Below are 72,089 nucleotides of genomic sequence, written 5' to 3' on the forward strand. Positions count from 1 at the left end.
TTGTATATTTGTGCCTGAATATCTCTCTTCCATCTCCATTATTCTGTACATGCTTGTTGCATCTGTTGATCTTCCCTTAGTTTTCTGCCTCCAGAATTTCTTCAGTTTGTGTCTTCTTTATTGCTTCTATTTTGACTTCCAGGTCTTGCCCAGTTTTATTTGCTTCCTTTCCCTGTTTAATTTTATTTTCCTGTATGTCTTTAAGTAATGTATTTGTTTCTTCTTTAAAGACCTTTATTGTTTGATTGTATTTCCAGTGTTTCTTTAAGGAATTTATAATTTCCTATTATAAGGCCTCTATGATTATTGTATGATAGTACAATAATTAAGGTGATTTTCTTGTATTTCAGTTTTGCTAGGTTATTCGAACTTGCTCTAGTGGGGTAGATTTGCTTTGGAAGTGTCATATTGCCAAAGCTTTTGTTGATTTTGTTCTTTTGAGGGCCTTTAGCAAATTGGATGGTTTTAATCCCTAGATGTTCTTGTTGTAGCAGATATTGGGAAGAGGGTGAACTTCAATATTCCTGGTGTGGCAGGATTCTGATGTATAACATTAGGCTGTATGTTTCAGGACCTGTATGGTTTAGGAGTCTGACTAGGTTTGAGGAGAGGTGATGGGAGAGTGGAGGTCCACCTGGGATATCAGTCTGCTCAGGGCAGCTTTGATTGGCCCAGAGGGCCCAGGAGTTGTATTTGTTACTTTCTCTACTACATATTTTATGTTATCTACAGCATTTAAAAGTTGTAAAATAATTAATCTTCCACAAAAATATATTCTTACAAGTGACAGCAACTTTAGCAAGCTGCTACAAAAAAAATGAATACAAATAATTTATAGCCATGATACACTGAAAGGACAAGGAATATACCAGTATATAATAATCTGAATGTACAGCTTAAATCTCAATCACATCAACAAAAATTATGAAAAAAATTAGCATAACAATTGGACAATATCTGAAAGTTTCTCAAATTTAACATGGAATAAAAATTTTAAATAATCATCATCTCAAATTAAAAAGTGATTAAGGCTGCCATCCCTCTCTCTCTCTCTCTTATTTCAATATAGTACTTGTAGTCTTAGCTAGAGAAATAAGAAAACTATAGAAGATTAAGGATACACAATTTGGAAAGGAAGAATCAAATTATCTTTATTCATAAATGATATGAAAGTATATATAAGAAACTTAAGTATTCTACCAGACAACTGCTAACATTATTTTACAAAATAAATATGAGGTAGAAATTATCATATGTTTCACAGAGCCCAACATGGTATCAGATTTCTGATATCAACAAGAAATACAGAGACACCAAAGCCAAGTGTGGTGGCACATGCCTTTAATCCCAGCACTTGGGAGGCAGTGGCAAGCGAATTTCTGAGTTCAAGGCCAGCCTGGTCTACAGAGTGAGTTCCAGGACAGCCAGAACTATACAGAGAAACCCTGTCTCAAAAACACCAAAGAGAGAGAGAGAGAGAGAGAGAGAGAGAGAGAGAGAGTAAACCAGAAGGAACTATAACATAATATTTGTTAAACATGGAAGCACAATTTTCTTTTAAATACTCATCCAGTATTGTGGTGACTCTCTTCAGATTGCAGGCTCACAGAATATTCTGCAGGGGGAAAAAGCCCAAAGCTTTCCCTTATTAATCAGGAAGGACACGGTGGTATGTGCTCTGTATTCTTTTCAACATGTCAAGTCAGTAACAGGATGTCCTGCGCTTTTGTTTCTCGCCCGCGAAAAACATGCACAGAACACAAGACCTTTCCATGGTTACACTTTATTCATAATCGTGAGGTAGAACAAAGAAGGCTCAGAAACGTGTGAGGCTTAAATACCCTAATGTGACGTGTCTTAACTAAGGCTGATAGCATCACCCACGGTCTCATACACCCCAGGGATTGGTTAATGCCCCAGGGGATGGACTTGTGTCTTGGGAAGTGGACTGGTGACTTTGGTGGGCTTTTGCTCCTGCACATGCGCACAATAGAGCTTTAGCGCCATTTAGTTACAGCAAATGTTATCTCGGCTTCCCACATTTCCCCCTATTAGTTATAATAAAACAAGGCTGGTCTAGGCCTATGCAGTTAAGTCCATCTACTGTGGCTCCTTGACTTAGGTCGTTCCTCCAATGTCACAGCCTTACCTGTCTTTGGAAAACCCTATCGCCACCGGGCCCCGTGCCTTAGGTTGGTCTGTGCATGAGGAAAGTTGCCTGTCTTTGGATACCACAGTACTGTGTGACAGCAACTGCTAAATGACCTAGGGCGAACTCTACAAAAGAGGCCAGCCAAAAAATGAATTAGTGGGGAAATCATGCTCATCCCATCACGTGCAATGAGGAAACCTCAGCGATGTATAAGAGCTGATCAATGATCATTGAGTCTCTCTCATTCCAGTGCAATGGATCCGCAGATCCGTGGAATGTAAGGGCAGAGAGCTCAGATGCCAATCAAGTCCTGAGCATGGATAGCCAAATATCAGGAGAGGTGCCTTGCTCTATGGCAGCAAGTGCTTGAGCAATTACCACCTTGTCACGTCTCTGTTGAGATTTGAGTTTGCAAACCAGCCATAGTAAAAACACTAATCCACAACACAGGGTTGCGCCAAACAGGCCCACTCCCACCCACTCTTTAAAATGTGAGAATGCAGAAGACATCCAGGAAGAAAGTCCTTGATTCCGTCAACCAATAATGGGTCCACGCGAGTAGAATTAATCGTCATCACTGCTACACGTAGCGCCTCATGCTTTTCATCAAATCCTTCAGACCAGTTTCCTGTAAGAAAGAAAGACAATTCTTTAGATAGATTAGCTGCACGCGTCCAATTTTCATATTGGACACTAGTAATATATAAGGCTCCTGATTTCTTATCACAGCCAAGCTGGGCCAATTGGAGCAGAATTTCCAGCCTTTCCTCCACCAGATCAATGCGCTGGTTCACTATCATTAGCCCACCTTTTAATTGGGCACTGAGCACTGAATGTTGATCAATCGCCTCTGCCACAGAGGAGGACAACTACTCGATAGTTGTGCTTGACTGGACTGATGTTGTCATAGCAATTCCAGCAGCCGTAGCTGCCACCGCACTGGCAGCCATTGCCACCACAACGGCTGCAGTGATACCAAAATCTCGCTTTTGCCTGAGCAAAGATACGGTGGAAGGGGTCTCCACGGGGACAGGAATCCATCGTGGAATCTTGGCAAACATTGCACGGCTGGCCCACTTAAGGTTCCAGCATTGTGACATCCAGCAGGTTTCATTAGTACAGGATTCAAAGAAACCGTTAGAAAGAATAAACAAGAAAGGGGTGTACACACAAACTGGAGTAGGTGAATATCTAATCTGATTTATCAGGGTCTTATTAAGTCCAGTGATTTCAGTAGTAGAATTTTGATAAATGGTTCTATCAGGTAACAGAACTTGATGAAACTGAGCAAATTTTGAAATACCAGTAAAAATCGCTTTTCCAGCAGCTCCTCCTTGGAGGAAAACCAAGGGATTAAGATCTGTACAGCTACCATTAATCCCACAAAGTACCCATTTATGAAAAGGATGCATTTTAAAGTCCTGTATGAAAAGTCCCTTTTTCATAGCAAATTTCTTCTCTGGGTCATCCATCATGTTGGGAGAAAAGGAAAAGGTTTTACTCTTATCTGCCCAACAAGTGACGGAGGATTGACAATCAGACCAAGGCAGGTTCAGCCTTTCATCTTCTAAGCTACAATGAGGAGCCATTTTTGGTTGATTGGGATGTTCTTTGTCTGAAAAGTTAGGTGGTAGAAATGTACCATTAACCCAAATTGCCTCCTGCCAGAAGATCCAATTTGTAAGGGTTATATCTCTGTTGGAGGTGTCTTGGGTTGTTTTCACCCAACCTCCTCGGTTCTTAATAAACATTCCCAAAGCTCGTCTGGTGAGTCTGATACAGTCTCCCAATTCATTAATTTGGAAACAGAGAGAACCTCGTTCCCTTATAGAACGTTTTTCTCCCAGTGGTGCCCAGATAAGGTCATATGGCAGGTATGGCAGGCCTAAAGTTTTATTGGTCGTAAAAAACTTGGGAAAAACAGCTGTATCATGACGGACAGGCATGGGCTTAGGGAAGGCAGACAGAATTGCCCATCTATATTCTCCAAATATACTAGGAACCCAAATCCACAGAGGCAGCACGAGGGTTAGAGTTAGTTTCCAAGGGATCCATCCGGGAGTCATCTTCAGGTGTCAGAATTCTTCGTGTCAGTCGTTCCAGCAGCCAGAATGGGTTGTCTTCTTCCTGTGGGAAAACACAAACAGCTCCCCTGGATCTTATTAATATAGGATCTGGGCCTTTCCAGAGACCAGTCAAAACATCTTTCCATTTTACCATCTCTTTTGGCCTGTCAGGCTCTGAACAGTGACGTTCAGCCGCAGTATGGCCTTGAGCATCAAGATTTAAAATATTAAGAGTGAAGAGTGCCATAGAAACAGCTACTCTTGGTACTGGGGGTAGAGCTTCCTAGACTCCCCACTTTTGTTTAATTAAGTAGGACTTGAGAGTACGGTGAGCCCGTTCCACAATGCCTTGCCCTTGAGGATTATTAGGAAGTCCTGTCAGATGAGTCACTTCCATCTGGCGACAGAACTGTTGAAATTTTTGAGAGGTATAAGCTGGTTCATTGTCTGTCTTAAGGAGTTTGGGTTTTCCCCAAGCACTCCATGCCTCGAGGCAATGTTGTATAACATGAGAGGCTTTTTCACCTGTTAAAGGTGTGGCAAACATTACACCAGAGCAGGTGTCAATAGAAACATGAAAATATTGATTTCTCCCAAAGGAGGAAATATGCATGACATCCATTTGCCAGACCTGTAATGGCCTGACGCCACGAGGGTTTATTCCCACATGAGGTACAGGTAAAAATTCACAGCAATTTTGACATTGAGTAACAATTTCTCTAGCTTCTTTTCTAGTTAATACAAAGTGGTGACGTAAAGTCTCAGCTGTCACATGAAAGCGCTTATGAAATTCTTTTGCTGCTTTTGCCTGGGAAGACAGAGCAACAGCTATAACCTTAGTGGCTTTGTCTGCCAAGTCATTTCCCAGAGACATAGGGCCAGGGAGGCCCGAATGTGCCCTGACATGAGTAATATAAACAGGGAATCTTCTATTTAATAAAACATATTGTATTTGTCGAAAAATATTGGCAACTTTGCTGGAGGGTTTTATTACCCCAGCTGTCTCGAGAATGTTGACTGCATTAACTACATAGGAGGAATCTGATACCATGTTAAGCGGTCCTGGGAATGCCTTAAGAACCTCCAGTACCACTAAACATTCCACAACTTGAGGCGAGGTCTCATTATATTGCTTAGTTACTATCTCATTATTAACCACATAAGCTCCTATACCAGTTTTTGATCCATCAGTGTACACCACAATCCCATCTGTGAGTGGGTCCTTAGCTGTTACTTGTGGAAACACTATAGCCTGCTTCAGGGCAAACTGTAAAATTGGATGTTTTGGATAATGGTTGTCAATCTGTCCTGAAAAGGAGGTGACTAAAACTGCCCAATCATCAGATGTAGCTGCCAAGGTCTGAACCTGTGCAGCAGTATAAGGTACAATTAGGATTTTAGGATCTTGTCCAAAATAAGTAATAGCTGCTTTTATTCCTCGAAGCGCAAGTTGTGCAACTGCATTAGGATACCAATCTATTATTTTAGCAGGAGATGCATTTGGATGAACCCATAATAAAGGTCCATTTTGCCACAAGACTGCGGTTGGCAACTGGGCTGTCTTAAAGACACACAAATCAAAAGGTTGTGACTCATCAATGCGTTGTAATTGAGCCTTTTGTAAAGCTTTTTCTACTGTCTGCAAGGCCTGATTGGCTGCAGGAGTAAGGGCCCTAGGGGAGGTGATATGAGGGTCCCCTTCCAAAATATCAAATAAAGGTTTTAACTCAGCAGAGGAAATCTTCAAAAATGGTCTCAGCCAATTTATATCTCCCAATAATTTTTGGAAATCATTTAAGGTGTGCAAATGATCTCTGCGAATCTCTAAATTTTGAGGAACAATTTTGTCAGGATAAATGAGTGACCCTAAGAAGGCTCCTATTTGAGCAACTTGCACCTTTTCAGTAGCCACTTGCAGTCCCCATTGCCCTAAAGTTTTTATTAATATAGGGTATGCTTCTTGTAATAACTGTAAATTTTTATGGCAAATCAGTATGTCATCCATATAATTTATTATAAGTATCGATGGAAAATGATTCCTAACTGACTTAAGTGCCAATTGCACATACAGTTGACACATAGTGGGGCTATTTGCCATCCCCTGAGGTAGGACCTTCCATTGGTATCTATGATCAGGTTCTAAATGATTAATGGCTGGGATGGTAAATGCAAATCTTTGCCTATCTTGAGGACATAAAGGTATAGAGAAAAAACAATCTTTATTATCTATAATTATAATTTCCCAATTTTTAGGTAGGGTGGAGAGCAATGGGAGCCCTCGCTGAACTGATCCAAACAGGTGCATCTGTGCATTAATTGCTCTAAGATCATGTAATAAACCCCATTTGCCAGATTTTTTCTTAATTACGAAAATAGGTGTATTCCAGGGTGAGGTAGAGGTGAAAGACTCTAAGACTCCCAAAGGGAGACACTCACTCAAGCCTCGGGACAGCTGCGCACCCAAGAAGACACTGAGACTGAACTTAAGATGTAGAGAGTAAGATTTAATACAGCAGCAACAAGAAAGCACGTAAAAGCACATAAAAAGTACATAGACCAGAGCTCTGGGGTGAAAAAGCCACAACAAGAAAGCACATAAAAAGTACATAGACCAGAGCTCTGGGGTCGGAACCCATACACCCAGCATGGTGCAGAGGAGATCTGACAACAGCCCAGAATTTTTCTCAGGCTTTTAAGGAAAAAAGCCACGGGGGGAGCAGGGTAGGGAAAAGTACAAATGTACGTCACATGTACTTGATTCATTGGAACTGAGGTTTACTCACACCCTTATCTCAAAAATGTTCCTGACACAGTCCTTAGTTGGGAGGGGGTCGGACTGGGTTCGTTCCAGGAAACCCTTATCTCAGAAATGTTCCTGGAACAGTTTTCATTTGGGAGGGGGTCGGACCCCGGGGTGAAGAGTTCAGAATGTACTCTGGGGTGAGAAGTTTAGGAGGGTTCCGGGAACTCTCCAGATGGGAGGGGTAGGAGGACTCTGAGCTGGAGAGTTCTGGTGGTCAGTAATTTTTCCTCTTTCATTCCCCCCTTCTTCTAGTAAATAGCTCTAATCTTAGAGCGAGTTCCCGACCTTTTGGGGGACCCGATATTGTTGCTTTAATACCATAACATGGGAACAAAAACAGAATAAGAAGGATTAGTAAACAGAACTAGGCAGGGGCCCTTTTAGCGAGGCTTGAGGGTCTGGGCACGATGTAGGTGCACGTAGATCAGATCTCTGGCTGGAACTGGTGAGATGTCCTTGGGGTACCCAGCTCGTTCACTGTCTCAGCTGTTGGGATCCCTGGCGCGATGTTGTCCGCGTACTCAGTCCGATTCTTCCCAGTTGTGACCAGACCACCTGCAAGACTTTCAACTTAGCATACAGATCATTATTATAACAACATAGGTTTAAACACATCATTTAAGACTATGATGGGCATAGGAGTCTCATAAAGGATCTTAAAAAGAGTAAAACTGAATCAAGAAATAGGGCATAGGGAAGGAACACCAAGTCTATGCCAGTCTCCATGAATAATTTTGTCAAGGTCTGTCATAGAGTTTTAAACTAATTTATCCTGAGCTCTGAGGTCTGTACACACAATGTAATCTTTATTTGACCTCTAAATACTTGGCCACACCCTGACTTACCTGGGCAACAAAGGCATGGCCATTATCTGACACTATTGCTTTTGGCACTCCGAACCTTGGAAAAATTTTCTTCAATAATCTTTTTGATGACTATGTGAACAGTCTCATTTTTACAGGGAAAAGCTTTTATCTATCTTGAGAACGTCCACAAAAACCAGAAGGTATTCATACACATATTTCTTTTCAGTAAAGTCTCTTTTCCAGTTGTTGTCAGATCTGTCTTTTCAAGGGAGGACTAGTTTTTTTTTCTTTCATTTTTTACCATTTTATACAGGGTTTCTTTTACCAGTCTTAATTTGTCTATAACTTGATAGTATTCAGACTGCTAGGATCATTGCTCTTTGGGATGCCTGTTTTTGGCCACAGCATCTTAGGTCTTTTTCTGCAGATGTCAACAGCTCTCTTTGTCTGTATATTGTTCTATACAGTGGCAAAAGCATACCTGCTGTCAGTGTAGACTTTTCTTTCGTCATTTATAGAGCTTGTGTCAAAACCACAAGTTCAGCTTTCTGGGCTGAAGTCCCTTCAGGGAGGCTGCTGGCCTAGATCACTTGCTTTCTGTCTACCGCTGCACTGCTGTCCCCGCCTTCCGCTTACCTTTAACCGTGAGGCTACTGCCATCCGTGTACCAGCTCACACTCTCAGGCCAAGGCTGATCTGATCCTTCAGATCATCTCGAGTATCAGTTCCTTCTGCCAGAATGTCAGAGCAGTGATGAGTAGGTGAAGACTCAGCAGGTTAGCGGGGGAAGCGAAGGTTACTTGTTCTGTCAACAAAAAGCTCTGATAATGTGTCCATCAGTCAGGGAACGGTTGGATGATGTTTTCCAGAGCATTAGTCAGCCATGGTCAGGGGGGCTGAACCACACTTTTAGGGCATGTGCCAAGTTTTGTCTCAGAGTCAGTTTATCTGCGTCCTTGACCAGAAGCCACTATGTGCAGACAAGCAGGTCATCTTTTACAAGTATGCCACCGGTCTTTTCCAGGGTCCCAATCTCTGAGTAAGAACCTCTTTGGCAATACCTTTGTTCTCAGTCACATCTAGGAGTCCCAAAGTTGGGAACAACATTAGGGCAGTCTCAATAGCATCTAAGGCCATCCAAGGTTGTTCTTTATTTTTTATACGAAGGGCTGTTTATCTTTTTAATTCAGCAAAGCCTGGAATCCACAGTCTGCAAAGGCCCGCAGTGTCCAGGAACCTTTTAAACTTGCTTTGCACTGGTCAGTGGAGGAATATAAAACACAGTCTCTTTTTAGCTGCTTCAACAGGTAACAGTAAACACTTTGATCTTCAGCCAAAAGCTTGTTGCCAGGTACTAAGTTTTCTAGCTTCCTTGACTTTTGTGGCCAACATTTCATTTTTCTTATCTTTTCTCATAGTTTACCTCTTTTTACTGTTAACCTATCTCTTCTGAGTCTGCTGAAGCTTTGCTCTCAGCTCTTTTTTTGCAGACCTCTATCCTTCTCTTAACTTCTGTAACTTTTTATTACCTAGGTCAGATTGTTGGGGCACTTTCTAGTCCCACAGAGACGAGACCTTTATCAGAGCCTGGCAGTTAGACTCGCAGGTGTTCCTTACCTTGGACAGAAGAAGTCCTAAGTGAGTAGATGTCTCTCTCACTCACTGCCAGCAGCTCAGGGCGGTGCCTGGTGCTCTCTGCACTGTCTTGGCTTGAGCCCCTGGAGGCGGCGGCGGGCCAGGGGCCCGCCACCCCGCACACAGGCATCCACGGAGCTCTTCCGGCCGGAGGCAACGGCGGCCTCCCGAGCTTTTGGAAACGCAAGGCGCCTGCGCGGCAGGGCGGGGGACGACGACTACACTTTTCGGTGTGCCCCGCGGGCGGGCGCGCAGACACAAGGGAGTGCGGGCAGACTCCAGGGGGAAGTCAAAGGAGGGACGGCGGCTGCAGTTGGCCCCTCCCCAGCTGTGGCAGGCTTCACAGCCACTCCAGGGCGCCAAGCGGGGCAGGCAGGCCGCCGCACTCACCACCCGCATCACTGCCGCTCTCAAAGCCCTAACTGCGCCGCCAAAGCCGGAAATTTTTAGCCCAGCTCTGCATCTTCAGAGCTCTTCTGAGCAGCCCGAGGCTCCCCAGCCGAGTGCGGACCGTGGCCGCCCCACCGGCAGGCCGCCGCACTCGTGTCCGCCGGTGGGCAAGACCAGCCTGGTGGTTTTTTTTTCTCTCTCTCTTTTTTTTTTTTTTTCCTTTTTAAAACCATTGCTGACAAATTCTGTCCTAACGTCAGTCCAAGTCTACAGTTGACAAAGGGTTAACACACACACACACAGTCTGTCACGTGACAACACAACCAGCCAAACGCCACTTTTTGACAGGGTCGGATTCCACATTGACTCCCTTTCTTGACGGGGGTGGGACTCTACATCCACTCCCGCCCTAGCAGAAAGAACACTGTCCTGACGGGGGCGAGATTTTACATTTACTCCCGTTCTGGCAGATTGTCTATTTTTAGAATAATAGCAGACACAACAAAAGCAGATACAAGACTGAGACAAAAAAGAAACCAAAATCAGCGGCGACTCCCCGTCGCCCACAGGCAACTTACAGAATCAGATGGCCTCTCCAAGGCCGGCCCATTTAGACCTTCCACCAAAGTGATGGTCTCTTGGCCTTCAGAGGGGTCCGCCAAGCGTCCTTGGCCCTCCCCTTGTCTTCCTGGGGCGTCCCCCAGGGCGATCGGACGGTGGACACCGGACACGTCTGTCCCTATCCACCCCGCGCTCTCTATTGAGACCTGCCTGGTCTCCAGCCTGGAGCACGGTCTCTGGTGCTCGTACTGAGCACAGAGCGTCACGCAAAACTGAAACTGCGATCGCACCAGATACAGAACGGCCTACCTGGCCTCCAGATTGAGACCTACCTGGTCTCCAGAAACAGAACACAGACACCAGACCAAAGCAGAACAGTAAATCTTACTTCTGAGTGGGTCCAGGACTTCTGGGTGGTCGCGCTGATTCCCGGCCAATGCACCAAATGAAAGACTCTAAGACTCCCAAAGGGAGACACTCACTCAAGCCTCGGGACAGCCGCGCACCCAAGAAGACACTGAGACTGAACTTAAGATGTAGAGAGTAAGATTTAATACAGCAGCAACAAGAAAGCACGTAAAAGCACATAAAAAGTACATAGACCAGAGCTCTGGGGTGAAAAAGCCACAACAAGAAAGCACATAAAAAGTACATAGACCAGAGCTCTGGGGTCGGAACCCATACACCCAGCATGGTGCAGAGGAGATCTGACAACAGCCCAGAATTTTTCTCAGGCTTTTAAGGAAAAAAGTCACGGGGGGAGCAGGGTAGGGAAAAGTACAAATGTACTTTTCACATGTACTTGATTCATTGGAACTGAGGTTTACTCACACCCTTATCTCAAAAATGTTCCTGACACAGTCCTTAGTTGGGAGGGGGTCGGACTGGGTTCGTTCCAGGAAACCCTTATCTCAGAAATGTTCCTGGAACAGTTTTCATCTGGGAGGGGGTCGGACCCCGGGGTGAAGAGTTCAGAATGTACTCTGGGGTGAGAAGTTTAGGAGGGTTCCGGGAACTCTCCAGATGGGAGGGGTAGGAGGACTCTGAGCTGGAGAGTTCTGGTGGTCAGTAATTTTTCCTCTTTCAGAGGGCTCTAAATGACCTAAGGGTAGCTGTTCAGAGACCAGTTTTATGGCTGCTTCTAATTTTTCAGAGGATAGATGCCATTGAGGAACCCATACAACTTCCTCTGTAAGCCATGGTATGGGCATGGAACCCTCAACAGCTGATCCTAGAAAAAACCCAAGCCTTGTCTTCCCTTATTGCCCTCTTGAGGGATAGGTTCAAGTCGACCCTGCTTTCTTTTCCCTAATCCCTTTCCCTCTTTATAGCCCATTTTCTTCATCATTTGAACAGCTTGTGGTGAGTATTCATTAGTCAAGGTTATTCCCATTGCCTGTAAGATGTCTCTCCCCCAAAGATTAACTGGGAGTGGTAAGACATATGGAGTAAATCTTCCCGTTTGACCTCCAGGTGCCTGCCAACTCAAGGCATGAGAGCTGATAGTGGGGCAGGACTGATAGCCTAACCCTTGTAAAGAATGTGATGACTGAGTAACGGGCCAAGCTTTTGGCCACCAGTGGGAAGAGATGATACTTTTATCTGCTCCTGTATCTAGAATCCCTTTAAATTGTTTCCCTTCTATAACTAACTCTAAGGATGGCCTGGAATCAAGAGGCATTATTAAGTAAGCAGAATCATTACCAGTAGAGCCAAGCTCTCTAGCAGCTTGAAGGACACCAGAGGAGGGGGAGTAGCCATGTAGGCTTGGCAAGATTATTAGCTGAGCTATTTTTTCTCCTTGTGATATAGAAAAAACACCCTGAGGGCAGGAACAAAGAACTTGAAGTTCCCCCTCATAGTCTTGATTTACAAGGGTAAACTTGATTTACTCCAGGGTAAACGATGAGGCCTTGTAAAGCCAAGGAGGCCTGGCCCAGTATTAGGCCAACACTTTCGGATGGCAGAGGCCCTTTGTAGTCAGTGGGAATGAGCTGCATCCCCATTGGGGGGTGTCAGCATGAATCGAATTGTGGAACGGAGATCCACTCCTGCTAAGACTTCTGCAGCTCTGTGGACTGTAGTGTCTGTCTGTTGTGAGCTGGGATCCCATATTTTTGGAGGCCCTGAGACCTGGGGTCCAGAAACTCATTTTTTGAATTGTCTTCACTTCTTTCTGCCTGAGGAGGTCCAGACTGAATAAGTCTGCCTTTGACGTCTCTAATTGAGCGACACTCACTGGCTTGATGATAGCCTTTCCCACACCTAGTACACGGTCCTAGCACTTTCTTTTTTACGGGGGCCTGGCAGTCCCTTCTTATATGTCCTGGTTTGCCACAGTTATAGCAGACCTTGTGATTACTTGTATCTGAACGCCTTTGGCTCTGCAGGATGGCAGCTGCTAGCCCTGCATTAGTTAAGGGGCCTCCAAGCTCACCACATACCCTTAACCAGTCCTGCAGTCCTTTACTCTTTCTGGGTGTAATCGCTGCTCTGCATTCCTGTGTGGCTAGCTCATAAATCAACTGTTCCACTAAAGGCATTGCCTGTTCAGGGTCTCCAAAGATTCTGCCTGCTGCCTCTGTCATCCTAGCTACAAAGTCTGAGAATGACTCCTGGGGATTTTGTATGATTTTTGTCAAGTATCCTCCAGCTTCTCCCTTTCTGGAAAGTGCTTTCCACGCCTTAATGGCAGCAGCGGAGATTTGATTGTATGCTCCCCAATCATAATTCGTCTGATTATTAACGTACTGCCCTTGTCCTGTTAACAATTCAAATGTCCAATTTCTCTGATCGCCTTCAGCAGTGGCATTAACTTTTGCCTGCGCTTGAGAAGCATCATACCACAGCGCTTTTCATTCCATGTACTGCCCCATATTAGGGAGTGCAACCTTCACTGTTGTCTGCCAGTCTCCTGGAGTCATGGCCAAGGTCATAAATCTTTCAACTTGAGATATGGTAAAATTGGCACTAACTCTGTAATTACATACAGACTCAGCAAGTTCTTTTATCTGAATATACTCCACAGGTGGGTGTACTCGCCCTCCATCAGCAACTTCAAAGACAGGGAATGCCTGATATAGTTTTTTCTTTTCCTCCCTAGAGAGGAAAGAATCAGAAAAATTCTCCACATAAGGTGGAGGAGCATTGAGACCAGAAAGCCTAGAGGTGGCCTGCTCTGTGTCCCCAGTAACTTTTAATTTTTTCTCTGATTTTTTCACTCGCTTTTCATCTGGATAGTATCTTTCTTTTTTTTATAGTGAGCTGCCTCATATTCTAACTCTTCTTCCTCAGAGGAGCTAAGCTCTTCTGTTTTTAAACTATCAAGCTTCAAAGCCTCTAGTTCCTTTACCGGATAAAGGCTTTTCTTTTCCTGAACTTTCTCCTTATCTTTTTTTCTCTCCCTGGGAATTTATTCCCAAATCTTTCATTTCCTCGTATCCAAGGTCTTTGGAAGGGCTTTGCTTTTCACGTGCACGTTTCCTTTGTTGAGCTCTTAACCTATGGTCCCGCTCCATTTCTGGCATACTGTCTTGTAATTCTTCTAATATCCCTTGTACTGTTATTATTTCTGGACGACACCTCTCATCCTCCAGGCACGATTTCACCAGTTTCCATAATGCCATGGTCCCTATCTTTAATTTCCCATTCTGTTGTTCCTTAACTAAGTCTCCCTTTAATTTCTCCCAAGAGGTAGGGGTTAATGACCGTGAACACACGTACCAAGGTGCTATACGGTCAATTTCCTTGATTAATGTCTGTAAGGTTCTTGTAGTGATTTTTATCTCACGTTGTTTTAAGACAGACTGCAAAGCTGTGATCACAGAATGTGAAGTTCCCATACTGCTCCTTTATGTACAGGAGAGGCTTAAGTACAGGACAAGCACCATGGCTCATGTAAGTCCGTCTGACGGTGCCTAGCAGCAGTCAAAATTCAGTACCACCTCTGGTGAAAGTAAGATAACACCGGGAGGTATAGGGTTAACACAGCCAGTATGAGAACAAAAGCTTTGCCGCCATAAAGGGAGGGATTAGAGAGATTAAAGCCAAGCTTGTCTCTTGGAGCTTACCTTCCACCTCGGTTCCAGTCTTCCCATGGTTAGGCGTTTTTTCCCCCGGGATTTCAGCACCAATATGTCCTGCGCTTTTGTTTCTCGCCCGCGAAAAACATGCACAGAACACAAGACCTTTCCATGGTTACACTTTATTCATAATCGTGAGGTAAAACAAAGAAGGCTCAGAAACGTGTGAGGCTTAAATACCCTAATGTGACGTGTCTTAACTAAGGCTGATAGCATCACCCACGGTCTCATACACCCCAGGGATTGGTTAATGCCCCAGGGGATGGACTTGTGTCTTGGGAAGTGGACTGGTGACTTTGGTGGGCTTTTGCTCCTGCACATGCACACAATGGAGCTTTAGCGCCATCTAGTGACGGCAAATGTTATCACGGCTTCCCACAACAGGAGCTTAAGGCAAAAAGAGAAAAAGAGAAAGTTCAAGTAACATAACTTGTGTCCCACACACAGAAAGTTTGAGGAGATTTTGCAAATGTGACTAGCACACAATAGTATATGAACAACAAAGAGAAAGCTCAACTCCTAGCTCAATGTTGCATGTGAGACTGTCTTTGTCTACACTAGAAAATGGAAGCCTGCTCTCACAGCTCCATAGAGACAGCGACCGGGCAATCGAGAGACAGACAGGCACTGGGTGTGTGTCTGTGCCTTGCTGAGCAAAATCAAGTAAACATGGGCAAAGGAGATCCTAAGAAACTGAGAAGCAAAATGTCCTAATATGCATTTTTTTGTGCAAACCTGCCAGGAGGAGCACAAGAAGAAGCACCCGGATGCTTCTGTCAACTTCTCAGAGTTCTCCAAGAAGTGCTCAGAGAGGTGGAAGACCATGTCTGCTAAAGAAAAGGGGAAATTTGAAGATATGGCAAAGGCTGACAAGTCTCGTTATGAAAGAAATTGAAAACCTACATTCCCCCCAAATGGGGAGACCAAAAAGAAATTCAAGGACTCCAATGCACCCAAAAGGCCTCCTTCTTCTTGTTCTGTTCTGAGTACCGCCCCAAAATCAAAGGTGAGCATCCTGGCTTATCCATTGGTGATGTTGCAAAGAAACTAGGAGAGATGTGGAACAACACTGCAGTGGATGACAAGCAGCCCATGAGAAGAAGGCTGCCAAGCTGAAGGTGAAGTACAAGAAGGATATTGCTGCCTACAGAGCTAAAGGAAAACCTGATGCAGCGAATAAGGGGGTGGTCAAGGCTGAAAAGAGCAAGAAAAACAAGGAAGAAGAAGATGAGAAGGAGGATGAGGAAAACGAGGAAGAAGAGGAAGTCAAAGTTGAAGAAGATGATGAATAATTTGGTTCTAGCACAGTTTTTTTTTTCCTTGCCTATAAAGCATTTAACCCCCTGTACACAACTCACTCATTTTAAAGAAAAAAATTGAACGGTAAGGCTGTGTAAGATTTGATTTTAAACTGTACAGTGTCTTTTTTTTGTATCGTTAACACACTACCGAATGTGTCTTTAGATAGCCCTGTCCTGGTGGTATTTTCAATAGCCACTAATCTTGCCTGGTACAGTCTGGGGGTTTTAAATGGGCACGAAAATTTAAAGCACAGCACAAATTAGTTATATATGGGGACAGTAGGTTCGTTTTTGTTTTTGTTTTCTTTCGGTTTTATTTTTGGTTTTTTTTTTCATCTTCAGTTGTCTCTGATGCAGCTTATAAGAAGATAATTGTTGTTCTGTTAACTGAATACCACTCTGTGATTGCAAAAAAAAAAAAAAAAATTGCAGCTGTTTTGTTCACATTTTGAATGCTCCTAAGTAAATACCATTTAAAAAAAAAAAGAAAATGGAAGACATAATTTCCTATGATTCAACTCAAAGTCCAAATGACATGGGACATTTATACTTTTGTATTACTATGGAAGTTCTGATGAAATCGATTATCACGATTGCCAATTATGTTCATACATATGGCTGTTGACACGTAGTCTGGCCCAAGCTTCTCAGAAGATTGTCCCTGGTGTATATACAGTGGACGTGCATGGAATCATGACACCTGAAGATGGAGAAAATGATCTTCACAACATGTTTTCAGAAATGTCTTGATCAAAATTTTCAGACCTCAGAAACAGAGCTTGAGGACAAAATTTTCCAGATGTATTCAGGGACTATAACACAGGATGAGTGGGAAGGAGTTGGAGAATATAAGTAAGTGGATCTCCAAACACCTAGTCTTAAAACAGCCACATAGGTATAAATTGTGTGTGATTTCTGTCTGTATAATAAAAGGATTTCACAAGTGCTCCATCATAGATCCTAGCAGACATGAAGAAGCTGTGTGCTTTCACTATTTCCTTTTTTCTCCTGAAGTTTTCTCTCATCTTGTGCTGTTTGACTGGACCAATTTGCTTTTGGAGGATAATGAATAGTGAGGATAATCATGGAGATTTGAGAAGTGACTGTGGTTTTTTTTTTTTGCCTTTTTACAATGGAGGACAATTTTACTAACATTTTATATGATTGCAGTTTTAATCTTAGGTAAGTCATTAACTTTAATTCCTGCTTAAACATCATGAATTAGAAATTTTTAGCTGTGTACACAAACAGTGGAGTTCTGTCCTGTTCTTCCCCTGTAACTTTAGGAACCACTGAAAATTAAGTATAACATTAATCTCTATTTTAATACTTTCAAATGTGTCACAGTTTGGTTTAGCTTTAGTATATGGGGCTCCAGTTCATAATGCTGAACAATGAGAGAGACTGGATTCTCTCTGTTGAGTCTTTGTGGATATCATATGTAGAAAGATATCTATTCACCTGTCTTGAATTCACAGTTCTCACCTTTGGAAAGAGCTCAATATGAAGAGACGTCATCACTGCCTATATTCAATTGTCTGCCAATGATTCCTGTATGAGCAGGCATCAAAATGCCTTCATAAAAAGGTTATCTAATTTTGGTCTCCAACAGTTGGGCATACATTCATACACTGAAATATTTGTGTATGTGCAGGTCTATTATATCTGATTACATGTATAACATTACATGTATACTTGTGAATATATATATACTTGCTTTGTAAAATAGTTTTTAAATGAGCCCCTCCTGCCATTCTGGAGTTGACATGAAATATGGAAAAAGACTGCCAGGCTCCATAGTCTGATACCAGAATAATGTTTTGGTCCAGTTTTGCAAATACCCAGTCACATTTAGGCTTATTATTAGTATCAGACAATATTTCTATTAATTATTGAATAAATATAGCATTAGAGAAAATCGAGAGGAATAAATGTACTTCTTGTGGATAAGAAGTTGTTCTCAATGTGGCTACAGAGTTGAGATCCCAAGTGTGAGATGTTACCATTTGTGGCTGCAGATCATGAGGGAAGGAGTGTTGAAATCACTCATCTTTTAGCTAATCAATGTGCCTTGGGACTTTTTTCTTTCATGAACTGAGGTTTCCTGTGCTTCTCTGCCTCTGATCCTTATCCCATCTCATATTCAATTTTCATATCTTTGGGATTTAAAAATACACTTTCCAATTGTTAGCTACAGTACACTCTGTACACTTTGATCGTGATGGTCTCTTCACATTCTTTTTGTTTGTTTGTTTGATTGGTTTTTTGTTTTTGTTTTTGATTTGTTTTTGATTTTGTTTTTCGAGTCAAGAGTTTCTCTATGTAGCCCTGGCTGTCCTGGAACTCACTTTGTAGACTAGCCTGGCCTAAAACTCAGAAATCTGCCTGCCCCTACCTCCCAAGTGCTGGGATTAAAGGCATGTGCCACCATGCCCAGTTGTGGCTTCACATTCTTATACTTCTCTGTTAGGTTAGTAGGAATTTCATTTCTGATGCATTATGTATTGTCCCACATCTCATTGGAAAAATTGTGGAAATTCTCATTGGTGACCCTTTTATAAGTCATAATAAGGTTTAAAATAACATATATATGACTGTTTCAATACACTTTCCTGGTTTAGAAAGAAAAACACAAGCCGGGCGTGGTGGCGCATGCCTTTAATCCCAGCACTCGGGAGGCAGAGGCAGGCGGATTTCTGAGTTCGAGGCCAGCCTGGTCTACAAAGTGAGTGCCAGGACAGCCAGGGCTACACAGAGAAACCCTGTCTCGAAAAACCAAAAAAAAAAAAAAAAAAAAAAAAAAAAAAAAAAAAAAAAAAACCAAGAAAAGCACTTATCTCCAAACTCTCAATTGAAAAATGCAAATTTCAGCAAATGAGCATACTTGGTATTTTTACTCCTGACTAGAGGTGATTGGTAATAGTAACAAATGAACTGCCAACTGTTCTGGGACAGGTGTACACATTTCAAGTGGAGAGAAGTTCTCCATGCTCAGACATCACTTAAAGGATCTCAAAGAATTAGGAAGACTGGGGTGTTAAGAGAAATCTGATACCATTTTTACAAAATTAACATAGTAACATCAAACTAAAAGGTAACATTAAGTTGATGTGTAAAAGAGCCTAAAGGATAATATTCTGGTTATATGGTATATTGTATCATTTTTTTTATTATTATTTTTTTTTTTTTTCGAGACAGGGTTTCTCTGTGTAGCCCTGGCCGTCCTGGAGCTCACTTTGTAGACCAGGCTGGCCTCTAACTCAGAAATCTGCCTGCCTCTGCCTCCCCAGTGCTGGGATTAAAGGTGTGCGCCACCACGCCCGGCTCGTATCATTTTTTTATATTTTGAAATGGATAAATAAATTTAAGTGAAATATATCTTATCGTAATTATTCTCTTTGTTAAATATTAATAGTTGAAAATATCAAAATCATGTTCTCTTACTATGCTTAATTCCCAAGGAATATTTTGTATGGTTTCAAACAATTTAGTACTCAACATTAGACATAGGATCCTCAGGTATGGATATTATTAAATATGCATTAATGATATTTTTAAAGTATAAAGTACAGGAATATGAAAGTTGAATAAAATTTTGATGTATTATTTGGTTCTCAAAATATTCAGTATTATTAAGATGTTTGATGCATAAAATGCATTTAAATAATAAAAAATTTTAAGGAGAATCTGTTATATATTTTATATGGTTTAAGTCATGCTTTTTCATGTATCTGTGGAAATACAAATTCAAGGTTATTTTACAGCAGTCTTTCTCAATAGGACTGTAATCTAGTTCAAGGATGGCTGTAGGCAGCCGCACGCCCAAAAGATGGTGCCGACTTCTGGTACACAGGCACAGTAAACAATGCCATCGCGCAGGCGCCAGCCCAAATCTGGCACCAACCCCTCCCGAGCGGGTGTTACATATCAAAGGGCCGACAGACTGACGAATCCCAGGAGGACAAGTGGCTCTCCCCAGTGCTGGGGTGGATATAGTCAGTCCTCCCGGGGTTTCCCAGAGTTCCCCTGTAGCATTGAGGTGTTCCTGAAAATAAAGAAAGGCTGTTGAGAAGAATCCGATCGTGTTGTGTCTTTTCTTGCTGGACAAGGCGAGCGCAACAAAGTGGTGGCCTGTACAGGGAACGGAGGATTTCATGGATTCACAACTCTTCAGCTGAGGAACAGCGGTACCGGTAAGTCTCCCAAAATTGATCCCTGGTTAAACGGAGGGATATGTTGCTCTTGCCCGTAGACCCAGTGTGGGTAGCTCTTAGTGTTTTTGTTTTGTTTTGTTTTTAATTTCTGGCCTCTGCTTTTGGGTGATAGGAGCAGTTAAGGCAGGTCAGAAAATTTTTATGGAACAACATGAAAGTATGTCAGAGGAAGATAGGAAACATATAAGTAAAAGAAAGAAAAGGGGTGAAAAAGAGAGAGAAAAGGAAAAGGGAGGAAAGGAAAATTCAAAAGGAAAAGGAAATAATGAGAAAGGAAAGGAAATAGCAAAAGGATATCCCTCATTAAAAGACTTAACAATAAGTTCAGCAAGTTCTGACTCCAGTGACTCAGAGCTTGATAAAGATGAGGAAGCTGACCTAGAAGAAGAGGCAGCTCGGTATGAGAGGGATAGGTACGAAAAAAAGGGGGTCGGCTGGCAAAGGAATAAAGTGCTGACCGCTCTACCTCTTAACCCTGAGTATATAGGAAAAAAGGAATCCACAAAAGCTGGTAAACAAGGTACCTCATTGTGCCCAGAGGTTTGGAAGGAAGCTGAACTGACTTTCCCTGTATTCTTAGATGGCCAGGGACGACAGTATCATGAGCCAATAGATTTTAAAACTATTAAGCAGCTGGCTGAGTCAGTCCGTACCTATGGGGTGGGTGCAGCTTTTGTAGTTGCACAGGTTGAGGCGCTTGCTAGATATTGCCTCACCCCGGCGGACTGGAATAATATTGCTCGGGCTTGTTTGTCGTCCAGACAGTGTTTAGATTGGAAGTCCTTGTCCTATGAATATGCAAACAGTCAGGCAGCAGCAAATTTAGCCACAGGACAAGATCCTCAGAGACATTGGGATGCAGACATGCTTCTAGGTTTAGGACGTTTTGCTTTATATCAAACAAATTATCCTGAAGCAGTCTATGCTCAAATAAATGAGGTAGCCTCCAAAGCATGGAAGGCATTGCCGAACAAAGGTGCAGTCACAGGCAATCTTACGAAAATCTTGCAGGGTCCCACAGAATCATTTTCAGACTTTGCAGCACGCCTCATTGAAGCAGCTGCTAGAATTTTTGGAGACCCTGATATAGCTATGCCTTTGGTAAAACAGCTAGTGTATGAGCAATGCACTAAGGAGTGTAGAGCAGCTATTACACCCTATAAACATAAAGGTTTAGAAGTTTGGATGAAGATTTCCAGAGAACTAGAGGGCCCGTTAACCAATGCAGGCCTGGCGGCAGCTGTGGTACAATTGGGTAAATCTAATAATGATACTTGTTATAAATGTGGCCAGAGAGGACATTTTAGAAGACAATGCCCCGAAAATGAGAAAAGGAGTCCATTAGATAAACCTAGACATCCAGGAATATGCCATAAATGTAGAAAAGGAAAACATTGGGCTAATGAGTGCAGGATATACTAAGGACATAGAAGGCCGACCATTATGAGCAGGATATACTAAGGACATAGAAGGCTGACCATTACAAGCAGGATATAATGGCACTGGGCCAAAAAACGGACAGCGGGGCCCGTGTTCCCAGGGCCCTCAAACATATGGGGCTCTTCAGAAAGACCAGACAAGACCTTGGCCGTCTCTCTGTCATCCGAGAGACCACGGAGAGCCACTACTGGCTCTGCAGGATTGGACCTCCACTCCACCACCAGACTCGTATTAACCCCACAGATGGGGGTACAGCCCATAGATACAGATTTTGAAAGGCCCCCTTCCCATAGGTACTGTAGGACTATTGCTTGGCCGCTCGTCTTCTGCTTTAAAAGGATTACAAATTACCCCTGGAGTGATTGATCCAGATTATACGGGGGTTGTGAAAATCTTAGTGGCCTCCCCCAGTGGCATTTCAGCTATCTCTCCAGGAGATAGAATTGCTCAATTATTACTGTTGCCAAGTTTGCATAAACATTTTCCAGCAAATAATAAAATACGAGGAGAGAGTGGACTAGGTTCTACAGGTTCTCGGTTCACTTTCTTATCAATGGAATTAGGAGATCGCCCCATGTTAACTTTGGAGGTTGAAGGACGATCCTTTCTGGGGTTGCTAGACACAGGTGCAGATCGCAGTATTATCTCCGCTCAGGATTGGCCGCCAAAATCTCAAACATCATCTCAAAGCCTCCACGGTCTAGGTTATAAGACTGCTCCCCTTATAAGTGCTAAGGAATTGACTTGGAAACATGAGGAAGGTAAGTCAGGGAAATTTTTCCCTTATATTGTGGATATTCCTGTGACCCTATGGGGTAGGGATGTCTTAACCCAAATGGATCTTATACTAACTAATGAATATTCCCCACAGGCCCGAAACATTATGTCTAATATGGGCTACACCCCAGGAAAAGGGTTAGGAAAGTCATTACAAGGCATGACTAGGTCAGTGCCTGCAAAGTTCAAACAAGATAGAAAGGGATTGGGTTTTTCCTAGGGGCCATTGAGGGGGGTATACCCATTACTTGGAAAACAAAGGAGCCTGTATGGGTTCCTCAATGGCCTCTTTTCTCTGAAAAATTAGTAGCTGACAGACAATTAGTAGAGGAACAATTGAAATTAGGACATATTCAACCTTCCCAGTCACCTTGGAATACACCCATATTCGTGATTAAGAAAAAAATCAGGCAAATGGAGGCTCCCGCATGATCTTCGAGCCATTAATAATCAAATGCAGATTATGGGCCCCATACAGAGGGGTCTGCCCCTACTTTCTAGTTTGCCCAAAGAGTGGCCTATTATAATCATTGATATTAAAGATTGTTTTTTCTCTATTCCCCTTGCATTGTGTGATAGTGAGCGCTTTGCCTTTACTCTTCCTTCTGTAAATAATGAAGAGCCTGATAAACGGTATCAATGGATAGTTTTACCTCAAGGGATGGCAAACAGTCCTACTATGTGTCAACTTTTTGTAGGAGAAGCCCTACAACCTGTCCGTGATGCATTCCCAAAGTTAAGGATAGTACATTATGTAGATGATGTCCTTCTTGCCTCAAAGAATAAAGAAAGTTTAGATGAAGCCTATATTAAGCTAGTAAAAGAACTAGAAATGAAACAATTATTTATAGCTCCTGATAAAGTTCAAATGGGAAATTTAGGAGAGTTCTTGGGTGCTCGAATTACTCCACATTTTATTACACCTCAAAAGATAGAATTACGTAAAGATCATTTTAAAACATTAAATGATTTCCAGAAATTGCTAGGTGATATAAATTGGATTCGTCCATATATGAGGCTATCAAATTTTGAATTAATCCCTCTTTTTGATATACTGAAAGGTGATCCACAGCTTTCGTCACCTCATGCTCTCACCCCTGAGGCCCGAGTAGCATTAGAAAAGGTAGAAAGGTGTTTAGAAAAGGCCAAACTGTATAGATGGAAAGAGGGAGAGGACATCCTCTTATGCATTTTGAAGACATTCCGTCAACCAATAGGAGTGTTGTGGCAGTCAGGTTCTCTATTGTGGATTTATCCTCATGTATCTCCCAATAAAACCCTTGAATATTATCCCATTACTGTAGCTCAATTAGTGATTTTGGGCATTAAATCGTGTATTCAACATTTTGGAGCATCCCCTCAGAAAATCATTACACCTTATAATGCTATTCAAATACAGATTCTAAGTTCTTTGATAGATGATTGGGCTTTATTGCGCTGTAGTTTTGATGGGGAATTAGGTAATCATTATCCCAAAGATTCTTTGCTACAATTTTTTAGTGAACATCCAGTGATTTTCCCCAAAGTCACAGCATCTAAACCCATATCGGGTGCATTGGATATTTATACAGATGGTTCTAAAACAGGTGTTGGTGCCTACGTAGTTAATTCTCAAAAACCCGTTCTTTTTCAATACAATCCTGGCACTCCACAACTTACTGAGTGTAAAATTGTGTTGGAAGTATTCAAAGCTTTTAAGGAATCTTTTAATCTAGTCTCTGATTCGGCTTATGTAGTAAATGCAGTGTGTGCATTAGAAATTGCAGGACCCATTAGACCTACCAGCCCTGTGTGCACCATCTTATTAGAGTTACAAAAATTGATTTGGAAAAGAACACATAAATTCTTTATTCAACATATATGAGCTCACTCTACCTTACCAGGCCCTATGGCAGAAAGAAATGCCTTAGTGGACGCTAGCACTTGCATGGAATTTATTTTTCATGCCACCCCACTGGAGCTTGCAAAAGATTTTCATCAATTGTATCATGTTCCTGCTGCTACACTTCAGCAGAAATTTGATATCTCTTGAGCCTCAGCATGAGATGTGGTGTTACAATGCCCACAGTGTGTACAATTTCACCACCTTCCTCATGTTGGTATTAACCCTCGCGGATTGCTTCCTCTAAAACTGTGGCAAATGGATGTTACTCATGTCTCAGCATTTGGAAGATTAAAATATGTTCATGTTTCAATTGACACCTGTTCAGGTGTCATTTTCGCCTCCCCCATGTCTGGTGAGAAATCCCGCAACGTGGTTGGCCATTGACTAGAAGCCTGGGCAGCTTGGGGAAGGCCAGATAGTTTAAAAACTGATAGTGGCCCCGCATATACATCAAAATCATTCCAAACCTTTTGCAAAATAATGCAGGTTAGTCACTCTACTGGCCTTCCCTACAATCCACAGGGCCAAGACATTGTGGAAAGAACACATTGAACCTTAAAAGAACTCTTACAAAAACAAAAAGGGGGAATCGCTGATGGCCAGCCACCCAAAGAACAATTATCTTTAGCCCTCTTTACTTTAAATTTTTAAATTCTGGACGAACATGGTCGTTCGGCTGCAGATAGGCATGCCATGACCTCGCCTATCCTTAAACAGGATGTCAAATGGAAAGATGTCCTAACTGGAAAATGGTATGGCCCAGATCCTGTTATTTCGAGATCCAGGGGAGCTGTTTGTGTTTTTCCACAAAGTCAAGAACACCCGATTTGGGTACCAGAGAGGCTGACGCGAAAATTGCTCCCCCTGACAGAGATATAGATTGTAATAGTTCCGGAAGGACATGTTTTTTAGCAGAATGTTGGCAGGGTATACCGCTGTGGTTGTGAAATTTCTCACCTTTGTGCCTATAGTAGATTTTGAAATGTTTGCCACCTATGCCCATTAGGTGCCCCCTGTATAAAGTTGTATAAGCTAATTTCTCTCAGTCTCTTGAACAGATTCACCTCTTATCTGAGTAGGAAATTGGTTGGCTAAAGCGGAGCAGTTGTCCAGAAAGCTGCTCCTCCAGATTGCCAAACTCAACAGCACTCGACTGGACCCCATCACCTTGGGGGACTTCACCTCCTGGATCACCAATGCCTTCTCATATTTTAAGGAGTGGGCGGGAATGTTGGCCTGGGGAGCAGTGGTCCTCCTGGGTTGTGTCTTTTGTGTCTGGCTGTTGTGTCGATTCAAACAAGAGCACGCTCAGTATAAGGCAGTGGTGTACCAAGCATTGATGGCGATTAAAGAGGGCGTCTCCCCTGTAGTTTAGTTCCCCTTTTGTAGAGTTCGCCCTAGGTCATTTAGCAGTTACTGTCACACAGCACTGCCGGTATCCAGAAACGGGCAACTTTCCTTATGCACAGACCAACCTAAGACACGGGGCCCAGTGGCGATAGGGTAACCCTAGGACGGGTAAGGCTGTGACATGAAAGGATCGACCTAAGACAGGAGCCGTAGCCAATGGACAGACTTGCCCAGACCTAGTCCAGCATCATATTATTAAACAAAAAAGGGGAAGATGTAGGAAGCCGCACACCCAAAAGATGGCGCCGACCTCTGGTACACAGGTGCCATAAACAACGCCATTGTGCAGGCGCCAGCCCAAATCTGGTGCCAACCCCTCCCGAGCAGGTGTTACATATCAAAGAGCCAACAGACTGACGAATCCCAGGAGGACACGTAGCTCTCCCCAGTGCTGGGGTGGATATAGGCAGTCCTCCCGGGGTTTTCCGGAGTTCCCCTGTAGCATTGAGGTGTTCCTGAAAATAAAGAAAGGCTGTTGAGAAGAATCTGATCATGTTGCATCTTTTCTTGCTGGACAAGGCGAGTGCAACAGATGGCATTCAGAGATAAAACAATCTTTATTAACTTTTATGAATAAAATATTCATCATATCATAGTGCCCTATGTCTATGAATTCTTAAATTGTATTCACCTCTAAAGATTGCTAATATATGAGGTTTATTTCAAGACATTTAGACAGAAATTTAGCATGTCTCATATTACAAGCTTTACTGCAATTGGAATTTTATTTCAAACATTGTTCTTAATCATCATTATGCCTTGTTTCAGAATATCATTGAGAAGATACGAGTTTTCTCTGGTAATGTTTTTTACTACTGACGAGATCAACAAGAATCCTTATCTTTTACCCAACATGTCTTTGCTATTTTCCTTCATGGATGGCCTGTGTGAAGATAAATTGGGAGTTCTGGGTAAGATATATTTAGAAGAAAAAAATCATTTGGTTTTTAATTATATCTGTGAATTAGAGGATGATTGAAACATATATCTTACAGGACCACCATGGAAAACAGCTGTAAAACTGTCCATTTATTCTAGGACACCATATGTAAGAATGTGTGACACTGGACAAGTTAACAACATTTAAATTCCATTTACATTTGCCTACAAGAAAACTTGAACAGCATGCATTTATGAGTGATGAGTATGTTGCTACACACTCACAAACACACATACACACAAACACTCTCACTCGCACACACACATATTTTAAAATAGATATATATTATTTATATTATATAAAATAAAGAATTAAGTAAATAGTTCATAGATGTACTAGGCAAACAGGCAAACTGTTTTTGAGAACAGTGGGATGTATCAGAGATAGTCAACAATCTAATAGGAATGATATTTATAGTATAATCTTAAGATCTTTGATAGGAGTTCTGAAAGGTGAGCAATGTTACTTGTATATAAGTCCAAACATCCTGACAATAATATTCCTCAGTAGATGTTTTATCATCTCTTCTATATCCTTTAGGTTTTCTTTGGACCATTTAATTCTAACCTAAGTGACCATGACCTGTTCCCCTATGTCCATCAGGTAGCCACCAAGGACACACGTTTGTCCCATGGCATGGTCTCCTTGATGCTTCCTTTTAGATGGACTTGGATAGGACAGGTCATCTCAGATGATGACCAGGGTATTCAGTTTCTCTCAGACTCAACAGAAGAAATGCAAAGACATGGGATATGTTTAGCTTTTGTGAATGTGATCCCAGAAAACATGCATATATATGTGACAAGAACTAAGACATGATAAGCAAATTATGACAGCATCAGCAAAAATTGTTATCATTTGTGGTGAAATGAACTCTACTCTAGAAGTCAGCTTTAGAAGATGGGAATATTTAAGTGCACGGAGAATTTGTATCACAACCTCACAATGGGATGTCATCACAATTAAAAGAGATTTCAGCCTTGATTTCTTCATGGGACTGTCACTTTTGCACACCACAAAGGTGATATTGCTAAATTTAGGAATTTTTTGCAAACAATGAAAACGAACAAATATCCAGTAAACATTTCTGAGTCTATACTAGAGTGGACTTATATTAATTGTTCAGTCTCTAAGAACAGCAATAAAATGGATCATTTTACATTCAACAACACATCGGAATGGACAGCATTGCACAAATGCGACATGGCCCTGAGTGAAGAAGGTTACAATTTGTATAATGCTCTGTATGCTGTGGCCCACACCTACCATGAACTCATGCTTCAACAAATAGAGTCTCAGAAAATAGCAGAACCCAGAGGATTATTCACTGACTGTCAGCAGGTAAGGTTTCTTACTTTTCATTATGCTTATATATATATCAATGTGATCTTTTAAATGGACCCAGAGAAACAACTGGACATTTGTTAAAGGTTATTCTGTCAGTGGAAAGAGTTCTACATTGCAAAACTCTCTAATTAATCATTTACATGAATGAATATCGTGTACAAAATAATGTTTAATAGGAGACAAAACATTTTTAATGATAGCAGTGAGTTTTGTGAAAACGTGTCTCAAGATTTCCATAAATAAGTTCAAATTTTAAAATAGGAACCAAGAGTTTTATCATAAAAGCCTTAAATGATGACTAGACTAGAATATTTTTTAATGCATAATTTCTCAACCAAACAGTGGTGGCACATACCTTTAATCCAAGCAATTGGGAGGCAGAGGGGCAGGAGGATATCTGAGATTGAGGCCAGCCTGGTATATAGAGTGAGTTCCAGGACAGCCAGGGCTATACAGAGAAACCCTGTCTCGAAAAAACAAAAAACAAAAAACAAAACAAAACAAAAAAGAAAAGTTTCTCAGGGATCAGTACATGTGCAGTACAATTAGTTACTCACTGAACTTTACAATTACTTACAAAAACATAAATGATTAAGACTGTACATTTTTTAAGTTTATGTTTATCTCATATATGTATACTGTCTATTCATGAAGGACCCACAACCATTCTTTATCTTCACACACATTCACAATTCTCCTTCATTTGCACATACAGGGCTTCATTTTTTTCCTTCTTTTTTTTAAAAATTAGGTATTTTCTTCATTTACATTTCCAGTGATATCCCAAAACTCCCCCATACCCCCCCACCACTCCCCTACCCACCCACTCCCACTTCTTGGCCCTGGTGTTCCCCTATACTGAGGCATATAAAGTTTGCACAACCAATGGGCCTCTCTTTCCACTGATGTCCGACTAGGCCATCTTCTGATACATATGCATCTAGAGACTCGAGCTCCGGGGGGGGGGGGGCGGGTACTAGTTAATTCATATTGTTGTTCCACGTATAGGGTTGCAGATCCCTTTAGCTCCTTGGGTACTTTCTCTAGCTCCTCCATTGGGGGCCCTGTGACCCATCCAATAGGTAACTGTGAGCATCCACTTTTGTGTTTGCTAGGCCCCTGCATAGTCTCACAAGAGACAGCTATATCAGGGTCCTTTCAGCAAAATCTTGCTAGTGTATGCAATGGTGTCACGGTTTAGAGGCTGATTATGGGATGGATCCTTGGATATGGCCATCTCTAAATGGCCTGTCCTTTCATCTCAGCTCCAAACTTTGACTCTGTAACTCCTTCCATGGGTGTTTTATTCCCAATTCTAAAAAGGGGCAAAGTGTCCACACTTTCTTCTTCATTCTTCATGAGTTTCACAAATTGTATCTTATATTTTGGGTATTCTAAGTATCTGGGCTAATATCCACTTATCAGTGAGTACATATCATGTGAGTTCTTTTGTGATTAGGTTACCTCACTCAGGATGATGCCCTCCAGGTCCATCCATTTGCCTAGGAATTTCATAAATTCATTTTTTTAATAGCTGAGTAGTACTCCATTGTGTAAATGTACATCATTTTCTGTATCCATTCCTCTGTTGAGGGGCATCTGGGTTCTTTCCAGCTTCTGGCTATTATAAATAGGGCTGCTATGAACATAGTGGAGCATGTGTCCTTCTTACCAGGTGGAACATGTTCTGGATATATACCCAAGAGAGGTATTGTGGGATCCTCCGATAGTAGTATGTCCAATTTTCTGAGGAACACCAGACTGATTTCCAGAGTGATTGTACAAGCTTGCAATCCCACCAACAATGGAGGAGTGTTCCTCTTTCTCCACATCCTCGCCAGCATCTGCTGTCGCCTGAATTTTTTATCTTAGCCATTCTGACTGGTATGAGGTGGAATCTCAGGGTTGTTTTGATTTGCATTACCCTGATGATTAAGGATGATGAACATTTTTTCAGCTGCTTCTCAGCCATTCAGTATTCCTCAGGTGCGAATTCTTGGTTAAGCTCTGCACCCCAATTTTAATGGGGTTATTTGAATTTTTGGAGTCTACCTACTTGAGTTCTTTATATATATTGGATATTAGTCCCCTATCTGATTTCGGATAGGTAAAGATCCTTCCCCAATCTGTTGGTAGCCTTTTTGTCTTATTGACAGTTCTTTTGCCTTATAGAAGCTTTGCAATTCAATGAGGTCCCATGTGTTGATTCTCGATCTTAGAGCAGAAGCCATTGCTGTTCTATTCAGAATTTTTCCCCTGTGCCCATATCTTCGAGGCTTTTCCCTACTTTCTCCTCCATAAGTTTCAGTGTCTCTGGTTTTATGTGGAGTTCCTTAATCCACTTAGATTTGACCTTAGTACAAGGAGATAGGAATGTATCAATTCACATTCTTCTACATGTTAACTGCCAGTTGTGCCAGCACCATTTGTTGAAAATGCTGTCTTTTTTCCACTGGATGGTTTTTGCTCCCTTGTCAAAGATCAAGTGACCTTAGGTGTGTGGGAACATTTCTGTCTTCAATTCTATTCCATTGGTCTACTTCTCTGTCACTATTCCAGTACCATGCAGTTTTTATCACAATTGCTCTGTAGTACAGCTTTAGGTCAGGCATGGTGATTCCACCAGAGGTTCTTTTATCCTTGAGAAGAGTTTTTGCTATCCTAGGTTTTTTGTTATTCCAGATGAATTTGCAGATTGCCCTTTCTAATTCGTTGAAGAATTGAGTTGGAATTTTGATGGGGATTGCATGAATCTGTAGATTGCTTTTGGCAAGATAGCCATTTTTACAATATTGATCCTGCCAATCCATGAGCATGGAAGAACATTCCACCTTCTGAGATCTTCCTTAATTTCTTTCTTCAAAGACTTGAAGTTCTTATCATACAGATCTTTCACTTCCTCAGTTAGAGTCACGCCAAGGTATTTTATATTATTTGTGACTATTGAGAAGGGTGTTGTTTCCCTAATTTCTCTCTAAGCCTGTTTATCCTTTGTGTAGAGAAAGGCCATTGACTTGTTTGAGTTAATTTTATATCCAGCTACTGCACTGAAGCTGTTTATCAGGTTTAGGAGTTCTCTGGTGGAATTTTTAGGGTCACTTATATATACTATCATATCATCTGCAAAAAGTGATATTTTGACTTCTTCCTTTCCAATTTGTATTTCCTTGATCTCCTTTTGTTGTCGAATTGCTCTGACTAGGACTTCAAGTACAATGTTGAATAGGTAGAGAGAAAGTCGGCAGCCTTGTCTAGTCCCTGATTTTAGTGGGAATGCTTCCAGTTTTTCGCCATTTACTTTGCTGTTGGCTACTGGCCTGCTGTAGATTGATTTTATCATATTTAGGTATGGGCCTTGAATTCCTGATCTTTCCAAGACTTTTATCATGAATGGGTGTTGGATTTTGTCAGATGCTTTCTCCACATCTAACGAGATGATCATGTGGTTTTTGTCTTTGAGTATGTTTATATAGTGGATTATGTTGATTTATTACCATATATTAAACCATCCCTGCATCCCTGAAATGAAACCTACTTGGTCAGGATAGATGATTGTTTTGATGTGTTCTTGGATTCGGTTAGCGAGAATTTTATTGAAGATTTTTGCATCGATATTCATAAGGGAAATTGGCCTGAAGTTGTCTATCTTTGTTAGGTCTTTCTGTGGTTTAGGTACCAGAGTAACTGTGGCTTCATAGAATGAGTTGGGTAGAGTTCCTTCTACTTCTATTTTGTGGAATAGTTTGGGAAGAACTGGAATTAGATCTTCTCTGAAGGTCTGATAGAACTCTGCACTAAACCCATCTGGTCCTGGGCTTTTTTTGGTTGGGAGACTATTAATGACTGCTTCAATTTCTTTAGGGGATATAGGACTGTTTAGACCATTAACCTGATCCTGATTTAACTTTAGTACCTGGTATCTGTCTAGAAATATGTCCATTTCATCCAGGTTTTCCAGTTTTGTTGAGTATAGCCTTTTGTAGAGGGATCTGATGGTGTTTTGTAGTTCTTCAGGATCTGTTGTCATGTCTCCCTTTTCATTTCTGATTTTGTTAATTAGGATGCTGTCCCTGTGCCCTCTAGTGAGTCTGACTAAGGGTTTATCGATCTTGTTGATTTTCACAAAGTACCAGCTCCGCGTTTGGTTGATTCTTTGAATAGTTCTTGTTTCCACTTGGTTGATTTCTTCCCTGAGTTTATTTCCTTCCGTCTACTCCTCCTGGGTGAATTTGCTTCCTTTTGTTCTAGAGCTTTTAGGTGTGTTGTCAAGCTGCTTGTGTGTGCTCTCTCTAGTTTCTTTTTTGAGGCACTCATCTTAGAAATGCTTTCATTGTGCCCCTTAAATTTGGGTATGACGTGGCTTCATTTTCATTAAATTCTAAAAAATTCTTTAATATCTTTCTTTATTCCTTCCTTGACCAAGGTATCATTGAGAAGAGTGTTGTTCAGTTTCCACGTGAATGTTGGCTTTCTACTATTTATGTTGTTATTGAAGATCAGCCTTAGTCCATGGTGATCTTATAGGATGCATAGGACAATTTCAATACTTTTGTATCTGTTGAGGACTGTTTTGTGACCAATTATATGGTCAATTTTGGAGAAGGTCCCGTGAGGTGTTGAGAAGAAGGTATATCCTTTTGTTTGAGGATAAAATGTTCTGTAGATATGTGTTAAGTCCATTTGTTTCATAACTTCTGTTAGTTTCACTGTGTCCCTGTTTAGTTTCTGTTTCCACGATCTGTCCATTGATGAAAGTGGTGTGTTGAAGTCTCCCACTATTATTGTGTGAGGTGTAATGTGTGCTTTGAGCTTTACTAAAGTTTCTTTAATGAATGTGGCTGCCCTTGCATTTGGAGCATAGATATTCAGAATTGATAGTTCCTCTTGGAGTATTTTACCTTCGATGAGTATGAAGTGTCCCTCCTTGTCTTTTTTGATAACTTTGGGTTGGAAGTCGATTTTATTCGATATTAGAATGGCTACTCCAGCTTGTTTCTTCAGACCATTTGCTTGCAAAATTGTTTTCCAGCCTTTCATTCTGACGTAGTGTCTGTCTTTTTCCCTGAGATGGGTTTCCTGTAAGCAGCAAGTGTTGTGTCCTGTTTGTGTAGCCAGTCTGTTAGTCTATGTCTATTTATTGGGTAATAGAGTCCATTGATATTAAGAGATACTAAGGAAAGGTAATTGTTGCTTCCTATTATTTTTGTTGTTCGAGTTGGCATTCTGTTCTTGTGGCTGTCTTATTTTAGGTCTGTTGAAGGATTACTTTCTTGTTTTTTCTAGGGCTTGCTTTCCGTCCTTGTATTGGTTTTTTTTCTGTTATTATCCTTTGAAGGGCTGGATTCATGGAAAGATAATGTGTGAATTTGGTTTTATCGTGGACTATTTTGGTTTCTCCATCTATGGTAATTGCAAGTGTGGCTGGGTATAGCAGCCTGGGCTGGCATTTGTGTTCTCTTAGTGTCTGTATAACATCTGTCCAGGATCTTCTGGCTTTCATAGTCTCTGGTGAGAAGTCTGGTGTAATTCTGATAGGCCTGCCTTTATATGTTACTTGATCCTTTTCCCTTACTGCTTTTAATATTCTATCTTTATTTAGTGCATTTGGTGTTCTGGTTATTATCTGTTGGGAGGAATTTCCCTTCTGGTTTCATTTTTTAAAAAGTAATTTTTGGGGCTGGATAGATGGCTCTATGGTTAAGAGCACTGACTGTTCTTTCGAAGGTTCTGAGTTCAAATCCCAGCAACCACATGGTGGCTCATAACCGTCTGTAATGAGATCTGATGCCCTCTTATGTTGCATCTGAAGACAGCTCCAGTGTACTTAGACATAATAAATTAATCTTAAAAACAACAACAACAACAACAACACAGAGGGGGCTTCCCCAAAGTTAAATAAAAAAAGTATTTTTTACAAACATATGCACACACTCAACACCATGTTACTGGTTATCTGGTAATCATTTTTTTTAGCACATTTTACCATCAAACATTAATATGAAGTATATAAATTTTCAATTATCAAAGAGATATATTGTATTTTACTATACAGGATTACTCCATAGAGCTATCTTTTCTGAAAGACATTAAGAAATTAGAGGAAATTCTCAATTTTGTCTTCCCTTTATCAATATGCATATGTATCATGAATCTCTTTTACTCTTTTAGATGGTTTCCTTGCTGAAACCCCAGGTATTTACTAACCCTGTTTGAGAACTGGTGAACGTGAATCCTAGGGAATATCAGTGTGTAGAGTATGACATTTGTATCTTTTGGAATTTTCCACAAGGCCTTGGATTAAGAGTGAAAATAGGAAGATATTTTCCTTGTTTCCCACAGAGCCAACAACTTCTTATATCTGCAGACCTGGAGTGGGTCACAGGAGGGACATCGGTGGGTATACCATAATTTTATATTTTTCATGATACCTAAATTTTAAAATATGAGGCAGTGAAGTAATAGCTGTGTGGTTGAGACCAATAGCTACTCTTACAAAAGACTATCCTCAATTACAAGCACAAACATTTCATAACTCACAACTTTGAGTACAAATGGTCATAGGGAAAAAAGGTCTCTTGATTCCATGTTCAATTGTACCGACATGCCTATTAATCCTACAGTATAAGAATATATTTATTGGGCTGGTGAGATGGCTCAGTGGATAAGAGCACCCGACTGCTCTTCCGAAGGTCCAGAGTTCGGATCCCAGCAACCACATGGTGGCTCACAACCATCCGTAACGAGATCTGGTGCCCTCTTCTGGAGTGTCTCAAGACAGCTACAGTGTACTTACATATAATAAATAAATCTTAAAAAAAAGAATATATTTATTACATATATTTATTAAATATATATTAAAATTTTGTATACACACATACACCACGGAATTTTCTGGATTCTGTGTAACATATTGATAGCCTAATTAAGTGTAGCGTGTATTCATTAACAGAAATCTTCTCCAGATTTAAGGTTTCCTTTTTTACTTGTGTATTTTTTATTGTTTAGTTTATTTATTTACATTTCAAATGTTATCTTGCTTCCATGTTTCCCCTCTTCTTTAGAGGATTGCCTTACCTGGCATCAGAGGGAAGGGAGGACCATGATCCTGTGCATGCTTGATGTCCCAGAATAAGGAAATGCTAGGGTGGTGAGGCAGGAGTGGGTGAGTAGATACGGGAGCTCCGTCATAAAAACCAGGGGAAAGGGAGGAAGGTATAAGGGGTTCAAGGTGTTCTTTTAAACTTAGGAGAGCTTCATTAATTTTATGAGAGTCTTATATAGCATATTTTTGTTCATGTTCATCAAAGAAATCTTTCTTGATCTATCCTACCTTATTTCTCCATACACCTCTGTATTGTTATTTTTTTATTTGTAAATCATTAGAGAACTGATGCCACATAAACATTCCTTTTGGAGTAATCAACTTAGGACGGAAATTTTTTAATTGCTTCAACCTAAATCATATCTAATATTACATGGTGTATTAAATATTGTGACATTCAGTGCACTTCAGGGTAATACAAATAATAATGTGCCTGAAATTGTTAAGTAATACTGGTTATCAGAGGAATATTTATAGCCATATCTGTTAATGTCCCATATATCAATCTAATATCATTATGCATATGATGTATACATGAACTACACAAACATATACAATTTAGGCATTGCCTCAGGTTCCCTCCTCCATGTGTAGTGTGGCATGTACTGCTGGATTCAGGAAAATTCATCAGGAAGAAACAGCAGACTGCTGCTTTGATTGTGTTCAGTGCCCAGAAAATGAGGTTTCCAATGAAACAGGTACATGCTTGCATGCAGAAGAAAAATTGCTAAATTTGAATACCTTCTCTTTCCAAACTAGAAATATGATATGGTCTAGATGAAAATTGAAGCCCTAAAATCTTCATGTTTCAGAACTTAATCAGTTAAAATAATATCAACTGCTTTTGGACCCAGCAAATAACCTGCAATATCTTCTTCAAACAATGTATTTCTCTCACAATATGATGGTTACTAATTTTATGTTACATAGAAAATGTTTAGGGGGATATATACATGTAACAAATTTTTAAACAAAAATTTTAGGCATAATCTATGCATACATTGATTTTTCTTTGATCCTTTATACAAAGCAACTTGACTACATGATCAGTCCATAATCTTTTTCTCCAGTACCCAGCTTAGTACCTGACAAAGACCAGATGTTCAGGGTAGCAGTTGTTGTTTAATGAAATATATTTTAAGAGCTTAGATGGTTAAAAGGATTAAGAATTTCCTGTGAAAGAATTAGAACAAGAATGAAGATTTTCAGAATGTAACAAGAGATGGGATAGTGCTTATCATCAATCACAGCCTACCTAAGGAAAGAGGGATGAATGTGAATTTCAATAGCCTTCATGACCTACAGCTTGGAATGTATAGTAGGGAAGAAAGAGATTGTACCACAATGAGAGGGACATGCATATGTCTATGAGGCATACAGTTTCAAGAATGAAAATATTCCTTTATGCAAACTGTATTTGCATGAGAAATTAAATGTTCTAGCTCCTACATGTAAATAAAGACATAGGCACAATCCATAAAGCAACAAAGTACATAATGCATTGTAACAACTGGCATCAACAATGATGTCTGCAAACTACCCTTTTCTGTGAATAGTGAATTTATGGTTTGAGGAGTTAAATAATCTAAGAGTATGCATATTAATTTTCATAATATTTTCTTTTTTGTTTAATAAATATTTTTTCTCCATTCTCTATGATATTTTTTTCCACTATAAATCATAGTTCAATAGACAGCAATCTTAGGTTCGTGGTTCCTATAGCAATAAGAATGGAATAGATGCTCAACACCAAATTATTTATTGATATATCCTCTGAGTAATACAAATTCACAATTATTAACTGCATAACAATGATATCTTATACAGGTTTATTGTTGTCCACCATCAGATATGGAACAGTGTATGATGTGTCCACATGATAAATATACCAACTTAGAGAAAACCCACTGCCTCCAATGAGCTGTGTCATTTCTTACTTATGAAGATCCATTGGGGATAGCTTTAGGTTGCACTTCCTTGTCCTTCTCAGCCATCACAATGCTAGTACTAGTCACTTTTGTGAAGTACAAGGATACTCCTATTGTGCTGGCCAATAACCGCATTCTCAGCTACATCCTGCTTATCTCTCTACTCTTCTGCTTTTTATGTTCATTGCTCTTCATTGGACATCCCAATCAGGCCAGCTGCATCCTGCAGCAGACCACATTTGGAGTATTTTTCACAGTGGCTATTTCTACAGTGTTGGCCAAAACAATAACTGTGGTCATGGCTTTCAATCTCACTACTCCAGGAAGAAGGATGAGAGGGATGATGATGACAGGGGCACCTAAGTTGGACCTTCCCATTTGTACCCTAATCCAACTTGTTCTCTGTGGAATCTGGTTGGTAACATCTCCTCTCTTCATTGACAGAGATGTACAATCTGAACATGGCAAGACTGTCATTACTTGCAACAAAGGCCCTGTCATTGCCTTCCACTTCGTCCTAGGATACTTGGGTTTCTTGACTCTGGGGAGCTTCACTGTGGCTTTCCTGGCTAGGAACCTTCCTGACAGATTCAAAGAAGCCAAGTTCCTAACTTTCAGCATGCCGGTGTTCTGCAGTGTCTGGATCACCTTCCTCCCTGTGTACCATAGCACCAGGGGGAAAGTCATGGTGGTTGTGGAGGTCTTTTCCATCTTGGTTTCTAGTGCAGGGTTGCTAATGTTATCTTTGTCCCAAAGTGTTATGTTATTTTAATTAGACCAGATGCAAATTTTATACAGAACTACAAAGGTAAATTCCTTTATTGCAACTTTCATTGTATGAAAAGGTTAGATGATACTCAACATATCATTTTCTTTCTCTTGACAAAAGTGTCTGACATTGTCGTTTGTTTTTCATTTATATTTCCTGTCTCTAAAACAACCTTTGTACCACTCCTTGCACTCCTAAAATGCACATGGCTTCATATTTCATTAATTCTTATTGAATGTGTATATATATATTTGCATATGCATATATATTTTGAAATATAAATTGTAGAGACCGCGTAACATTGCATATATTTATGCTCTGAAGGCTCATTATTTGGTACTCTATGGCCAATCTTTAGACTCTGGTTGTCCCTGAAGATGACAACCTCTTCCGTTCCAAGGTTTATAGTTTCCTATAAATGGTTGTGTAGGCTATACTTTTTCAGCTTACTTCCTTCCGTGCTGGAATGCACACTGTAGTGACCCCTTTTCTCATGTTTTGGAGGTCATATTGGTAAGACTTCATAGTGTACCATTGGGGTCACAGGGCAATGTCAGGGTCATGGCAGAGAGTCTGAATCAGAAAACACTATAGAGGTCATGTTGGGGTCTGAATTCGGAGTTCACATGTGATGTCGGGGTCAGGTGTGAGGTCGGTTTCTTGTGATAGGTCAGTGGTTACCCTTGGTGTCAGGGGTCACAAAACCATCTGGGAGACACAGTGTGATCCCTGGCTGCACTTTGGCGTCACCCCTCGCCTCGCCCCCCACTATAGTTGCTCCACCTGGCCAGAGTCAGGTGACCTGGGCAGTAGGGGAATGAGAGACATCTGGAGCACGAGGGCACCCTAGGGTGGACCACAGGCAGAACCGAGCCACAGACAGGGAGCGTGATCTCAGTAACCCCTGACCTCTCCGCTATGGCTGCACTGCCTGCTGCACCGCATGGATACCCCTGAGGACCAAGCCCACGCCCTTACCCCGCAGTCCGGACCCCCGCGGCCTCCCCGCGCGCCCCATCCCTCTGCCACGACCTGGGCTACACCAAGAGGGCGGCACTGGCGGTGGCTGGGACTTCTAATTCCTGTCGCGGTTCTGGAAGCAGCTGTGGGACTTCTGGCAGGTGCAGGGGGACCGGGCGGAGTCTCGGGGATCATGGGAGGGGCGGGACGCCACGCGAGGGCTCTGTGATCCCGGATCCGCACCTGAGTGGTGAAGGTTGAGGGAGGAGGTCTAAGGAGACTGTGTGTGATGTTACGGGGCCACGAGGGGAGGGGGAGGAAGGCGAGGGTGCTTCCCGACAGTAGTGGGCGCTCCCTCACCCCTGAGAGTAACCAGGAAGAGGACTGTGGAGTGATGCGGGGTGTCAGAGGGTCATGCTTCCCCCCTCCGGCTGTCGCCACCAGAGTCTAAAAATGCGTATGTTAATCTTGCGCGGGGCCCAGTGCAGGGGGTGGGGTGGGTGTAAGAGGCTTGGGACTGTGTCGCACCTGCGCAGGGCGGGGCTGTGGGTTAGTGATGGCAGGGGGCGGGGCGCCGTGGGATCAAATAAATAAAAACTAATAACACACATACAAATAAATATGCATGCATGCATACATACATACATACATACATAAATACATACAATAAATGGAACTAAATGCATGGTGCTATACACAGAGTTTGGATGCCACCCACCCACCCGACCTCCATCATATGCCTGCACTATCATACCTACACAACATGCGTACACAACATACACACATACAGGTTCCTACTATCACACCAATGCACACAGTCACCACACACCCACGCACCACATACAACACACACGAACACACACACATGGATATATTTTGAAATTAAATTAAATAGATAATAACTATAAAATCAAAACCATAAATGCAAAAAGGTTTCTGGGGTCAACATTCTGCTGCCAATACACTAACAGAAAAAGAAATCAAAAACACACACACAAACACACACACACACACATTACCTCCCTAGAATGAAAGAAAGGGAAAATAAAAGGAAGGTGTCCTTTGATCTCAACACTGGGGAGGTAGAGGCAGAGGCAGGACTCACTTGAAAGGCCTGCCTGGACTATCTAATATGTTTTGGCACCATGTAGAGAGACTTTGCCTCTCATAAATGAATAAATAAATACAGAAAATATATTCATCCATCTATACATGCATGTGCATGCGGTGGCTCAGAGGGCAAAGCTTCTGGCAGTTAAGGTCTAGGTAAAATAGTACGACCTAGATGGAATGTGAAGGCCTAGGTCAGATTAGTTAAGGACTAGGTAACTCTTACCTGGCTAGCCTGCCATTTTGTGCTGTTACTAATATTGCAAGGACACGTTGTCATATGTTGCTTCTGCAGTTACTCCCAGAGTTGATGACCTATTCTGTTTGGTTCTGTGTCCTCAGAAAACCGATCACAATGGAAACTGGTCAAACTGCTTCCTTTGTTCTACAGTTACCCAGAATAAGCTTTGGACTGGAACAGACCACCCAGCAGCATTTCCTGCACCGATCCATGTATATGCTTTTGTGGCTTTTGCTCTTATAAGCTGCCCTGGAATGGATTCCCAACATAAGAGAGACACCTGCACCAATTTGATGGGTTCTAGTAAAGTGTAAGTTCCAAAGACCTCCCCAGGAACTGACATCCTACTTGGCATGTGTACATGTGCATGTGGAGATGTGCATGTGGACAACTGACTTCCTGGTTGACAAGTTGAGACATGAATGTTAGACAAGGAAAGTCCCCCTGTCACAGTCAAATACCCCAACTAAAGGGAGCAGAATAATACCATAAGATACAATAGATTTAACATATAAATTCACAAAGTACTGTGAGAATATTTATTCAGGGATTGGGAATAAACAATATATATTCCCTCTTTCTAAGTTCTCAATGGCGCCACATTTTAAAATTGTCATAGATCACCCTAGGATAAAAGTGAAATTACAGCAAATTGACAAAGTTTTTCTTATGAGACTGTAGATGTCCTGCAATTGGTACATTAACAGTACTTTATTCAGTATATCTGAAGAAAAATTACATTACCTAAGTAGTTATTCCCCTTCCAAATTGTACAAATATTGGCCATCTATGTCCTCTTATTTTGTAGAGTTTTAGTGACATTTAAAAAGATCTGCTGTGATTATTTTAATTCAACAGAGCTGAAAGTGTGAAAATGGTTGTTGTTTAATTTAGATGAGAAAACACAAGCCTTTTGATGATCTTCCGATCTTTGTACATTCATTTGTTTTCAATGAGGCTTTACTGGATATAAACATTATTTAAATTATTAAAGTGTTTAATGTCTGAGTAATCATTCATATGTGTATATTTCATCTTCAAAAGCACAGATATGTTATTCTTATATGAGTGAATATAGTGTCCAGTATGTATATCATCTCCTGGTCTAACAGAACTAAACTCTTTAAAACTAATTTAAAATCTACAGGTATACTAGAATTGGGATAGCGTTCAAGAAGATATCACTGTGACCAGATCTGTAACCTTACATGTCCTTAAAAGTAGACATTAAAATTTAAATATATATTCTCATGTTAACTATTCCAAAGAAAGATTCAGAGCAATATTATCATTTCAAATTTATTTTACCTTTGGAGATTTATTGATTAAATATATTTTGTTTTTTTATATTAATTTTTAAGTTTAGTTTATTATGAATAACACTAACTTTGGCCAATTTAACCAGTTTACTTTACTTAAAATTTGTTTGCTATTAATTACATGATATGAATGACACACCATGTGTATATTCTAAACCATGTGTATATGTGTATATTAATAAAAAGCAAATATTAATAAACCATAAAGTTGCATTTACTGCTTGTCTGAGATTCCTTTTTCATAATTTTGATTGTCATGTGAAAACTTCACATACAGATCTTTAGTAAGCATACTTTTCGTTTGGGTAGAAAGTAAATCAGACGTGTCTAGAGCAAAAGAATACTGAAGGGCATTTTATTTCATAGGAAAATTAGCTGTGTAAATAACTGACAGTGAGGCCCAGAAGAGGGTAGCATAAATGGTCTTTGCTGGCAGCAGTCTGACTGGCTTTTGAAACTTATTCTTTGATTATCTGTTCGGTTTTGTGAATATCAAAGTCTTTGCTTCCTATGTTAGGATGCTAGTTTTGGAATTACATGGCTGGAAAAACTTTTAGGTTCATTTGAGAAGCCATTAAGTATGGAAGGTAGAATCTATAAGAATAAGAACAAAACAAAACATTAAGATATAGTAGGCCTAATATTTCTTTTTTGTATAATCGGGATACTACTGATTCAGTTGTACCATCAAGAATCCTGTTGTCCACCATTTTGTCTTGAAACATATGGTTATATTAACTAAATCTGTGGTGAAGACACATGGCCTATGCTATATTTATGATATCATTATCAAAGAAGAGCACCAAGTTCCATGACTGCTTCCATCTTATGAGGATCCCCAAGTGAAACTTAGAACAACCAATGCAGTAGTGGTTTTCTGTTCTATGTGAATTGGGCCCCTTAGTAAAGTAAAGAAATTTCCCATCAGGAAGTTCCAGATTCTTGGATAACCTCCTTTCCACTTTCCTGGCAGCAGGAAAATAGATGATGATATTATGAAAAATAGGCCTAGAAAAGCAGATGAGAGAAAAGATAGAAGCTGATTTCACATAGCACAGCAAATCCATTGCCCTAATCCTGAGTCTAACCCTGAGACTTACCCCCAACCACTTACCCTATCTTAAACCTCAACCCTTATTTTCCTAAATACCCTAACCCTAATCCTAACAACCCTTATCCTAATGTTTACCATAACCCTCTAATCGCCTCATCCTAACTCTAACCCTGCTTACTGTGGGGGATATTTCTTAATTATACCTTTTGAGGTGAGAAAACCTTTCTTAATCTTGTTCTTTTGATATTCAGATCCATCTTTAATCTAGGCTATAGTTTCTTTTGGCAATATACATATATTTTAAAAAGCCTCCTTTTTTCTAAAATTCCTTTTTAATATTAATAGCCTGGGCACCCTTACATTTCTGGGTCAGATTGATACCTACAATGCAGCTAGAGTAATGGGCTATTCAAGCTACTCACCTTGATTTCAGGAAAAAGAAGGCAAGTGCTATGAGGAATGTTCAGGTAAGGTCTGAAGTAATGATCCTTACTCACTGAGGGGACGAGCTGGCAGCAGAATAGCCTGAGCTGGAATGCTGGATTCCCCCGCCCCAAGGGCAAGCACGAATGCTAATGAGCTGAAAAGGGCTCAGGAGATCTGGAAAAGCTCCAGCCTTCGACAGGAAGCACACTTTAACATTGAAGAGGGGTAAGACTCACTGGCCAATCAAGGTCTCCAGGCAGACATGCCAGGCAGACAAAGAGGCGGGAACTTCCGGATGCCTTTCTAGGAGTTCGCTGTGGCTGTGCAAGCTTGAATGGTTCGCTGTGTCCTGCTCTGAGATCTGCTGTTGGGTGCATTGAGGGAACCTCAGGAAGCTCTGAGATTTAGACATGGTGAGCACAGGATCACTGCCCACAATGGGTAGGGGCAGGTGGTTGAGCAGTGGGAGATGGGGTCGTCGGTCCTCTCTGGGGCTGCATGGGAAGCATCACCCAGATGGGACCACCTGTGAGGTCTCAGGCAGTGACCACCGAATAACTTCATTATCGTAGCTGATTCTGAATCTGTCCAGAACATTTGGACCAGTTGCTTTCTTGTAGAAACATGGGTGGTTTCTTTCACTATGCAGCACAAAATGGTCCAAACACTTTTGTCTTTTCTAGTAGACATTGAGAAGACAGATATGAAGCTAATAGGTCTGCTTCCATACGTTACTTGTTTTTGTTTTATTTAGCTTTTAATTTCTTTCTGTTGCAGTTTTTCATATTTCTTTGCTTTATATGTTTAGAGTTTTGACAGTTTGTGGCAGAAAGACTTTTTTGGTCCAATATGTTTGCTATTGTGGATGCTTCTTGTACTTTAATAGGTATTTTCTTCTTTAGTTTAGAAAATTTTTCATTTATGATTTCACTGAAAATATTTTCTGGACCTTTGAGCTGATATTCTTCTTCTATTCCAATAATTTCTACTTTTCACCTTCTCATATGTTGCAGAATTCCTGGTTATATAGTGCCAGGAAACATTTGGAATCCATATTTTTTGACCAATTTATCATTTTTTTCTATTCATCTCTAATACCTGATAGTCTCTCTTCCCTTCCTGGCCCATGGGTGAACCTTGCTTCTGTGGTTGTCAGTGTACAGCAAATTCAATGGCCTTCTCTTAGGGACTTAGCAAATGCTTAAGTCGTTACCTGTCTCCATCACCTGCTGCTGTTGTCAGGTGTGCTTTATATACATGGACCACCAGCTACAGCAGCTCTGTGCTTTGTTCCCTGTCTCTGTTTTCTGCACATCCCCCCCCCCCCCCATTCTATTTCCCTACCGTTGTGGCTGTCTCTCTCTGCTCTCTGTCTGTGTTCCTGTCTAAAGCTCTTTTGTGCACAGCTATACCTTCCCCCATGTTTTCACTCCTTTCCCTTCTCCCAAACAACCATTTTTCCACTGTATCTATTGAATGTTTTAATTTCTCAGGACCTGCTGTGATAGGACAGCTTGGATTTCTTGGTAATATATTTTTCTGGCTATTATTCATTATATTCATGTACTGGTGTCTAGGCCTCTATGTTTGAGGTGATTTGGTTTCTGGGTTTGTGCTGTTTGGATGTGAGTTTTATACCTGGGTTACTGGTTGATATATGGATTTATTTATTTATTTATTTATTTTTGGTTTTCCGAGACAGGGTTTCTCTGTGTAGCCCTTGCTATCCTGGAATTCACTCTGTAGACCAGGCCTTGAACTCAGAATACCGCCTGCCTCTGCCTCCCAAGTGCTGGGATTAAAGGCGTGGCCCACCACACCCAGCTGATACCTGGATTTTCACTGTGTTGACTGAGGGTTGCCTCTTTAACGGACCTGTTTGGAGGGTATGTTCAAGAGGGAATGCTTACTAATGTTGGAAGCTGGAAAAAGAGGCAGGCAGAAAGAGATGATCTTAGCAACCTACAAGGAGACATAGTCAGGAGAGAGATTAAGCTGCCTTTGCTGTTTGGTAAAGTGCTAGGGACAACTGTGAAAATTACATCTGGGATAGCACATATTGTGGTAGATCTATGGAAGCTTACTTTGTGTCCTTCAGGCATGGCATGAGGTTGAGCAGTATGTGTCAGCCCAAGTGGGGGCTGAGACAGAATGATGAGGCAGGAAAGGAAGGGTAGGTGGGGATTATCTGTGGTAGCTACAGGAGGCATGCACAGGGGGAGAGGAAACTTGTACTGGTATTTTGTTCCAGTGTTAAGGGCACCTGATATTAGGGTCTGCAGTAGCAGATAGTGAGGTAGGTCTTTGGACAAATTACCTAGTCTACTGGCAGGCATGGCTTGTGGTTGAACAGGAGTATTTTCTAATAATAATGGGCTCAGGCACAAGGGTGAGTTGTAAAGCTCAACCAATTGCATTTTTGAGAGTGCACAAAGAACACTTGAGCAAACATCCTATGAGCAGCCAGTGAAGGCACAGCAGCAGGGTCAAGCTACATCTAGATAACTAATAGACCTTGCAGGGAAAAAACGTTAGCTTAGCCATCATGGTTGTCAGATAGTTTTTGCCTCAGGTTTGGTTCCTGCAGATTATGCCAGATATACAGTTTTCAAAATATTAGGTTGCTGACCTGTATGCAAATTCCCCAGCCTTGCTGTAACTACAATATATATCCAGCATCTCTAGACTTGGTCTCTCATTTTGAACCCGTTGCCAGGTTGACTGGTGTCAGACCTTGTTACTGAGCCCATAATAAAAAAACCTTGTGTGTTTGCATTGCAATAAGATCCTTGGTTGTCATTGAGGTTCCTGTGACTTGGGTATAATATCTTGGTGTGTTGACTGAAACTCCAAGATCTCAAGGACTCAGAATATAGGTGATGAAAGGCCAGCTGTTAGAATGTGTCATTGTTGTTCTTTGTATCAATGGCTTGTCTGTCACATTTGTGTTGGTGTGTCTTGGTTTTTGCATTTTTCTTGATTATTTATGGAAGGAGATGACTAAAGTGACCTTGGAACCATGGTACAGTGGCTGCACTGGAGAGTTGTTGCCACAGGGCCTTGGAAGATGATCCATAGTCTGGTATAGAGGATGGTGCGCCCTGGGTCTTAAGTACTTGGAAGGTTAGAGCAGACTTGAAACCCTGCACATGACTCACAGCTGCCATCCTGTCTTCATCTACACATGTATGAATCTGCTGGGTAGCCTTTACTGACACCTTGTGACTTTCTCTCAATTGTGTGGTACTTTATTATTCTGTGACTGAGAGAGAGGAAATAAGATTTTTTTCCATCCCAATTGATGTAGTTACTAAATCATCATCTGGGGTTAAATCCTTCTTCCTAAGAGGACCTACACCCACTAGATTGTCCATTATAGAGAGCTCTTGGAGACCCAATCCAGGCAAAACCAGGCTCTCCCTATCCTGTTTTACAGGGTGGAAAGGACAAAGACCTCATTTTCCCCCTCCTGATCAACCCTATTCCCAGGCCATATGTGACTCTGTAATTTTGGACTCGGAACTGTCATTAGAGGGAAAGTTGTTCTTCGTCCACTGCAACAAAGTTAACATATCTCATTAGACCAGCAGTATTATTTCTAGGCTTGTGGTGCAATATGCTTCTCTGTTCACCTTCCAGCTGCTTTAGCCACCTCTGTGGTAGCACTAGCCTGAGAACAGGGGGTTAAAGATACCTCACACCAGGGCAGCAAAGCCTCTGACCCCTCATTCCAGTGTATCCTTCCCCGCTCTAAGCCAGGTGCCCTCTCCATTTTTTCCTGGCTCAGCCACAACTCCACCTCACTCTTGTGGTGACAGGGGCTCCTGTAATTGATATGGTTAGCACATTGGTTTTGGGTTTTTACAATATCCTCATTTATTATTGTCTCCATGTCATGATTGTCTTCAGTTCTCAACATTTCAGAGCTACAGACATATTAAGGTACCTCAATTGAGAACCTCAGTCTGCCTCCCAGGTGTACCCAATTTCTTGTGAGCCTCAGGTCGGCTCCCAACACTTGTGAATGTAGTCAAGTTGGAAAATCCTTTACATGCCACTGTAGTCTCTGAATACATAAAGGAACACATACTAGAGAGAAACCTTATCAATATAACCAATTTGGTAAAGCCTTTGCATGTCCTAATCATATTTAAATGTATGAAAATATTTATAGTAGATATAAACTGTGTTAATTTGAATATGCTTGGCCCTAAGCAGTGGCACTATTAGTAGGTGTGTCTTTTAGGAATAGATGTTACTTTTTTGAAGGAAGTGAATTACTGGGGTGGTGGTGTTTGGAGCTTTAGCCAGTACAAAACAGCCCCACCTACTGTTTGGCTGGAAGATAGTCTCTTCCTGCCTGCCTTCTCATGAAGATGCAGAATTCTCAGCTTCTTCTTTAGTATCATGGCTGTCTTCATGCTGCCATGCTTCCTGCTATAATGGTAATAAACTAAATATTTGAAACTGTAAGCCAGGCCCAATTAAATATTTACCTTTAAAACAGTTGCCTTGGTCACAGTTTGTCTTCTGAGCAATGGAAATTCTTTCTAAGACTGAAGTTAGTACCCCAGAATTAAGTATTGCTATGATAGGCCTGGCCATGTTTTTGTTTGGAGCAATGTGGAATTTTAGACTTTGGATTTGTACATGCATTAAGTGGAACTTAATGGGACATCCTAGGAGGAATGTGGAACACATAGTTACTGGAGAGAGATTTGAACTCTGTATATGTTTTTTATGATGTTTTGGTAAGAATGTTGTTGCTTTTTGACCTTGTCTGAAGAGTGCTGCATTGACAAAAGAAGTAGCAGGAAAGCCAGCATAGCCTTTGTCCTGTGTTTACTCTCATGATGATTGTTTTGATCAAGCATAATCTTAGAATGGAAAACTGTAAAATGTAAGGTTCAATACGAAAAGGCTGGCTGGGCGTGGTGGCGCACACCTTTAATCCCAACACTCGGGAGGCAGAGGCAGGCAGATTTCTTAGTTCAAGGCCAGCCTGGTCTACAAAGTGAGTTCCAGGATAGCCAGGGTTATACAGATAAACCCTGTCTCAAAAAAGGCAGAAGGAGCCGCGCGTGGTGGCGCATGCCTTTAATCCCAGCACTCGGGAGGCAGAGGCAGGAGGATTTCTAAGTTCGAGGCCAGCTTGGTCTACAAAGTGAGTGCCAGGACAGCCAGGGCTACACAAAGAAACCCTGTCCTGAAAAACCAAAAAAAAAAAAAAAAAAAAAAAAAAAAAGTCAGAAGGAAAGATAGGAAGGATGGAAGGAAAGAAGAAAGAAAGGAAGGAAGGAAGGAAGGAAGGAAGGAAAAGAAAGAGAAAGAGAGAAAAAGAAAGAAAGACTCAGCAGGGTGTTGAATGAACCTAAATCTTGTGATCAAAGATATTATATGGCATTAAGGGAAAGGTGATGTTAAGGCAAGATTCCATCCAGCTAAACTTGTGGATTTGCAGTTTTAGGAAGGAGAACTGTATCACATTAGGAATTATTGTTACCTGGTTATTCTTTTCATGTGGACATAAGGAGATATAAATATTTTTCAAATTAACAAGGGATGGACTGTGATTACTTTTCTGAGTTTTCAATTTAACATCTAGATGGAAATTCTTAGGTTCAGGCATGGTGGTACATGCTGTTAATCCCAGGAGATAAGAGTCAAATTTAGATAGATATCTGGATCAAGTCATCCTGGTGCAGAATTTTAGGTGACGAAAAGCTTAGGTCCAGGAATGGTTTCCCATGCTTTTTATCCCAGCATTCAATAAACAGGGATACACAGATCTCTGAATTCAAGGTAAATCTACTGAGCAAGACCAGGACAGCCAAGCTTAGGCAGTGAAGTTGTTGAAAACTTGAAAGCTGGTGATTATGTAATAGAAAGGCCATGGTCCAGACCCAGCAAATAGCTTTGTCCCTGTGGCTCTGGCTTTAGAGGCAAGTGTAGAAGGGACTACTGAGAGAATTGATGTTGGTTAGCTGTAGATAAAAAATTAGGGGTGATGAAGAAGAAACCAGCATCACTGAAGTGGAACCTTCTGGTAAGTGTTTTCTGGAAGGACAAAGATGCTGTGTTCCAGAGATACCCAAAGTTGTACCTTGTGATGCTTCTGGACTTGGTCATGTGTGAGAACTACCCAGGTGGTGTTAGTTTCGAAGGCATGAAGGTGTCATGTAGAGCAGCTAAGACATGGCACAATGAAGAGAGTATTTGGGAGGAAAGCAGTGCACCCCTGTTACAGCAGGAAAACCCAGCATATTGAAGTTGTCAGTCTCATGGGATGAGCAGAAAGAACAGCAACAGCAGGAGAGTGGAGTCAACCAGAACCTAGGGTGCTATAGAGAAAAGAGCTGGAGAAGTCACCCACCTTCTTTTGAGGAGTGCAAAAGATCATGTGTAGATCCCAGCCAGTGGAACATGAAGATGTAATATTGTAGTTACCTTGGAGACCCCAAGATTTTGAGATGCTAGAGCTATGGTATACCTGCTCAGGAAATCTGCTTTCCTGAAACAAGTCCAGCCAAAGAGAAAGAATTGTGCTGGTGTGAAATAAGCAAAAAGGGTTTGAAGAACACTTGACATCAGACATGGATATGCAGAGTTTGGAGATTGACTTTCTTTTGGTCCAGTATTTCCTCACAATGCTATTTAGGAATAGAAAAGTAGCTGGGCAGTGGTGGTACACGATTTAATCCCAGCACTTGGGAGGCAAAGACAGGCGGAATTCTGAGTTGGAGGCCAGCCTGGTTTACAGAGTTAGTTCCACAATAGCCAAGGCTACACAGGGGAACCCTGTCTCGAAAACCAAAAAAAAAAAAAAAAAAAAAAAAAAGGGAATGGCAAAGTACATCCTGTGAATTTGGAGGTATACAATGATATAATGTTCTAATTGTTTTTGTAAATGTAGGGGATTACAGTTAGGTGATTGGATGAATCTCAGATGATGAACTTTGGACTTCATTTATTTGTGAGACTGCTATAGATGATGAATCCTTTTGAAGTTGAATCTTATGTATTTTGATGTATTTTGTATTATACTATGTGTAAGTGTGGTCCCATACACCCATGTGTTTGAACAGTCATATGCGGGCCAGCAAGTGGAATATGGCATCTTGAATACGGTTGACCCAGTGAGTAGCATTGTCAGAAGGTGTGGCCTTGTTGTAGGAAGTGCATCACTGTTAGGGTGGGCTTTGAAGTTCCACCCAGTGCTGAAGAGACCCTCCTGTGTGATCCCTAGAAGACAGTCTCTTCCTGGCTGCCTGTGGATCAAGGTGCAGAACTCACAGCTCCTTCTTCAGCTTTTTTCATGTTTACCTGCATGCCTCCCATGCTTCCTGCTATGATGAAAATGGACTAAACCTCTAATAGTGTAAGCCATCCCCAATTAAATGCTTGCTTTTACAAGAGTTGCCTTGGTCATGAAATCTATTCCTAGCAATGGAAATTCTAAGACAGAAACCCTGAGAGTATAGTTAATATAGTGAAGCCATTGCACAATTCTGTAGTCTTCTTCATCATATAAGAATTTGTACTGGCAAGAAACTGAATGCATTAGTATGGTGAAACTTTTGCACACCTCTATAGTTTTCATCATTATGAAACTATTAATACTGGAGAGAAATTCTATGAATACCTGCAATGTGATAAAGCCTTTATGGTATGAGGTGACTGAGGTCCAACACAACTCAAACACAGGACAATGCAAATGATAATAATTTATTATACTCAAGTCACTACTCATCAGTCAGGGCCAAAAATATACTCAGAAGCTTGGCTGCAATACCCCAGCCCCACATTGAGTCAGAAAGTCTTATAGCTTCCAAACCTTCAGGTTATATAAAACTATATGAGCTTCAGGTTTGAAACCACAACATCATGTGCCAAGTTGCAGCTATTTTCCCCTCCCCCCATCATGATTTTTCTCTGTTGTTACTTTATGTCAAATGATAAAGGATGTAGGTTTTATGGTCTATTGTATCATAGCCATTTGTTCTTTTGTGGTTAGGAACGGGCACTATGTTTTGAGGAATAAAACACAAGTAACAGAAATTATACTTAGGAACAGTCATCATTTAGGTGGGAACAAAACATGAATACTGAAACCTGGCCAGATATTGTTAAGTACACGGGTCCCCTAGGCCTTGGGACTTGAACTTAGTTTCAACCTCAGGTTAGGACAAGTTTCTTTTTCTTGTTCCTGACATTTAGATATCATAGTTCTCTTCAAATACATAACAGAATACATATTGGAGAAAAATCTTACAAATGTAATCAATGTGATTAAAAACTGTTCACAACACAGTTATCTATGAACATAAAAGAACACATCGTGGAGAGAAACCCTAGGGATAAGCAATGTGTTAAAGCCTTTGCACATAGCAGTAAGCTGAGAAACCATGAGAAAAAGTCATAATGCAGAGAAAACCCATAAACACAGTCAATATGTTAAGGTTTTGCACTTGTTGGTATCTTTAAACAAGAGTAAACTCTTTAGTATATAATCAGTATATGAAAGCTATTACATATCACAGTAGTCTTTGATGACCTTTAATAATACCAAAAGTAATCTGTGACTACAAAGACCTTGGTAGGATTTTAGCCTACACACTTATATTGAGTTCCTTAAGATTATTATTGGGAAAAAATGTGACAAGTGTCAACAATCAATTCATACATTATGATATCTCTTTATTTTGTTTGCACTTGCAAACTCATTTGCACATTGGAAGGCTACTACCTTTTCTTTTTTAGTTAATCCTGTACCCCACTAGTTTGCTGAAAGTGTGTTTCAGCTCTAGGAATTGCCTTTGGGAAGTTTTGGTTCACTTATGCATACTCTCACTTCATCTGCAAATAAAGATAATTTTACTTCCTCCTTTATAATTTATATTACATTCGTCTCCTTCAGTTTTATTGCTCTAGCTAAACTTTTAGATAATATTTTGAATAGATATGGAGAGAATGGACCACCTTATCTTGTTTAGGAATTAGTGGAATCAATTTGAATGTCTCTCCATTTAATTTAATGTTTGCTCTAAGCTTGCTGTAAGGTAACATTATTATGTTTAGGTATGTCCCTTTTATCCTTAATCACTCCAGGAATTTTATCATGAAGTGATGTTGAACATTGTCAGAGAATTATTTACCATCTAGTGAGATGATCACTTCTTTTTTTTTTTTTTACACTTTAAGCACATTATGTTGAACCATCCCTGCATCTATTTAATGGAGCATACTTCATTGATCATGGTGAATGATCTTTTGATATTTTTTCTATTTTCTTTCTCTTTTATTTGTTTTGCTTTATAAAGTGTTTTTGTGTCAGTCACTTTAAAGAAAGTTGGTCTGAAATTCTCTTTTGTTGCTGAGTCTTTATTGACTGGATATTTGAGTAAACATGGGTTCACAAAATAAATCCGCCAATGTTTCTTCTCTTTCAATATTTTTGAATACTTTGAGGAGTATCCTTGTTACCTCCTCCTTGAAAGTCTGGTAGGATTCTACCCCAAAACTCATGTCCCTGAGGTCTTTTTGGTGGCAGATTTGTAATGACTTCTCTTTTTCTAGGTTTTTAGGTCTGTTTAAGTTGCTTATCTTAGTTTGACTTAATTTTGATAAGTAGAACCTATTGAGTAAATTATCCAGCTCTTTTAGAATTTCCAATGCAGTGGAGTACATGCTTTTAAAAACTATGTCTTTAGCCTTCTCTGGAATTCTTCATTGTCTTTTATTTTGTCCCCATTTTCATTTTAGATTTCATTAATTTGGATATTCTCTATCTTTTCATAAGTTTTTGTCTATCTTGTCTAAAAAAAGGCTCAAAGGCCATCTCCATGTTTCATTAATTCTTTGTAGTCTTCTCTTTCTATTTTATTGATTTCAGCCCCCTATTTGATAATTTCCTGATGTGTACTCCCTTTTTTCATTGCTCCCTCCCTTCTTTCTGTTCTAGACTTTAAAGTGTGCTGTTAAATTGCCAGTATGAGAGCTCTCCATTTTTTTCATGCAGGCATTTTGTTCTATTAATGTTTATCTTAGACCCACTTTCATTTTCTTCATGTTCTATAAGATTGTGCATGTTGCACAATTGTCCTTTTCATTGAATTCTACAAACTCTCTAATTTCTTCCTTTATTTCTGTCTTAACATTTCTTTCATTCAGTAGTGAGGTGTGTAGCCTCCATGAGTTTGTAAGCTTTGTGTTCTGTTTGGTTTTTTGATATCCAATTGTAATCCATGGTGGTCTGATAAGATACAGTTTTTCTTTCAGTTTTCTTGTATGTCTAGAGAATTGCAATGTGTCTGAATATGTGGTCAGTTTATAAGTAAGTTTCATGAGGTGCTGAGCAGAAGGTATATTCTCTTATATTTCAGTTGAACGTTCTCTAAGTATCAGCTGGATTCCTGTTCATGTTGTCAGTTAGCTGGAGTATTTCTCTGTTTAGTTTTGGTCTTAAGAATTTGTCAGTTGGTGGAGTGGGGTATTAAAATTTCCGAGTATAAATATATGACACTCATTATGTGATTTTAACTTTAAAACTGTTTCTTTTACAAAAGTTGGTGACCATATGTTTAAGGCACAGATGTTAAAAATTTAAATGTCATCTTTGGTGGGTTTTTTTTTTTTTTTTCACTTTCAGGAATCTATAGTGTCTTTCTCCAATTCTTTTGATTACTTTTTGGTTAAAATCTATTTTGCAGCCGGGCATGGTGGCGCACGCTTTTAATCCCAGCACTCGGGAGGCAGAGGCAGGCGGATTTCTGAGTTCGAGGCCAGCCTGGTCTACAAAGTGAGTTCTAGGACAGCCAGGGCTACACAGAGAAACCCTGTCTCGAAAAACCAAAAACCACAAAAAAAAAAAAAAAAAAAAAACAGAACAAAAAAAAACTATTTTGCTGTATTTGTAAATGGCTGTACCAGCTTGCTTCTTTGGTCCATTTTCTTGGAATAACTTTTTACCACTGTTTACCTTGAAGTAATGCCTATCCTTGATGTTGAGCTATATTATTTGTATACAATAGAAGGTTAGATTATGTGTTAGCATCCATTCTGTTCGCTTGTGTCGTTTTATTGGCAAACTGAGGTCATTGATATCAATATCAATGAGCAGTGATGGCTAACTCCTGGTATGTTGTTATTGTTCTTGCTGCTGGTGGTGGTGTTGAGGGGTGTGTGTGTGTGTGTGTGTGTGTGTGTGTGTGTGTGTTTTCCCTTTTTAGCAGCTAATACAACATTATTTACTATTTATTATTACTTATTATTTTTATCTCTGTTTTCACGTGTATCATTAGCCTCCTTGGGTTGGATTCTTCCTTCTCTTTTTTTCTTTTTAAAAAATTTTTTATTAGATATTTTCTTCCTTTACATTTCAAATGCTAGCCCCTTTCCTAGTTTCCTCTGAGAAAGTCCCCTATACCCTCCCCAGCTCTGTTCCCCAAACCACCCACTCCTGCTTCCTGGCCTTGTCATTCCCATGTACTGGAACATATAATCTTTGTAAGACAAAGGGACTCTCCTCCCATTGATGGTCACCTAGGCCATCTTCAGCTACATATGCAGCTAGAGACACGAGCTCTGGGGGTACTGGTTAGTTGATATTGTTGTTCCTCCTATAGGGATGCAGACCCCTTTACCTCCTTGGGTAGTTTCTCTAGCTCCTTCATTGGGGACGGTGTGTTCCTTCCATCCAATAGATGACTGTGGGCATCCACTTCTGACCTTGCCAGGTACTGGCATAGCCTCACAAGAGACAGATATATCCGGGTCCTGTCAGCAAAATCTTGCTGGCATTTGCAGTAGTGTCTGGGTTTGGTGGTTGTTTATAGGATGAATCCTCTGGTGGGGCAGTCTCTGTATGGTCCATCCTTCAGTCTCAGCTCCAAACTTTGTCTCTGTAACTCCTTCCATGGGTTTGTTTTCCCCACCCCCTTTTGTGGACACAGTTTCTCTGTATAGCCCTGGCTGTCCTGTAACTCATAATGTAGAGCAGGCTGGCCTGGAAACTCAGAAATCCACCTGCCTCTGCCTCCCAAGGGCTGGGATTAAAGGTGTTCGCCAACACTGCCTAGCTTGTTCCCCCTTCTAAGAAGGAACGAAGTATCTATACTTTGGTCTTCCTTCTTCTTGAGTTTCATGTGTTTTGCAAATTGTTTCTTGGGTATTCTAAGTTTCTGGGCTAATATCCACTTATCAGTGAGTGCATATCATATGTGCTCTTTTGTGATTGGGTTACCTCACTAAGGATGATATCCTCCAGATACATCCATTTGCCTAAGAATTTCATAAATTCATTCTTTTAATAGCTGAGTAGTACTCAATTGTGTAAAAGTACCACATTTTCTTTATCCATTCCTCTATTGAGGGACATCTGAGTTCTTTCCACTTGTGGCTATTATAAATAAGGCTGATAGGAACATACTGGAGCATGTGTCCTTATTACAAGTTGGAACGTCTTCTGGATATATGCCCAGGAGAGATATTGCTGGATCTTTCGGTAGTACTATGTCTAATTTTCTGAGAAACTGCCAAACTGACTTCCAGAGTGGTTGTACAAGCTTGCAATCTCACCAACAATGGAGGAGTGTTCCTCTTTCTCCACATCCTCTCCAGCATCTGCTATCACATGTGTTTTTGGTCTTAGCCATTCTGACTGGTGTGAGGTGGAATCACAGGGTTGTTTTGATTTGCATTCCCCTGATGATTAAGGATGTTGAACATTTCTTTAGGTGTTTCTCAGCCATTCAGAATTTCTCGGTTGTGAATTCTTTGTTGAGCTCTGTACCCCATTTTAAAGTAGGGTTATTTGACTTTCTTGGGTCCAGCTAATTGAGTTTTTTGTATATATTGGATATTATTCCCCTATCTGATTTAGGATCGGTAAAGATCCTTTCCCAATCTGTTGGTGGCCTTTTTGTCTTATTGACAGTGTCCTTTGCCTTACAGCAGCTTTGCAATTTAATGAGGTCCCATTTGTCAATTCTCAATCTTACAGCACAAGCCATTGCTGTTCTATTCAGGAATTTTGCTCCTGTGCCCATATCTTTGAGGCTTTTCCCTATTTTCTCCTCTATAAGTTTCAGTGTGTCTGGTTTTAAGTGGAATTCCTTGATCCATTTAGACTTGAGCTTTGTACAAGGAGTCAAGAATGAATCAATTCGCATCCTTCTACATGATAACTGCCAGTTGTGCCTGTACCATTTGTTGAAAATGCTGTCTTTTTTCCACTGGATGGTTTTAGCTCCCTTGTCAAAGATCAAGTGACTTTAGGTGTGTGAGTTCATTTCTGGGTCTTCAATTCTATTCCATTGTTCTAGCTGTTTGTCATTGTACTAGTACCATGCAGTTTTTATCACAGTTGCTCTGTAGTACAGTTTGAGGTCAGGCATGGTGATTCCACCAGAGGTTCTTTTATCATTGAGAATAGCTTTTGCTATCCTAGGTCTTTTTGTTATTCCAGATGAATTTGCAAATTGTCCTTTCTAATTCGATGAAGAATTTAGTTGGAATTTTGATGGGGATTGCATTGAATCTGTAGATTGCTTTTGGCAAGATAGCCATTTTTACTATATTGATCCTGCCAATCTATGAGCATGGGAGATCTTTCCATCTTCTGCGATCTTCTTTGATTTCTTTCTTCAGAGAATTCAAGTTCTTATCATACATATCTTTCACTTTCTTAGTTAGAATCACACCAAGGTATTTCATATTATTTGTGCCTATTGTGAAGGGTGTTGTTTCCCTAATTTCTTTCTCATCCGGTTTATCCTTTGTGTAGAGTATAAAGCCTTGTCTTCACACAATATACTGTGACCAAGGTACATAAGTAAATAAACACTTTTCTCATATGATTCTTTTGACTATGGTGGTTTTTACAGCAACAGAATCTAAGACATCACCTAAATGGTGAATTGCCTCTGTTGGGATTTGGAATCTCATAGATTCCTGATGTAATAAAAGCCACTGATTTGAAAAGAGAAACAAGAATGAATCTTAGCAGAGTGAGAAGCACCGTGACAGTAATGCATATGATAGCACAGAAGCGCTGCACTTTGGGATAGCTTTACAATGTACTAGGGAAATGTTAAGAATACCAGATAACATACAAAGAAGGGAACATTCTATGAAAAGGACATTGAGATTCAGAATGTGCCTGCAATATAAGGCTTTAAATTTATGTGATCCACCTCACACCAGTCAGAATGGCTAAGATCAAAAATTCAGGTGACAGCAGATGCTGGCGAGGATGTGGAGAAAGAGGAACACTCCTCCATTGTTGGTGGGATTGCAAGCTTGTACAACCACTCTGGAAATCAGTCTGGCAGTTCCTCAGAAAATTGGACATAGTACTACCGGAGGATCCAGCAATACCTCTCCTGGGCATATATCCAGAAGATGTCCCAACCGGTAAAAAGGACACATGCTCCACTATGTTCATAGCAGCCCTATTTATAATAGCCAGAAGCTGGAAAGAACCCAGATGTCCCTCAACAGAGGAATGGATACAGAAATTATGGTACATTTACACAATGGAGTACTACTCAGCTATTAAAAAGAATGAATTTATGAAATTCCTAGCCAAATGGATGGACCTGGAGGGCATCATCTTGAGTGAAGTAACACAATCACAAAAGAACTCACACAATATGTATTCACTGATAAGTGGATATTAGCCCAAAACTTAGGATACCCAAGATATAAGATACAATTTACTAAACGCATGAAACTCAAGAAGAATGAAGACCAAAGTGTGGACACTGTGCCCCTTCTTAGAATTGGGAACAAAACACCCAGGGAAGGAGTTACAGAGACAAAGTTCGTAGCTGTGATGAAAGGATGGATCATTTAGAGACTGCCGTATCCAGGGATCCTTCCCATAATCAGCTTCTAAACGCTGACACCATTGCATACACTAGCAAGATTTTGCTGAAAGGACCCAAATATAGCTGTCTCTTGTGAGACGATGCCGGGGCCTAGCAAACACAGGAGTGGATGTTCACAGTCAGCTATTGGATGTATCACAGGGCTCCCTATGCAGAAGCTAGAGAAAGTACCCAAGGAGCTAAAGGGATCTGCAACCCTATTGTCGGAACAACATGATGTACTAACCAGAACCCCGGAGCTCTTGTCTCTAGCTGCATATGTATCGAAAGATGGCCTAGTCGGCCATCATTGGAAAGAGAGGCCCATTGGACTTGCAAACTTTATATGCCCCAATATAGGGGAATGCCAGGGCCAAAAGAATGGGGATGGGTGGGTAGCGAAGTGAGGGGCGCTATGGGGGACTTTTGGGATAGCATTGGAAATGTAATTGAGGAAAATATGTAATAAAAATATTAAAAATTAAAAAAAATAAATAAATTTATGTGAAAAGACAGTTTCATTATGAAATGACTGTGTTTCATCAATTGAGAAAAATCACTAATGGAAATGTCTCCCACAAGACCTTCCCCACAGAAAGGTCAGCGAATTCTATGGACATATAAATCACTCTAGATGAAGGGTCTCATCATAAATTTTATCAAAATATGAGACTAAAGATTATTTCAGTTTAATATTACACACACAAACATGTACATAAAACACATAAACATTGTTCTTTATATCAGGTGTTGAAGGTCAGTGTCATTTTTCTCTCAAAATATTTTTTGCTGCTTTATTTTTTAAATATTTGGTAGTTTATTTTTGACATTGTCATTCAATTGCTCTTTTTTTTATATTTCCTGTCTCCAAAACGCCCTTTGTCCCACTCCCTGTACTCCTAAAATGCACATGGCCACTTATTTCATTGATTCTTACTGAATGTGCACATATTTGCATATACATTTATATTTTGAAACAGAAATTGTAGAGACTGTGTAAAATTGCATATATTTATGTTTTGAAAAGGCCACATAGCAGTAAAATCACTCTTAATGACATTCTGCTTTACATAAAAATCAGGGTCTTGGTCAGTCACCATCAGAGACCTTTCCTTCTGTAATAGATAGAAACAAATACAAATACCTTTAGCCAGTCAGTTTTGAGAATGTGAAAGACTTTGGAACACACATTCATAATTAGACTGTCTACATAAAATCCCTTGGGTCAGGACTCAGGAAATATGGTGGAAGTGTAGGTAGAAGTATATCAGTACCAGAGGGGATTGAGAACACCCACCATGGAAAACAGGACTTCTAAAACATGAAAGATAGATGCACATATGAAGTTACAGAGAATGTGGCAGCATGCACAGGGCCTGCATGGTTCTGTTCAAAATGGGGTCTCAATACTGAGAGGGGAATGGAACTACATCACCATTCCAATCCAGTTGATAGTCATTTACAAAAAAGCAATATTAATTGTTTTTATGATATAAAATACTCTATGAAATGAAAAATGACACCATACCTGGGCATCTATCCCACGAAGTTGTTGAGGATGGCATCCTATATGTAGAAATCATTTTATAGAGACATAGTGGTCACAAGGTGAATGAAGCAGGAGACATTAAAGTTCCTGTCTATATTAAAAATGATTTAACAGACTTGCTTTCAGGTATGATTTACAAGAATCTCTTTTCTCCAGAGATGTACTCAATACTAGGACATCACGGGGTATTCAAACTACTCTTTTTTTTTTTGGGGGTTTTACGAGACAGGGTTTCCCTGTATAGCCCTGGCTGTCCTGGAGCTCACTTTGTAGACCAGGCTGGCCTCGAACTCAGAAATCCGCCTGCCTCTGCCTCCCGAGTGCTGGGATTAAAGGCGTGCGCCACCACGCCCGGCGGCTTTTTTTTTTTTTTTAAAGATTTATTTATTGATTACATGTAAGTACACTGTAGCTGTCTTCAGACACTCCAGAAGAGGGAGCCAGATCTTGTTACGGATGGTTGTGAGCCACCATGTGGTTGCTGGGATTTGAACTCCGGACCTTTGGAAGAGCAGTCGGGTGTTCTTACCCACTGAGCCATCTCACCAGCCCAGTACCTGGCTCAAACTACTCTTAAGGGCAAACCTCATGCCCAGCAGCAGATGGGGAAACACCAAACAAACTCAAAGACATTGTTGGTGGCGCTTTTGCTCATAATGCTTTTCCAGGACTTTTATATTTGTTTGGTTTCTGTGTTCATTTTTTTTTGTTGTGTTTTGTTTCTTGTTTTTAATCTCAAAGTTCCTTTTTAAGTATATTGTGTTTTATATGTAAATTTTATTTGTAAATTCTTTTTGTGAATTTGAGTCTGTGTGTATAGGTTTCTTATACTTTTTCTTTATCTTCTTTTCATCTGTTTATTTTTCATTTTGTCATATTCCAGTTATTTGTTTTTTATAATTCATAAAAAATGATGATGATAACAACAATAATAATTCAGATGTTTAGTCTATAACAACAAAAGGAAAGAAAGGGTATGGACTTGAATGTGTGGCACAGGGCAGGAAAATCTCGAGGGAGATGGGTAAGGAGAGAGGCAACCTATGTTCAATAATAGAAAATGAGAGAAGACCATCACTGTACCTTGTACCACTCCATTCCTGTGAATAATCAAATAAAATGCTCTATGACATTAAGGATGACATCATACCTTCATGAAGTTCTCCAGGATGGCACCCTATATGTACAAATCATTTTCTAAAAACATAATGGCCACCAGATGAATGAAGAAATCAGACATTAATGTTCATGTCTAAATTATCCATGATTAAACAGACTTGCCTTCATGTATGGTTTACAAGAACCTCTTTTGTGATTATAAATTTGCATTTATGATTGAACTGCCAGTAGCACCTTTGAAAAGAAAAATCATTGTCGCAGAGAACGTGGCCATGCTTAATCGAGCAAGCAAAACACACATGTGAGGTTTTCTCCCTAACAGATTCCTGAAGCTTCCCTCTAAGTTGCTAGAAATCAGTCTGACATTAAAATAGCAGTGACTAAGGAGATTAAAGCTCATCACATAACACAGTATTATTAAAATGCTGTCCCAGGGAGTGATTTCTGTCAAATGCCATCTTCTGCTTTCTTTACCTATGCATCTTATTTGGTCTTATTTAACATTTTAGTTGGAATTTCACACCACTGTTGCATTTACCACAGTTGCCTTGCCTTTGCCTTTTTTTTTGTCTTTGCTATTTTCTCTCAATTACCATTATCTGACTTTCCTGTTCTATTGTAGTCATCAGAAAGGTATTAATTTGATATAATGGAGACATTTTTCCTCTTTTTATTAATGTTTTTATTTGTTTACAATTCAAATGATAATCCCCTTCCCTCTTTCCCCTGCACACACTCCCCATCCCATCACCCTCTCCTCTTTGCCTCCACCCACTCCAGAGTCACACTGCTCTATCATCGCCCTACACTGGGGCATCAAGCCTCCACAGAACCAAGGGCCTTCCCTCCCACTGATGCCAGATGAAGCCATCCTCTGCTACATATAGAACTGAAGCCATGGATCTCTCCATGCATACTCTTTGATAGGTGGTTTAGTCCCTGGATGCTCTTTGTGGTCCAGTGGGTTGATATTGTTCTTACTATGGGGTTGCAATCCCCTTCAGTTCCCTCAGTCCTTTCCCTAACTCTTCTGATGGGGTCTTGCCTGTCTTTAGACAGAAATGATTCTGGGTTAAAAGTTTTGATACAGATGATGGCTCCATCCCTCAACTGGTGCCCGTGCCTATCTACTGGAAGTGGTCTCTACAGGTTCTATCTCCACTTTGTTGGATATTTTGGCTGATGTCATTCCCCTTGGGACCTGGGAACCTCTCACTTCCCTGGTATGTGAGACTTTCTAGAGGCTACCCCCAGTTCCCCATCCTCTAGTGCTACGTATTTATATTTCCTGATCCTCTGTACTTCTCTCTTGTCTCTTCCCATACCTGATCCTACCCACCCTTTTATCATGTCCCTTTCCTCACTCCCTTTTAGGTACCCATGAAGCAACTTCATTGGAAACTTTTGCCCCAAGGAATGGCTAATAGCTTTCCATTATGTAAAAAGTTTTGTTGCAGCTCGATACATGAAGTTAGGACATTGAATCTTTTAGTGTATATTGTTCATTGTATGGATATTTTATCAGCTGATCCCTCTGAAGGAGTTTTACTACAAGCCTTGGTTCTGAAACAATGACCTTTAAAATTTTGGAGTGGTTGTTGTTCAAAGGCAGTATCTTCTTGCCTCCTTCAAGGGGCTGGCTTCAAGTCTCCAGCACTGCCCTCTGCAGCTCTCTAGGCTCAGGTGGATCCACTTCACTGATGCTGCTATTCTTGGAGATCATACCATGGTACTGGCATCTCTAATAAGTGGGGTCTTCTGCTGCAAATAGGCCCCACCAATAGCCTCTCATAGGCTGTCTTCATGATGCCAAGCCTCAACTCTTTTGCATGACCTCTCCATTCCTGAGCTGTCAATTAAAACTGAGGCTGAACTTTCACCAATAGCCCCTGATGCCCTGGTCCTGTCACCCCTGACTGCCATGTGTGACACAGTGACACCCCACCGTGTGACTCCTGATCCAAAGACACCCTAACCCTGCCCAATCGCTGCTCCTTGGTGCCCCAGCCAGCACACAACCTGAGTGAGGCCTTCGGATGTCGATGGGACACAGAGTGATGAGTGACACCCCCCAACCCCCAGGAAGCCTGGGCTGAGGCATGTGTTATTGGGGGCGGGGGCGAATCCCTATGTCACCAGGGAATCAATGGTGCAAGTGGTGGGGGCTGGGGTCAGTGTTGGAGTGAGCCCAGTGGGCAGGGCTGAGGCTGTCTTGGAGTGAGGTGGACAGTGTCGGGGTCATGTGAGGGTTATAGGACAGTGTCATCCTGGTTACAGGGCAATATAGAGGTCATGATGGGGTCAAATGTTGGGGTTAATATATGATGTCGGGGTTAGGTGTAAAGTCGAGTCTAAATTATAGGTCAGGCGTCACATAGGTGGTTATTGGTCACTGCTGCCAGATACTGGGATCACCATGCCTTATAGGAGACCCCTGGTGAACTACAGCCACCCACCAGCCCTGCCGCCTCGCCCCACCCCGGAGACAGCTGCTGGACCCAAGCCAGAGAGGGCTAATTAGACATATTTCAAAAAGTAGTCCACAAAAAACCCAAAACTCTATATACAAAGGGAAAAGGATAATTAATGACTTAGAATAATCAGAGAGTGTTTATAAGGATTATTAGGCTAATATTATTTTATAATATTATTACTAATACTCCTCCTGATGTTCCAAAATATAAAAGTACAGATCCTAATTTTAGAATCTAAAATATAAGAACTTTTTAAGCTTGTAAATACTTCTGATTTCAGAGAATATTCTTGGGTGTAACAAAATAAAAACTAAAACTTTACTCAGGAACAATTGAGCCACTTCATGAATTAACTGTGAGACAATTGTCTAGTCTCACTAGGTGCAAGGCTCTGAACCTTTTTCCATGTTGTCCTTAAGTAGACATAAGCTGGACGTCACTGATCTTGCCATTCCTCTTACAGAAAGGAAATAGGCAAGAAAGGCAAACACACATGCATGTTCCTGTTGCAGAAAGTGGCAGAGCAAGGATTCAGATTCAGGCTACATGATCTAGATCAAACCCTTGCATTTTCTCTGAAAATTTCAATAATCACAATCTCTCTTTCTTTTGCTGTGCAAGGTATCAAACTCAGGGCATTGAACATGTAAGGCAAACAACAATCACAATTCTACTGTTCAGAGTTCTATGAAACAGAAGGGAAACAACTTAAAATAGTATTAAATATTTAAGGGGTCCCGACTGTCTAAATAAATAAAATACCTACCAAATGCTTTCTTACAGCATAAAAAAATTATGAATTTATTCCCATTCATTAACCTAATTCATAGTAGGATTTTTATGCTTTCAAAATTATGTGACCTTCAGGAAAGGCCAAGAAATAATAGCTATGGTATGCTTAGAAACATATGGTGTGTCTATCAAGACTACCTACCCAACAAGCAGCTGAAAGAGTCAGATGCAGATATTTAAACTCAACCAATGGACAGAAGCTGTTGTTGACCCCTGTGGTTGAATTAGGGAAAAGCTTGAAGAAGTTGAGGAGGAGGGCAACCTTGTGGGAAGACTAGCAGTCTCAACTAACCTGGTCCCTAGGATCTCTCAGACACTGAGACACCAACCAGGCACCAGGCACAAGCTGATATGATGTCCCCAACACATATAAAGCAGAGGACTGCCAGGTCTGGACTCAGTCAGAGAAGATGCACCTACCCCTTGAGATACTTGGGCCTCAAGGAATGGGAAGATCTGGTGGGGTAGGGGTAAGGGGTGGGACATCCTCTTGGAGATGGGGGTGGGGAGGAGGTGTGGGATGTAGAATAGTTGGAGGGCAGACCAGGAGGAGGATAAAGTCTGAACTGTCAAAAAAGATTAAAGAAAAATAATTTTTAAGAATGACCAAGAAATAAATAACCTATGGCATTATTCTGATATATTGCAAAAATACTGACTAAAAGCATATTGGAATATATCAAACAATATAAGAACAACAAACACTCATAGAGAAAGACCCCACAATTTTCTAAAACCCCATTAGTGTCTTTCTCCTTATGCCTCCCTTTGCACAGTTATAAAGATAACTATCATATAATCTTGAATCTTTCTTTTTGCCCACAAAAGAGAAATACCAAACCCATTGTCAAAGATAAGTGAACTAGAATCTAGTTTAAGTAATAACTATCACAAAATAGCTTCCTGTTGGATTTGGATGACAAATGTTAGCCACACACACACACGTTAGACACTCTACATAGATGTTAAAACAATCTCACTAAGTTTATCACTGTAATTACAACAGTTCCATTTCAAGAGTGCATTATTAAGACAACCTTCCAGAAACCCTCAAATACATTTACCAATCAATTTCATTCTCACAGGAGATTAGGCACAGAATATAAAATTTCTTTTTTATACAGTTCATAACTTCAACAATTTATAAAATCTCCATGAAGAAAGAAGCGTGGAATCCCAGGGTTTACAGTTAAGTTGAATATGAAACACAGTAGTAAAGTTTTCAGTTATACTTACTGTAACTTATATAACCTGACATTCCTAGAGGCTTTTTATATTAAGAAGTTTGTAGTCATTAGAATACCAATGAAAACATAAGAATAAAATGATCAAATATACCTGTTTTGAAGAAAACAATTTTAGTACATACCTGTGTCAGGTACAATGAGGGAAGACCTGCCTGTTTTCACTCTTTTAAGTTTTCCCTTTCTGAAAGATAACACTACTTTGTCTTTATAGTGTACTGACAAACCGTCAATTCACACTTCCATGGTGAGATAGGATTTAGGCTTGAATGAGGATAGAAATCTGCAATGAAGTTGCAGTCTGATGATTTGGAAGAGTAGGAATAGAAGTGTTTTTCTGTTTGAAGGTCCCTGAACAGTGGAGTGCTGAGCTCCATTGATTTTAGTGTCACTGTTCAAAGATGGTGAGAGAGGTTAGCTGTGTGTGGATACCCCAAAGCATCTGCATTTCTGGTGCTGTGCTACAACTGTTGCATTTTGCTGTCTCTGAAGTCTGTTTTGTTCTTCTCTGACCTCTTCTCCTTCTGGGCAGAATCTAAAGAAAGCCTGTCAGCAACACTGTTGCCCACAGGCATAAAGCAATCCTGTGTCTTTAAGGCACCATTAAAGCTATGGGTGTACCCATTAAAAATGACAAAGGTGTCTCTGAAGACTTATTTTCCAGGTCCTCAATACTAACATCATCATTTGCACTGTCAATATTCCTTATTCCAGATGGTCAGTCCATTTGCTTTCCCTTCATTTTCTGTCTCAATATTCTTAATTATGTGATTTCTAAAGAATAAAAAAATTTAAGTTGACCTTGGGATCAAACTCTGCAGCCAGTTCCACAGCACACAAAGGAGGCTCCACTCCAGGAACTCTAGCACACCCAGAATCTTAAGATCAAGGGTGAGTAGGACACAACATCTGTTCCAACACCATGTGGAGTAACTGGAACCAGCAGATCCAGGGACACAGGAACTCTTCCTGACCAGAGGCTTGGGTTCCTACAGGTCTGCTCTGGTTTAACTTGTGCAAACTCTAAAGCCAGTCCCACAGCACCCAGAGGAGGCTCAAATCTCAAGCGTTCTACCACAACCAGTATCCCAATATCCCAGGAGCTTGGTCACACCAGGATCTCAGGGTCCCAGGGTCAGTTTGACTCCCAGGTACTTTGACAAACCCAGGATCACAGGATCACTTGATCCCAGAATCACAGGATAACAGAGACATATGGACTATGAATAGTTCTGACACAACAAGATCACAGGAAGGATTGGCTCCAGTCAGATACAGCACGAGTAATAACCATATGACAGACAAGTGTAAGAACATAAGCAACAGAAACCAAGGTTACTTGGCATCATCAGAACCCAATTCTCCCATCATAGCATCCTGGATACACCATCACACCGGAAAAGCAAGATTCGGATCTAAAATCACTTTTCATGATGATCATAGAAGACTTGAAAAAGGACATAGATAACTCTCTTAAAGAAATACAGGAGAACACAGGCAAATAGCTAGAAGCCCTTAAAAAGAAAACACAAACGTCCCTTAAAGAATTGTAGGAAAACACAACCAAACAGGCAAAGGAAATGAATAAAAACCATCAAAGATCAAAAAATGAAAATAAAAACAATGAAGAAATCACAAAGAGAGACATCCCTGGAGTTAGAAAACCTAGAAAAGAGATCAGGAGCCATAGATACAAGCATCACCACCAAAATACAAGAGATCGAAGAGAGATTCTCAAGTGCAGCAGATACCATTGAAAACACTGACACAACTATCAATGAAAATGCAAAAAAGCAAAAAGCTCCTAACTGAAAATATCCAGGAAATCCAGGACACAATGAAAAGACCAAACCTAAGGATAATAGGTATAGAAAAGATGGAAGATTTCTAACTTAAAGGGATAGTCAATATCTTCAACAAAATTATAGAAGAAAACATCCCTAACCTAAAGAAAGAGATTCCCATGAATATACAAGAAGCCCACAGAACTACAAATAGACTGGACTAGAAAAGAAACTCCTCTTGTTACATAATAATCAAAACACCAAATACACTAAACAAAGAAAGAATGTTAAAAGTAGTAAGGGAAAAAAGGTCAAGTAACATATAAAGACAGACCAATCCAAATTTACACAATATCTTTCCACACATCCAGCCCTATAAAGGATAATAGATGGAAACCACCAACACAGGAAGGAAACTACACCGTAGAAAAAGCAAGAAAATAATCTTTCAACAAAAAAGAATCTTTCCTAAAGGAAGATAGCCACGTAAACATAATTCCACCTTTAACAACAAAAATAAGAGGACGTAATACTCACTTTTCCTTAATAGCTCTTAACATCAATGGACTCAATTCCCCAATAAAAAGACATATAGACTAACAGATTGGATACGTAAGCAGGACCCAACATTTTGCTGCATACAGGAAACACACTTCAGTGACAAAGACAGATACTACCTCAGATCAGAAGGCTAGAAAACAATTTTCCAAGCAAATAGTCTAAAGAAACAATCTGGAGTAGCCATTCTAATATCAAATAAAATCAACTTTCAACTGAAAGTTATCAAAAAGAATAAGGAAGGACACTTCATACAGGTCAATGGAAAAATCTACCAAGATGAACTCTCAATTCTGAACATCTACACTCCAAATGCAAGGTACTCACATTCATCAAAGAAACTTTAATAAAACTCAAAGCACACATCCCAGCCCACACAATAATAGTGGGAGACTTCAACACCCCACTCTCAACAATGGACAGATCATGGAAACAGAAACTAAACAGAGACACAGTGAAACTAACAGAAGTTATGAACCAAATGGATCTAACAGATATTTATAAAACATTTCATCCTAAAGCAAAAGAATACAACTTCTTCTCAGCACCTCATAGTACCTTCTCCAAAATTGACCATACAATTGGTCACAAAACAGGCCTCAACAGATTCAAGATAGAAATAATCCCATGGACAAAGGCTAGTCCTAATTTCCAACAAAAACAAGGGAAAACACACATACACATGGAAGTTGAACAGTGCTTCACTCAATGATAACTTGGTCAAGAACAAATAAGGAAAGAAATTGAAGACTTTTTAGAATTTATTGAAAATGAAGACACATCATACCAAAACGTATGGGACACAGTGAAAACAGTGGTAAGAAGAAAACTCATAGCTCTGCATGCCTCCAAAAAGAAACTGGAGAGTGTTTACACTAGCAGCTTGACAGCACATCTGAAAGCTCTAGAACAAAAAGAACTAAATACACTCAAGAGGAGTAGACGGCAGGAAATAATGAAACTCAGGGCTGAAATCAACCAAATAAAAACAAAAAGATCTATACAAAGAATCAACAAAACCAGGAGTAGGTTCTTAGGGAAAATCAACAAGATAGATAAACCCTCAGCCAGACTAACCAGGGGCACAGAGACAGTATCCAAATTAATAAGATCAGAAATGAAATGGGAGACATAACAACAGAAACCTTGGAAATCCACAACATCAGATCCTACAGCAAAAGTTTACACTAAACTAAACTGGAAAAGCTGGATGAAATGGACAACTTTACCAGGTGCCAAAATTAAAACAGAATCAGATAAACCATCTAAACAATCCCATAACCCCGAAAGAAATAGAAGCAGTCATTAATAGTCTCCCCCCCAAAAAAATACAAAAACAACTCAGGACCAGATGAATTTAGTGTAGAGTTCTACCAGACCTTTAAAAAGACCTAATACCAATACTCTTCAAACTATTCCACGAAATAGAAACATAAGGGGCATTACCCAATTTGTTCTATGAAGCCACAATTACACTTATACAGAAACCACACAAAAAAATCAACAAAGAAAGAGAACTTCAGACCAATCTCCCTTATGAACATTGATGCAAAAATACTCAATAAAATTCTAGCCAACCAAATCCAAGAACATATCAAAATGATCATTCACCACGATCAAGTAGGCTTCATCCCAGGGATGCAGGGATGGTTCAGTATATGGAAATCCACCAACGTAATCTACTACATAAACAAACTCAAAGAAAAAAAAAACATATGATTATTTCACTAGATGCTGAAAAAGCATTTGACAAAATTCAACATCCCTTCATGTTAAAAGTCTTGGAAAGATCAGAAATTCAAGGCCCATACCTAATCATAATAAAAGCAATCTACAGCAAACCAGTGCCCAACATCAAACTAAATGGAGAGAAACTTGAAGCAATCCCACTAAAATCAGGGACTAGACAAGGCTGTTCACTCCCCATCTATTCAATATAGTACTCCAAGTTCTAGCTAGAGCAGTTAGACAACAAAAAGAGGCCAACAGGATACAAACGGAAAGGAAGAAGACAAACTATCACTATTTGCAGATGATATGATCATATACTTAAGTGACCCAAAAATTCCACTAGAGAAATCCTAAAATAGATAAACAACTGCAACAAAGTGGCTGGATATAAATTTAACTCAAACAAATCAGTAGCCTTCCTCTACTCAAAGGATAAACAGGCTGAGAAAGAAATTAGGGAAACAAAACCCTTCACAATAGTCACAAATAATATTACTTTCCTTGGTGTGACTCTCACCAAGCAAGTGCAAGATATGTATGACAAGAACTTCAAGCCTCTGAAGAAAGAAATCGAAGATCTCTGAAGATGGAAAAATTTCCCATGCTCATGGATTAGCAGGGATAATATAGTAAAAATAGCCATCCTTTCTAAAGCAATCTACAGATTCACTGCAATCCCCATCAAAATTCCAAATCCGTCAAAGAATTGCAAAGCTTCTGTTGACACCATCAATAGGACAAAATGTCAACTAACAGATTGGGAAAAGATCTTTACCAATTCAACATCCGATAGAGGACTAACATCCAATATATACAAAAAAACTCAGGAAGTTAGACTCCAGAGAATCAAATAACCTTATTAAAAACTAGGGTACAGTGTGGGGAGTTGCAGGCTGTTCTCCAGTTAAGTGAAGTCTGAACCCAGATGGTCACAATTCACCTTCATGACACGGCAGGTGTTCCCTCATGCTCCTGGGACTCTGGCCCCTGCCTAAGTTACCACCTCCCACAGCCCCCCCCCGAACCCCCCCCCGACCCCCGCAAAAGAGAAGCATGGTCAGTAGTCATGTAAGAAATGGCCCAAGCTTCTGACCTTCAATCTAAACTCCTCCCCAATTACCTAGCAATAGTGAAGACCATAAAAGGGGGTGTTGAGCCCCTACCTCGCTCTCTTACTTTCTCACTCATTTGTTCCCTTACCTCTCACTTCTCTCCCTTCTCTCTCCTCTTCCGTTTCTCTTTGTCTTCTCCTCTCCTCTCTCCTCTCCGCTTTCCCTCTAGCTCTCTCTCTCTCTCTCTCTCTCTCTCTCTCTCTCTCTCTCTCTCTCTCTCTCTCTCTCTCTCTCCTGCATTTGTATAACTAAGCTCTTAAACCATAGAGAATCTCTGCTCCATCAATATCATAGCATACTCTGGTCAGTGCTGGGAACCTCTTCCTTTATCCCTCTCTCCTATAACTTCGGGGTCCCCAGTTGGGGACTGCCCCTTCTCCAACCCCCCAAGGGGGTTCAGTGGCTTAGATGCCCACCCGGGGCCCAGTGGAAACCATCCAGAATTGCCCCCCCCACATGCCTGTGTCTACCTGCCCAAAGCACAGGAATTCTAGTCAGACATTGGGCCCCTTTTCCTTTCCCCTTCTTCCCCAGGGCCTCCCTTTTTTGTTCCCAACACTCTCCAAGTATGAGTACACTGTATCTATCTTCAGAGACTCCAGGAGAAGGCATCAGATCCCATTACAGATGGTTATGAGCCACCATGTGGTTGCTGGGGATTGAACTCAGGACCTCTGAAAGAGCAGGCTTTTGTTTCAAATAAGAAACTAAGTAAGTAAGTAAGTAAGTAATCACACAGTACAAACAAATATACATGCATACATGCATACATACATACATAAAACAAATAATGATAACTAAGTGCAAAATACGCATCTATAGGTTTCTACTATCACACCAATACACACATAAAGGCAGACATACACCCACCCACTCACACGCATGCAACACACACAAACACACATGGATATATTTTGAAGTTAAATCAAATAGACAATAAACTAACAAGAAATAAAAAACCAATAACTCTCTGTGGTCAACATTCTACTGCCAATACATTAACAGAACAAAAAATATTAAACGCACACATACACACCCACACACATCCACACACACACACACACACACACCCTTTCCCAGATGAAAGAAAGGAAAACCAAACCAAATCAAACCAAACAACAACAACAAAATGCCTTTTTTGGCATGTGGTGATTCATGCCTTTGATCTCAGCACTAGGGAGAGGCAGAGGCAGAACTTACTTGAGAGGCCGGCCTAGTCTGTCTTGTATGTTTTTGGACAATGTAGAGAGACGTTGTTTCTGATAAATGAATGAATACAGAGAAATATATTCATCTAACTATACATACATTGCATTCATGCATCCATGTGCAATGGCTCAGAGGGCAAAGCTGCTGGCTGTTAAGGTACAGGTAAAATATTAATGCCTGGATGGAATGTTAAGGACTGAGGAAACTATTAAGGCCTAGATCGAATGTGAAGGCCTATGTCAAATTAGTTAAGGACTAGGTAATCTCTTACCTGGAAGCCTGCCACTTTGTGCTGTTAACTACTATTATAAGGACACTGTCTCATACCTTGTTTCTGCCGTTACTGCCCGAATTGATTACATATTCTCATTGGTTGTGTCCTCAGAAAACAATCATGATAGAAGCCAATAGAACTGCTTCCTTTGTTCTATAGTTATCTGCAATAGGCTTGGACCCAAACTGACCATCCAGCAGCATTTCCTGCACCCACCCATGCATATGCTCTTATGGCATTTGCTCTCATAAGCTGCCCTGGAGATAGACACCCCCCCCCCCCCCGCCCAACACAAGAGAGACACCCGCACAGATGCAGACACCCGCACAGATGCAGTGCAGAAACTACTTGGAATCAGACTTTTATTTTGAGTAGGGTGTGCATGAGTAAAGTGTAAGTTCCCAAGGCCTCCCTGGGAACTGACATCTTACTTGGAAGAAAGAGACTTGTATGTGGGCAACTGACTTCCGGGTTGGTAAGTTAAGACATGAATGTTAGACAAGGCATGTCCCCCTGCCACAGTTGAGTACCACAACTAATGGAAGCGGGGTAAGTATATACTAAAGACATGTTCATAAGGAATTCCCCTATCCCTAAGCCCAGATTGTTGGAATAACTTGGTATAGATGTTTGTGGATTTTAGGCATTAATAACCCTG

The 72,089-nt window shown here is 40.6% G+C and overlaps 1 pseudogene; it reads left to right on the forward strand.

Annotated features, from left to right (window-relative positions):
- The first annotated feature begins 16,515 nt into the window (after positions 1 to 16,515).
- LOC147000906 (vomeronasal type-2 receptor 116-like) lies at positions 16,516 to 38,829 on the forward strand (annotated as a pseudogene).
- The last annotated feature ends 33,260 nt before the right edge of the window (positions 38,830 to 72,089 follow it).

The sequence above is a fragment of the Mus caroli genome, unplaced genomic scaffold (assembly GCF_978045245.1).
Source record: "Mus caroli unplaced genomic scaffold, Mus_caroli_1 scaffold_15, whole genome shotgun sequence".
Taxonomy (NCBI): Eukaryota; Metazoa; Chordata; class Mammalia; order Rodentia; family Muridae; genus Mus; species Mus caroli.